Genomic DNA, 72089 nt, shown 5'->3' with positions numbered 1-72089 from the left:
GACTCAAAGTTGCATATACATCTTTAAAATCCATATCCTAAGTATATTGTTATATGTAGCTTTCATGTAGTACAGAATTATGCTTAAGTATGGTAGATGCATTTATAATGGGTCTAGATAACATGTCTACAACCTTGTTATGTATGCCCTTTTTATATCTGATGACTAAGTGAAACTGTTGTAGAAAACCCATCCATCTGTAATGTCTTGATTGTTGCAACTTAGTTTGGGAGTGTAGATATTGAAGTGGCTGATGATCAGTATGTATTACTGTCTCTTTTCCCATTAAATAATGTTTCCACTTTTTCACACTCTGAACTAATGCATACAATTCTTTATCATATGTAGGATAGTTAACTACTGCAGGATTAAAAGTCTCAAAATGATAACATATGGGTTTGTCGTGCTGTGTCAACACTACTCCCATGGCATAGTCACTGGCATCAGTTTGGATCTCAAATGGTCTTTGTAAATCTGGCAGTGCTAGTACAGGTGTTGTACCTATTTTCTCTTTCAAGGTGTCGAAGGCTTTCTGATGTTTGCCTCCCCACTGAAACACCTTATTCAATCCTGTCAAAGCATGTAAGGGAGCTGCAATTGAGGAGAAGTTAGAAATGAACTTCCTCCAATATTGTGTTTCTCCTAGGAAGCTTCTCACTTCTGTAGCAGACCGTTTAGGCCAGTTCACAATGACCGCCACTTTAGAGGGATCTAATTTCAATTCACCTCCCCCCACTATATGACCCAAGTAGTTTAGAGATGTTTTGCCAAATTCACATTTTGAGAGTTTACCATAATTTTTTTCTCTTTTCAAAACATCTAATGTCTGCTTAACATGCTTTAAATTTTCTTCCCACGTTTACTACAAATCAGAATGTCATCCAGATACACAATAACAAAATCATCAAGAAAAGGTCTAAGTACATCATTCATTAATCTCATGAAAGTAGCAGGAGCATTAGTTAAGCCAAAAGGCATAACCAGCTATTCATACAATCCCTGCTTTGTTTTGAAAGTAGTCTTCCATGCATGTTGCTCTGTAACTCTGAACTGATGGTATCCACTGTGCAAATCCAGCTTGGTGAAATAAACAGCGTCTTTTAATTGATCTAAAAGATCATCTATGCGAGGAAGGGGTAGCGATTTTTTATTGTTATCTTATTCAGTGCTCGGTAATCTATGCACATTCTCCACAAGCCATCTTTATTTCTCACCAAAACGATTGGTGACCCACATGGTGTGTGCTAGGCCTAATGAAGCCCTTCTCAAGCAACTCCTGCACCTGCTTCTTGATTTCAGGATTCTCTAAAGCAGACAACCTGTACATCCCAATGTTAGGCAATGGAACATCTTGCTGCAAAATAATATCATGTACTATTCCCTTTTTGGGTGGTAGACCTTTAGGTTCTTGAAACAAGACATCATACTCTGAAACAAACTTTTCTATATCAGCTTGTTTTTCAACATTACAGCCCTCAAATGCATTGGTTTTATCAGGTTTCTTTTCCTTTACAACCATCAGTAAGAATTGTTTGCATGAATTAATCATTCTTTTCATATGTCCTGAGTTTATGAGAGTATAATTATTCTTGAGCTTATGAGCTCTTACAAAGTATTCGATTCCATATTTAACTAGTAGATACTTGTTCTCAACTCTATATAAAATAGCCTTTCTATCATACAAGTAAGGACTTCCTAAAAAAATTCCACATATATCCAAAGGAATTATATCTAACTCAACCTCATCTACAAATGTTGACCTAAAAGAAAACTTGAGTTGCACTGTCTAGTCACTTGTAGTTGTGCTTTATCATTCAACCATCCTAATGGGTATGGTTTCTTGTGAGGTGTAGTTGCTAATCCCAATTTCTTTACAATTGCTTCAGAAATAAAATTTACTTGAGAGCCACTATCAAACAAAGTATCAATATTTTGATTTTTGGAAATAACTCGAATATGGAAAAGCTCATGTCTTTTTCTCTCATTTTCTTCATCAATAACAGATTGAGCAGAATTACTAGTAGATGCATCAGAATTCTTACCTCTTATACCTATGGCTGCTATAGAAGTTTCATCTCCCGAATCTGACCCCAAATCTCTCTGAATAGCTGCAGTTGTCTTCTTCTTCTTGCCCTCGGACTTCTTAGGTCTCAGCTCTGGATGCAGAATCCAACAATGCTCATCATCATGCCCCTCCTTTTTACAGTGAGTGCATGAAGCTTTGGCTTTCTGTGCAGTGTTAGCCTTCCTTGCTTTCCACTTTTGTTTTCTTTTCTCCTTGCTCTTGCTTACAGTGGGTTGGGATGGTCCCCCAACTTCTAGATTTCCATTCTTTCCTCTAGCCTCTAGATGAGTAGCTTGTACAGATACCTCATCTATACTAGTGGGATTAAACATGAGGATGGTATGCCTCATGTAGTTGTGTAGACCACCAATGTACTTCAAAAGAGTCTCTGGTGAGTCTAGTGAGATACCCAACGTCAATGCTCTCTTTCTGAACTCTTGAGTATACCCTTGTACACTTTGCCCCTTCAACTACCGAAGAGTTTGCCAACTCATCATGGCCTGCTGCATGTAGGCCAATGGATAGAACTGTTTTCTGATTGCAGAAACAAAGTCAATCCAGACAGAGATGGTCTTACCATGGCTTTTCATATCAGATTGGGTTCTACCTTCCCACCAAACCAAGGCAGTGCCTCCTAGGCGTAGGCTTGCCAGCTGAATCTTACTCTTGTCTGAGTTTATGTTCTGTACCCTGCAATACACATCAATTTGTCTAATCCAATTGTCCAGTTTTTCAACATTTAGCTCTCCATCATATATGGGAAAATCAAATTTAACATCTAACTTAATCAAAGATGCTTTCTTATTATGTATAGGGCTATTAGGAGGTGTGATAAAGTTTTCCTCTTTCCCCTTTCCTTTGGAATTGTCATGGAAGTGAGACTTATCTTCTTCTTTCTCTTGCTTAGAGCCTGATGCATCTTCCACCTTTTGCTTTCTAAAGTCTTTGTACATTTCTTCAACCAAAGACTTTATAGCTAGGAAACTCTCTATGAATTGAGGGTCTGGCCCCATAGAACTTTCTTCTGACATGGTCTTTCGAGGATAGACTCTCCCAATTTCAGGATTAGTTTCCACCAACTTTCCTTCTCCTAATTTGAGCTTTGACCTTGTGAGCATTCACAGCTATACCAACACAAGCTTGTCTAACCTTACAGCCTTGAGCTCTGATACCACTTGATCTGATATTCACCCTATGAGTGCCATCAGTTAAATATCTATTAAACTAAAGGTATTACAGACTCATGTGTTGGTGTGTGTTCTGTGTTATTGAAACAACAGATCGATCAGATTACCAATACACAAACAATAAAATGGAAAGACAACAGAGAAATACAGTAAGCAACACAAAGACACAAACAATTTTTAATAAGGAGTTCACCATATTCTCTAGGGCTACGTCTCCGGTCCAACTTCAATGGTGGCCTTGTTTTTATTGTGTCTTTTAGCAGAGGAATTACAATACGGGACTCAATATGAGTTCTCCTGAAGCAGATTTTGCTTGGCAGGGTGGTTCTTTGATTCCCCAAGCCACTTGGAGTACACATACTCTTCTTCTTCCTATCAGCTCTGTGACCTCTTGGTATACAGTGGAAAGAGCCAAATGTGATGCTCAATCTAGACATATTCCCCTATGGGAAGGTTTGAATCTTCAAGCTCTCTGGTGCTCGACGCTTCCTGTGGTTAGCTCAGCCCTTTGTCTCTTCTGCTTAGCTTTACTGTTCTCAGTGTTCAGTCCTCCTCTCAGGGTTCACTGTTCACTGTCTCTCTTGGTCGCTTGGACTCTTCTCAATTCTGATTCCAAATCAACTCTAACTGATTTGATTGTCTATGTTCACGGCGTTAGCCATTCGATCCCTATACCTGTTCGGTTCCTTTTCCGCCTGTGTCGATTCACCTTTTGTAGCTGCGCTTGGAGTTCCATGTGTTCGACGTCATCATGAACACTCAGGGAGTGGCCACTTATCCTCGTCTAAATGGCGCCAGCATGCTTCGTCGGTTCATTTCTTCAGTTATGTCGTGGGTGCGTTCTTCCTCCACTGTGGTAGTCAAACGGATTCCAAATCCCTTTAGAACGCGACTTAATTCCCTGTCGATTCTGCTTCTTTCCATCGGGTGCAATATCAGCCGTCCGATCTAGGCCCTCCAGATCCGACGCCATACACACATTTCACGCGGTTGACTTGCTCGACTGATAGCGTGCGATCAACGGCAATTTTCTCTCACCTCCGCCTGCCACGCATCGATCGGTGTATGGAATCACTCCGCTCCTGTCCAAAACCTCTTACCGTTTACGAGCACCCCGATCAATACCGCTAGTTTTCCAGCGTTCGAGTCTCGCCTTCATATGTTAGCATTTTCCACTTTTTCCGCCCGCAGTTTCCTGGCTCCCGATGTGACCAAGTGCTCGGGCTCCCCCTTCAGGGCCCTGTTCGCCTAGCGATGCACGATTACGCTAATCGCGCATCAAAAACCTTATCCTTTTCCCATTTCGAGGCTCCCAAGGGCTACTTTGGCCTCCTGCACGGTCTCCATGGACCTCGGTCAACGTGCTTTGACCGAGGTCCTCGTCGTTCCACATCGGCTGCCATGGCCACTGGTTCAGGGTGTTTTTGATACTGTTTTGGATTTCCTTAGAGATTTGTTCGACCTAATTCAGTCATGGTTCTTGACAGTCTTTCTATGGATCCAATTCGGATCAAGGATGTCCTTGTTGGATGGGTTGATTGGGTTCCAGATACTCACAACACATGCAAAAGATACAACCATTATATGAAAGCTATCTATCTATACTAGAAAATGAAATTTCTCATGGGTAGGTCCATTCTCGATTATGATGAATCACGCTTGGATATCCTACACTCCCTCGAGCATATCCATAATCATCTACGTAAGCTTGACGAGAGATTGGAGAAACTCAAGCGACACCTTGGCCTTCCCCCTGCAACTGAGCAGAACTTTTTTAGTTTTTGTAGCATCAGATAGGTGTTCTAGAATTGGTTTGTGTCTAAGATGCTAAGGAACACGAGATATCCAAAACTATAAAAATATTTCATGAGATAAGCTTATGAAATGCCTTAATTAAATTAACTAGCCATCATTTAAATTTTTCCTCAGTGTAACTTAGGAAAAATGGTTAATTAATTGGAATTAATTAAGGAAAGTTGAGAATGTTCTAGATACTCGCATGGATCAAATCTAAGATGATATTAGTCATTGATGATGATTTAATCATAGTTGTTGAATCTCTATCGAGAGATTATAAGATAAAATTGATAGGATGGAGACAAGACATAGAAGAAGTGAGTTCCTTGGTTGATTGAGCTATCTAGTTGTAGAGATTCAGCTGGAAGAAGGGTTTGATCCAGAGAAGGGCAGCATCAATGATTGAGGGAGAAGCAACATAGATTTCTAGAGGATTTTCCAGTGTCAGAGAGTTAGCAGATTGGAGGTCGAAATATTCTACAGAGAAATTCATCCAAGTGGTGCGAGTTAGCTAGTCTAGTTGGATGAATTTCTAAGAAGGGGTTGGATTAGTTGTCGAAGGTTGGAAATACATTCTGAAAGAGAAAGTGTTTTTTCCCAATGGAAAGAGAAGGCTAGATGGCCTAGTTGGAGTAGTTCCAGAGGTTGTATGAATTGTGCATGCCAGTACTGCGAGTTCCAAGCAGGTCGAGTTGTCGGGGAGAGAGAACGAGCAAGCTAAAGATCAACAAAGTTTGGATACAGAGGGATAATTTTTCTCCATATTATTTTCTAAGGATATCTAGTTGGGCATCCAAATTATTGTACTCGGATTTTTACTACTGCATAAAAATATTATAAACCCTCATTTGCTACACTAGTTTTCCCTTCGGGATTTTTCCAAGGACTTTTCAGTCTAAAAATATTGGTGTTGATTTTATTGTGTATGTGCATTATTTTCTTAGCTTCGAGATTATTTTCTTTGGCATATTTTATTTTGGTGAAGATTACAAATGTAAGTATATCGATATTTGTTGTAATAACAAATAAACTGCTAGGCAGTTAGGAGATAAGTTTCCATTTAATTGCAATCAAGGAATTTTCACATGGTATTAGAGTAGAGTTGAAGATCACAGTCTCAAAAGCGAGAAGAGAATATTATGCAACTTCAGAGGGAGATTTGGGCACAATTTCTCAAAATCTGTGCAAGCCATCCAGGGGTACGAATTGCATAGGCAAAGGGTTCGATTTCCAATTGCAGGTGAAGGAAATTTTTGAATAGCCTCAGAAATAGAATTTGCAAGTAGTGGTTTTGTTAGATAGAGGGTTCTAATGAGAAAATCAGTCATTTGGTTGACAAAATATGGGAACATAAGTTTTGAGAAAGAGTTTTAGATTCAGATTTGTGTAGGGACATGAATAGAATAACACACTGAAGAGGAATTTCCAAAATTTCTCAGAGGGTTTCCGGATCCAGTTTCCAAGAGGATATCCAAGATTTCCAGTTGCATTAGATCGTAGCAATTTTTCCAGTCAACCAGTACAAGCTTCAGCAGTAGTAGATCATGTGCCATGTTCCAGAGAAGGACTTCTGAAAGGTTGAGTGAGTTGCCCAGTTGAGGTGTAGCAGGCAGTGTGAGAGCTAGAGAAGGATTTTCAGAGGAAAGTAGTAGTAGATCTGCGTATTCCTAAAGGAGTGTGAGTAACAAAAGAAAGTCCAATTAGGGAATATTAGGAGATTTCCAGTTTTAGTCTCCATTTATTTGAGTTTCATAGAGATGGTCACGGCACTTCTTAGATATCAAGATAGACTTGATGGATCCTCAAAAGTTAGTGTTTGGAAGGCTAGGATGCAATTCCTTTTGGATGAGCATGGCCTGAAAGAGTTTGTGATAGAAGTGGTAGTTGAACCACATACCTTATCCAATTTCATAAGTATAAGAAGTATATGGCCAAAGCAAAGAGGATTGTCCTAGATCAAGTTCAGGATCATATTGTCCTGCATATTGCAAAGAAGAATACAACAAGGGAAATGTGGGAAGCCATTGTGAAACTATACTAGGATCCATCAAAGAATCATAAAATGATTCTCAAGAAGAAAATAATGGCCACAAGGATTAAAAAGGTTGAAGGTGTAACTCCCTATCTCACCAAAATTCAAAATGTCGAAGATGAGCATGCAACTGTAGGAGAAAACCCGGATGACAATGAACTTGTGTGAATAGCTTTGAATGGGTTTACCAAAGAATGGTCCACTTTTGTTAAGGGGATTACTAGATGAGACAAAATGTCAAATTAGTAACACCTATGCAATGACTTTACACAAGAGGAGCTAAGGATCTGTCTAATCTAGGGTACTACCAGTAGCATCAACAAAGGGGCGAAGATTGAGAAGGATGAGGAGAATGTAGCCCTTGCTAGCAAGGGAAAGGCTAAGAAGGGTCTCAGTCAAGGACAAAACTTAAAAAGAGGTGAAAAGAAGAAGAAGGGTCTGTCGAAGATCAAATTCTTTAGGTGTGGTGAGTTTGATCACTATAGCACCTAGTTTCCCGAGAAAAAGAAGGACAAGAAGGGGCAGCAACAAACTGTAGCTTTTACAGACATAGAAGAGTTGATCTCCAGGTTGTTGGAGTTTGCACTAATAGAAATTATATCTCTAGATGGAGGAGGAGCAAGAGGCTTCAAAAGTGTAGGATTGGGCAGGGTCCAAGGAGGACAACGTCAGATAAGTGTTTCATCTTAGATCATTACCTTGGCTATAGGCAGCCCACAGTATTCATTTAATAGGATTGATATCTCAGCAGGCTCTGTCAGATCTTGAGGGACAATGCAGATCTAGTTGCAGTCATATGCTAAAGGGGCACAGAGATAGTTAGGCACAAACAGATATTTAGTAGATAGAGAAAAACTAATTACAGTCAGAGACTCAAGGCATAGTTGCAGAATCCATTTACAGATATAGTGGATCAATACTCAGTTGTAGTTGTTGTAGTGGCAACAACAACAACATGAGATCAGAGGCAGCGCAGGCAGTGTTGGTAGGAGTGCAATGTCAGCGATAGTGCAAATAAGGAGTGGTTCATTTATACTAAAAGCAGATGAATCAAAGTATTTTCATTGGCTTGGATAATAGTAAAAGGTTGTTGCAGATGTTAGACACCAGCAACGTGGTCTGGCTATAGAGGAGTAGAAATGTTGGAGTAATGAGAGAACACCTTCCTCGCTAAGAGGGAGTTTTTTTTTTGTAGCATCAGACAGGTGTTATAGTCTCAATTTATGTCTAAGAGGCTAAGGAACATGAGACCTCCAAAACCCAAAAAAGGTTTTGTGAAATAATCTTATGAAATGCCTTAATTAAATTAATTTTCCATCATTTAAATTTTTCCTAACTTAAGAAAATTGGTTAATTAATGGGAATTAATTACGGAAAGACAAGAATGCTCTAGAGACTCACATAGACTGGGTCTAATATGATCTTAATTGTTGATGAGGATTTAACCATGATTATTGAAGCTCCAACAAGAGATTATAAAATCAAATTGATGGGATGGAGACATATACACTTGAGACACAGAGGGAGTGAGTTCATTGGCAGATCAAGCTATCTAGTTGCATAGATTCGGTAGGAAGAAGAGTTCGAGCTAGAGAAGGAGAGCATCAGTGATTGAGGAAGCAACAACAAAGAGTTCTAAAATAAAATTAAATTAATTTCTCTAGTTTTCCCTTCAGGGTTTTTCCGACTTTTTAGTCTAAAAATATTTTTGTTTATTTTATTATGAGTGCACATTATTTTCTCAACTTCCAGTTTATTTTCCACAACGTATTTTATTTGTGGTGAAGATTAAAATTGTGAGTTTATTGATATTTTTTGTAATAACAAATAAACTGCTAAATAGTTAGGAGATAAATTTCCAGTTAATTGCAATCAAGGAATTTTCGCAAACTCAATTGATTCGACAACCACAATCCCAATACTAGGATCAAATTCAGAACCCACAGCATTATGGTTGATGTTTTTTTATGTTTAATTATATAGTTTGTCTCCCTTGCATTTGGCCAACTTAGCATGGATAGTAGCAGTAGCTATTTTAGTTTTGTTGTTGTCAAATTTCAACTAGTTCTCTTGTCCTTATGAAGAGTCCATTTTTTTCTTTCGTTTGATCTCATTAATGAAAAGTCGCCTTGGATTTTGTAATCTGCTATGAAACCCTTTGTTTTTTTATCAATAAAAATTTACCCCAACAAAATTAATATTAAATATAAATTATAAATATATTGTGTCATATAAATTAAAATAATAATGATTATTTTAAAAGTATATATATATATATATATATATTATCTCAAACTCTCTTTATATATATATCAAATATATGTCATGCATATTACATTTAAAAAATTAAATAAAAATGCCCACAAAGAGTAGATTATATGGTGACACGTGTTTTGTTAAGGCAGTCCGTGGTGTAAAGGTCACCCATTTAAAACTCCATGGGAAAAATCCAATCATGCTAAGGATTGATGTGGCTTATGTTGGGGTGATCCTCGGGTGATTTTGACTGCTTTTATGCCCCCTAAGGTGTAGCTACTCAAACCATAGGTTAAGCATGTGAGTGAGTTCAAGACTCGCATTACCTAGCAAACAAAAAAAAATAAGTATATGTAACCAACTATATATATTTAAAGGTTTTAATAGATTTTAAAATAATTATATTTATACATATAGAGATGTGAATTTATGTAAATGTAAATAGTATTATAAATAACTAGCATACATCCTTCTTAACTCAAAATGTACAATTGTGAAGAGGAATCAAGCATCTCGCAATGCAATGTCATATGATTATAAAACTAGCAATTGCACCACATGTTGCAAAGGGAATGTCGTAAGGCAGGGCTTGGCATAGGGAAGAGTGACATAGAAGATGGAAGTAAAAAAAATAAAATGGAATTTTATGTATTTATAAGTGCTTTTGTGAAAGAAATTTTGAAATGTATACATTGCAGAGATTTGATTGTAGTAATGTTGAAGCAGTTTCAACTATTAAAAATAAGATAGTTTTGTTATTTGAAATCATAGAAAATAAGTAAATGAAATAAAATAACATAAGGCATCTCAGTCTCTTGTGCAATAGTTTTTATCAATATATGATATGGAAATTCATCATAAGACAAATAATATCCAGAAAGCAACAAAAAAAAAACATTGCAAATGTTAAAAATTTCATGTAAATTGCTCAGCAAAAAATGCCTTAAATAACTACTTTAATTCTAAAATATGAAAACGTAGGTACTCTAATAAATATGAGTACTTTTATAGCTAATTTCCCATGTTAGCTCTTTTGTCCTTTGTAGGAGGGATAAATACAATTTTTCAAAGTACAACATACATATATAAATTCAATTAACCAACAAAAAAGTACTCCAGCTGATATGAAGTTCTGTTACTAACAAAACACTTAGACATTTCAATGATTTGTGCAAAATTTGTCCCACTCAACCCAAGAAAGGCCAACAAGTACTGTTGAAGCTAATTATTCTTTAGCATTGTAACAATCCTCCTTTGGATTGGTATGCCCCAAAGAAATTACATTGTTTGGTGCCGCAATATTTATTGGCATCCCTTCCTTCCCAGTGTTGCCTCCCAAGAGCTACACTTCTAGCAATCACACACATTGAGTCAACTTTGTCTCAGATCATAAAACCATAATTTCTAACTGAAACAAATCCGAACAGGAACAAATTCATAGGAGTAATTAGAAAAATAGACTAGAAAAATAATTGGAAAAGTATTAAAAAAGGTTTTATATGGAAATTTTAACCCTTGTTTAAAGGTAAAGCAGCGGATGTAATCAGAATTGAAGTATTATTAAGATATTCTCCCAAGCTCTTATGTGGAAGCTACAAGAGCACCCACCAACACCAACCTCAGAAGCGCCTGGATTTGAGAACTCAAGAAAATTCTCGGAGGTAATAAGTGTAACACCCCTGATTTAATAAGTGATGTTTTATCTCCTTGTTTTGACTAGAAGATTTAAAAATTTATTTCTATTAGTAGACTAGAAAAATAATTGGAAAGGAAAGAAGAAAGGGTTCTATATGGAAATTCTAACCCTTGTTGACAGGTAAAGCAGTGACCATAATCAGAATTGAAGTACTAGTAAAGATAATTTGGTATAAGTAAATTCTTTATTGAAAAGGTTAAAAAAAAATTGTTGTAACTGTTATTTTTCTAAGTTCCAATATGTATGGAATAATAGACATGGCCAGATGACTGCATAATGTACTCGAGTACAGAATAAAATATGGGAATTTTTATGCAATTGAACTCTTTAGGACAAAAATAAGAAAACATGATTGAAGTACGAATATACAAAAGGATTCTACAGGGACTTGGATAGATGGTGATCGGGTGCTCTATTAAGGAACTGCCTAATGTGAATTCATCGTTTCAATTCCCCGCCCCGATCGGGGTGATATATTGGACATGCTGAAGATGTAGTCCTAACAAGCTTACAAACAAAAAAAGAATATACAAAAGGAAAGGTAGGTTAGGCACCATCACAACAAAATGCTACAAAAGTATCAATCCCAGATACAAAAGAAATATATATTGGGCACAGGGCAAGGGGGATAGAACCTGTGACATGCTCCATGTTCTATCTGACCCCATGAGGATTCAAATGGAAATTTATATAATTGAATACCCTACTTATCTCAATGAGCGAAAAACATTAATAAACTATTTTTGCACATGTCTACATGAACTATACTGGTAATAAATATATAAGAACTTCTTCATCTTAATCACCATTTTTTTCCATGTCTTGATCTTTTCTAGTAATCTCTATACTCTATATTTAGCTTAGTTACAACAAAAGAAACCCTATTGGGGCCTTGAATCCCCTTCAACATCTCTAGCTCTTCTATTCTTTGGCTCTTAAACTTTGCTCTTCAATTCCTTCAATTATTGGTTCTCCATGCCTCCTTCGGCTTCTCCTTTTCATGGTAGAATCGTCATAGTCCTCAACCTGTCTACCATTCACAAACCTTCCGTCCCAACATTATCTCTCAAGAGCTACACTTTTAGCAATCACACACATTGAGACAACTTTGTCTTTGATTAGAAAACCACAATTTCTAGCTAAAACAAATCTTCATAGTCCTCAACCTTTCTTCCATTCACAAATGTTCATTCCCAGTATTGTCTCCCAAGAGCTACACTTCTAACAATCACACGCATTGATACAACTTTTTCTTAGATCACAAAACCACAATTTCTATATGAAACAAATCTAAACAAGAACAAATTCATAGGAATAATTGGAAAAATATACTGGAAAAATAATTGTAAAAGAATCATGAAAGGCTTTGTATATGGAAATTATAACCCTTGTTGACATGTAAAGTAGTGGTTGTAATTAGAATTGAAGTACCGGTAAGATATTCACCTTATCACTTCTATGGAAGTTGCAAGAGGGCCCACTAGCAGCAACCTCAGAAGCACCTGGATTCGAGAACTCGAGAAAATTCTCGATGGTAATAATTGTAACACCCCTTGTTTACTAAGAGATTTTATCTCCTTGTTTTGATTGGAAGATTTAAAAAAGTTACTTATATTAGTAGACTAGAAAAATAATTGGAAAAGAACCAAGAAAGGGTTTGTATATGGAAATTCTAACCCTTGTTGTCAGGTAAAGCAATGGTCGTAATTGGAATTGAAGTACTGGTAAAGATAATTTGGTATAAGTAAATACTTTGTTAAACATTTTAAGAGAAAAATTTTGTAACTATTATTTTTCTAAGTTCCAATATGTATGGAATAATAGACATAGTCGGATGGCTGCATAATGTACTAGAGTATAAAACAAAATATTTTATGCAATTGATTACTCTTTAGGACAGAAATAATAAAAAATTATTGAAGTGAGAATATACAAAAGGAAATCTAGGTTAGGTACCATCGCAACAAAATGCTACGAAAGTATCAGTCCTAGATACAATAGAAACATATACTAGGTACAGGGTAGGGGGGATAGAACCCTTGACAAGCTCCATGTAGTACTTGGTCCCATGAGGATTGAGATGGGAAAATTATAGAATTGAATACCCTACTTATATCAATGAGTGAAAAACATTAATAAACTATTTCTCTTGAGAAAGGAAAACATTTTGCATACATGTTTACAACAAGTTATAGGAAAAAAAATAATATAAATAACCCACTACGGTGGTCAGTGAGAGAAATCTCAATATAAAGTAGGTAGATTAAGAACAAGAAACGAAAATAAAATATTTGTTGTCATACGAGTTAGAATGGAGAAATAACTTAGACAAAAACATGTAATCGTTATATTTCGGTAGGGTTTACAAATAATACTTCTTAAGGAAAAGGAAACTGCTTTATGCACCGATAACTACTAAAAGGAGTAACATAATGAAGGTATACATGCCCGGGTATAAAAACTCTCATTCTTGTAACCTCAAGGGTCTTTCTTGAAAAAAAATGTAATTAATATCTTGTCAAGAACGTCTTGGTCGAAGTTCGATGTGTATGGTTCATCGGACGGAAACCGCACCTTGGAAACCCCCATATGCACCTGTAACAGGCTAGATAACCAACCAAAATGAGTATCAAAATTCTAGAATAAAAAACAGGAATCCAAGATACAGGAAACCTCTAATTAAATTACTCATAAACTTATACATAGAAAGAAAACAATACCTCTCAAGGATATTTCTTGAAAATTTAATAATTAATATCTTGTTACAGTTATGAACGAATAGCATTGCTGAGTCTTACTTATGAAATTTCTCTTAGTAAAAGTATATAATTACAGAGAAATGAACCCATATAAAAATAAATAAATAAAATAAAATAACATAAACTAACTTAAAACAGGAAGGTCTCGTCGAGAAGTTTCCCCATCTCCAGAGGAGGAGGTTGGTGTACAAATTTTGAAAGATTATATGCCATCTCAGAGTGCCCTGTTGTCAATGCATGAGCATACTTATCAGTTAAGATATGGCCCATCCCATCCTTACAATAATTGCATGAGTGCAACTTCGAAGTTCGAAAAAGCCCATAAATTGAGCTAAATTTTGAATGAAATTGCTCTCATTTTACACAATATTTTGTTAGAGCATAAGTCAACTAAAGTTCACCATGCTGAAACAAATTTTTTTGTTCTTAAAAGAAGGTCAAAATCTTCTTAAAAAAAGTCACTTCCAACAATTATTTTGGACCATTTTCTATATAAATATATTTATAAATACAATAGGCTAATTAAAATAGAATGACCACACATAAAATAGTGAAAGTAGGTAATAAGGTACTTTGACAATTAACAAATAGCACAAGATAAACAAGCCCAACAAGTAGTGATCACAAGGTCAATAGGTCTCCCTTCATTGTTTTATTTTTTTTTCTCAATAGTTATGCTACATCTTGAGAACCAAAAACTCTTGAACTCCTCAATTATCAAGATTGAGAACTCTGGTTTTTTTTTATTAAATGAAGTTTATAATTCTGTAATTTTACTCTGATATATATTAATACCCTGGTATCACCTTTGCACATGTCTACATAAACTATACTAGTAATAAATTGCTTTCTGCATCAATAACTACTAAAAAGAGTAACATAACCGAAGTATACATGTGCAGGTAGAAAAACTCGCATTCTTGTAACGTGAATGGTCTTTCTTGAAAAAGAATTTAATTAATATCTTATTAAGGACCTCTTGGTCGAAGGTTGATGTGTAGGGTTGAAGATATTTTGGAAAGACGGACAGAACCCACACTTTGGAAACCCCCGGTTACCAATTGTAACCCAACCATATTAGCTTACAATAGATTGAGCTTCTCGTTGAGAAAGGAAAAATGGACTCTCGATTCAGACAAATGCATTTCACCCAAATTGTATATCAAACTGATGACATACCCCATGCGGGTTGTGAGATGAGCTATGTAGAAATGACCACTCTCGCTTTCAACATTATGTGAATTCTCCATTAGTAGCATGAAAAACTTGTCTGTCAAATCACCTAAATAATATGAAGACCGGTTGATCCACTTTGCAGCATTAGAACTACGTCACTTCCTCTTATACCTAATAATTATTTCTCTCTCCATTTCTTTTGTCATTCCATTGCCTTTTTGTCATTCCATTGCCTTTAATGTCGCAGTACTTCCTAGGAAGGCGTTGGGCACTAGGATTTATAGCCATGATTTTCTTCCTGAAACTAATCCCAAATTCCTTTAAGGCTATCAAGCTAAAGCGTGTTTCCTAAACTTGAAATGTGGGGTTCTTAATTCCTTTCTTTTGTTCAAATTTATTATCCCTTAGATTTTGCATATATTTTTCTAATGATATATCATGAGATACGTGGGTAATCCATAGGATAACATGGAATATACTCCTTATAAATGAAACATGCCATGATAACTAATGAGAGTAAAGGAATGAAATAATGCCCCTATTTTTGTATAGACATAGGGATAGGAGGTGTCCCATCCCATTACTGGAGGTTTGACTTCACTAATTAATTTTGCCTTCATACTTGTCATGGTAGTGGATGATGAGTGGAGTTACCTTCATTCAAAACGAATTAGTGGCACCAATGTTAGCTAACGAATCTACCATTGGGTTAAAGTTTCTTTTGATGTGATAAAGTTCTATAATTTCAAACTTAGCAATTTGGAGATTGATCTGGTGCAAAATGGGGAATTGAGGTTGATCTGAATTCTCAATGATCTTGATCACCTGCTGAATTACTATCATGGAGTCACAAAAGATAGAAAGAGGAGGAATTTCCTTGGAGGTTGTTAGTTTTAAACCTTTCCACAATGTTAAGTATTCATTTTGGTTGTTGGTAGATGTTCGTAGACCCGAAACATATTGGATTACTCTTTCTTCATCGAGGTTAAAAATAATCTCTCCCACTCAAGCCTATCAAATATTTATGAATTATATTAATATGGAATAAATATTTTTTATATTTACATATAATTATTATCATCAATATATATTTTATATATAAAATTTTTTATCAATATTAAATTTATATATAATTGAGAATTGATATAGCAACATCCATATGTTATCCCTAAGATTTAACACATATTTATGATGTATTGTTTCATAGTTTATTTCCATTGGCATGATATGTTGATAATTTTTCTAATAATGAACATCAAATTATTATATTTAAAAATTATATATATATATATATATATAAATGAAATTGCTATTAAATAAGTGAATATCTAATATTTATAATGTTAATATATTTGTATATATGTGTATGTGTTATTTTTTATATTTTTATAAGAATATAATGTGTTTTCTAATAAAAGTTATGTGTTATAGGTTTAAATCTAGAGAGAATAAAATATGTACATTTATATAATAGTCAAATTATTACATCAAGGTGGGTCCTTTAACTTATAAATTAGAAATTTGATATATTAATTTGGTGTCTACCTTAATTATACCATAGGTGTGGTCTATATTGGAATTGGACTTAAGGAATTTTGATTTTTATATAAATGGGTGACCAAAATTTGATTTCAATAAAATATTTTTCGTCTAATACATCACCCCACGAATAATATGAAATGTAGTTGAATAAATTTTCATATTCAAATCAAAAAATAATAAAATTAAAATTAAAATTCATTTATTTCACCACTTGTGAACCACACACCAAGTGTTTACATAAATAAAATTCATTAAATAAGTAACAAAATCTATCTATGGTTTTCATCTAACCATAAATGTTCGACTAACCAAACATTTTCATCGATGCTACCTTTATGCTTTTATTCCATATGGATCGATTAACCCAGGTGGACATCGCACTCATTTATATATGATGTTATGATGTGTAGCTCACATTTGATCCTCAGTAAAAGAGCCATCCCAGTTTGGGTGACCAACCAAGAGGGTTGGTCCACAACCTCCTTGTTCTATAAGGTAATGGGTTGGTCCTCATTCACTTGCACTCCTTGATATAGATCCAAAGCCATGACCTCAAGGTATCTGTTTTTGTCTTAGCAGGATGCAAGAGTGTTTAGTGAATGAGCCCTTACAGAAAGATATGGGAAGGAGGAAGTACTTATGGATTTTAAAAATATTATATTTTATTATTATAGGTTTATAAAAAAATTGTTAAATAAAATAATATATTAAACATATTGAGTCAGTTTATATGTAACAAGATTGTGTTATTATACTTCCAAATAAGCTTATGCCTGTTAAAAAAAAAAATCAAAACAAAATATCTAATCATTAAGGATATATTTAACAAGTTAATTGCATACTCATGTCAGCCCAAGACTGGATTCCCATTTCCATAATAAATAAATTTATTCTCCTCAGGCATTATGAGGTCATCATAGATAGTGATGAAAGCCCCTCCCCTGTAAACTAGCCATAGTATTAGCCAAAGACTTGTGTATTGGCATGAATGAGAGGCCCAGATCGTTATTTTTCCCTTCGAAAAACTTGTATGACTACTTCCTTGGATTTATCTTGTCTGAATATCTGCATGCATGCATGAAGTTGCACAGAATATTATATATATATATATATATATATATATATATATATATATATATATATATATATATATATATATATATATATATATATTATTTACAGATTTCAAACATTTCCAAAATTCAATAAATGAGAGTATAGTCAAACAATTCACTTCTCATTCAGTTCACCATATTTTAATATTAGACAAAATAATGCCGCAATTTTTTCTTTGAAAGCATGTACTTGATAGGCATTGGACAGTGAGGGCACAGTTTTCCAGCATGTCAACAAGTTTGCCTTGGTGGAGGCTACATTCGCCGCATAGATATGATCAGTGTTGCCATTCATGGTGGATTGCAACAATGGACCTACAACCAAGCATGGATTTATCACTACCATATCCAAATTCCTTCTCACGGCAATCTCCCGTGCAAATTTCTCTTCCAACGTCTTTGCATAATAGTACCAGTTCTGCCCACACCAAGAAACAAAATTAGCCCATGGAATTCCACCTGTATCTACATAGAATTTATGTTTATATTTATGTGTTGTTAGAGCCAAAGTAATAAATGCATTGGTCTGAGTGTAGTAATCCAGATGGCTCCAGTGATCATCATCTAACAATGGAACGAGGGTCGTTGTGAGGGTTCATGAAAACCACACCATTAGAATATGTAAATACCATTGGCTTCACCCCCATTTCCGTGGATGCCTCCGTAACATTCCTTATTCCTTCCACCATTGGCTCTATCACCTGATTGTGCATCATTATAGATAATATTTAATGTGACTGTGCATATTTCCATGTGTCTATGATATGTATCTTGATTGAAATGACCAAGGTTTAGGGTAGATGCCTGACAGGGAATAAACAACTTATGTGTCCCTCATGTGTTTCTCATGATGGGTGGAGCCTCCACCCAAAACCTAGATTGTTTTAATCATGATACACAAATTTTCCAAATGAAAAGCAAATTCGTATGTGCCTAAAAACCCAATGAAGAAATTTGAATATAATATAATATCATATGTATATGAGATGAAAAATAATTATAAGGTGATTGTTGAGAAGACAAGCCATGTGAAAGACAGTGTGGCATTCTTGGATAGTTGTGACTAAGCTCTAATAATCAATAATATCAAGTTTCACAAGCTGAAACCTCTCTTTCGCCCCTTCCAACTCTCTTAGATGCTCGTACTTGCCATCCTCTGTACTTCAATCTTCAAATTATTAAAAATGCATTCCATCCAAACTAAACAGAGAGTTAACACACACTTATGTCATTAAATAAAAGACAAGTTACTATTACGAGGAGGTCATGGAATCATAGTGAACCTAGTTATGGGTGAAGCTAATCAAAATTATGTTGGTAGAAGTACTAATTATAACCTACCAAGATTGCCCTGAACTGCTCCTCTAACATTATAGCCTTTGTTGAGGAGTTTCTTGACCAACCATGAGGCAATGAATCCCCTTTCTCCAGTCACACATACGGTTTAATTTGATCTCATGGTTTATTTCATATTGCAATCTAGAGGAAGCAGTGAACTATAAATGCCTAGAAAGTCTATTATTTTGTCTTCCACCTAGATTAAACAAGGGTCGCAAGCAGCGATAGTCCCTACTGAGTATGAAATTTTTTAATCGTTTAATAAATCTTTAGATAGTGATATAATCGTGTTCTATCATGCAATCTTAGGAACAAATATTTGTAGAATCCATTATTGGAGGTAAGGTGTACAACATATGGATGGCTAAGTCGAAATTTCATACTTTGGCCACTCTTTCAGCATCAACACTAAAGTGGATTGGCACCACTACCTCCTGTAAATAAATGACCCATGACAATCCACCACAAAGAATAAAGTAGTCTCCTCCAGTCCAAAGTACCCAAGCAACCAAGTGAAAGTACCATCTCCAAGATAAGCCAAATCCTCATGAAGAGTATCTGAGTACCGAGCCAAGTCGAGTAGCCACCTAGGTAGGACAATCTCTTCCGTATGGGTAAGCTTAGGCCAGGGAAAAAAAATCGAATAAACTTCATGCCCTACTTAAACTAAAAGAACAAGAGATATTGTCACTTAGAGCCAGATAGAATCTGGCACCTACTAAGCACGTTGACTTGGCTGACTTGACAGTCGTTGCAGAGAAAAAAGTGTTATAGCATTGAAACTCTTTGGAGGAGGAGTGTTGGAGCATTGGAGGCCTTTGTAGGAGCACCGTAGGAGGATAATTCTACCTTTGTTTAGGAGCACTGAACCTTGGACCCTTGCTTGATAGATACCTAATTCCCGTGATGGGACCTATACAGAACAAAGGTTTCATACAGCACTGGATGCAATGAGGAATGATGCTTACTTACATTGATACGAAATTAGAGAAACAAAGCATTAACGCACATGGTGCAACATGAAAAATAAGTTGCTTAGCTTATTGTTGTTGAATTACGTATATAATGATGCAATCATTTCATTATTACTGCTTTCATTACTTGCTTCAGTTTTGGCTTATTATATTACTGTCGACTACCACCCCACCTATATATGGAAATTGTCTAGTGATCCCCCCATTCTGGTAGATGATTTCCATCATCCAATAAATCAAATCACTTACGAGTCTGTTGTACTATGTAACAACCCCCCCATTTATGGATAACAATAGCTAGGTTAGAGATATAAATGGGGACCCTTTTAAAAAAAATTAGTTTTTAGCATAATAAAGCCTAACTCTAAGAAATTGCTTTGAAAAATCTTGCAAAACATCCCAATGATGAAATCCTTATCGCAAATCGCACTTTTCATGTGACTATCATAAAACACCTTTAAAAAACTACGATACACAATCAAACCTCCCGCTGGGATATCCTGATTATAAGCACCTTATCATTTTGCAAATCACACTTCGCAAATTTCCCAAGTAATTAAGATATGCAATTACAATGCCCATTAACGAGTTGTGAAATGTGATATTGCGACAATCGCAATTGCATTTCGCCTTATAAGTAAGCACAATGCTATATTGTATTCATTTGAATATTGCGATATGCGAATAAGAGCGATAAGCGTGTGAAATAATTGCGTTTTAAATACAAAAACAAACAAATTGACAAGTTAATAAATATTTAGCAGCCCAAGGAGAGATAATCATTTTCCAAGTTATGGGTAGTTAATGTTGAGTATCTCATTAAACCTTTCTCACAATCTGAGGTCATTTCAGAAATGCTTTCAATCTTAATTGCCCGATATTGTCTACGCTGATATATCTTGTCCATTTCAGGCAAGCTACAAAAGACATGTCATTGAGGAAGGTGATGCAGAAACAAAAGAAGCAGAGTGTTGCGGAATCCGAGTTTATAGAGATGACTCCCATATTCTGTGATACAGACTACAGCTCTGATGGAGGCGTGACAGCTTGGGAGGTCATTTACAATAGGCTTGATGACGAACGTCCCAAGATCACTGTTACAAGAGCAACAACGGACTCAACAAGACCTTCGGGACTTCAATTCAAGGATGTTGCCTATTCTTTCCTGCATATGATAGGAGTGAGGACTAAAATCCTCCCATACATGGATATGATTAGATGGGTGGTCGAAAACCTCACCATTCAAGATAGGCAATTCAGGAATTCAAGAAACGAACTCATGGGATCGTTCAGAGCTGAGGACATGAAGAAAATGTATCATATACCTGATCCTTAGGATATATATGATAAGACATATATGGCCAGCTTCACAAATAAGAACCCAAACCTCTTCAAGCTGATTCAAGGCTGGAGAGTATTAAACAACAAATTCAAATTTGACAAATCGAGTATGTATGTTATAGTCTCTTTGGCAAACCCTTACAACTATGTAGCTACTATGTTATGTAGACTACATGGGTTGCCTAATAATTCTAAGTTTTCCATAGAATGGGTTCCTCTGATTGATGCTTGCGTTAACTCCCACATCATGAATTGGGCCACCATCCTATCTGACAACCTATCCACCATCATTACCGAGTATTAGCAGAAGAGAGCTTCCTCTTAAGAGAACCTTCCCCCCCTTCTATTTTTGTGACTACATTATGGACGCCATTTGTTTCTGCACTGCATTTCTGACCATGGGTTGGAAATGGACCTTACAGGATCTCTACCCTATCCACCTCAATCATAAGCCAATATGGGAGTCCCATTATATACCTCATTTCTATAAGATATGTCATTCTGTTGTTTTGCCCTTGAATCAAATGATTTTCAATAATAAATCCCCCAGGTTTTCCCAAGAAGCCGCAACAGAACTTCTAGCTATTGGTAAATATTTTATTGAAGAATGGTTCACCTACATTAAGGTTTTTGGTAGCACAGCCAACCCACATGTCCTACCTTTATATATTTTTGATAAATTGTTAGCAAGGGAAATCGCTTACCAAACCATAGGAAAAGGCCTAACTAAAGTCCTCAAAGAAAAAAAGAAGTTAATATGGCCCTCTTTTCCTATCAAGTGTGGTTCTTTTGATTTAACAAATTTTAATCATGCCATTAAGGAGTCAGAAAACATGGAAGCCCTCTGGCTTCATACATTTCCGAAAAGGAAATTCGATCCACACAAGGTAGCAAATAACATCACTACTATAGTAAAGCTCAAGCCATACAACCATGAGGATAATGATTTTGAAGACTTGTTATAGTTATCCAAGTCCTTCGAACAAGCGTTCGAATGGGCTAAAGCGAACCTAAGTCCTGAAAATTTTGAAAGATTTCGGGAATTCAGAAATGAAAGGCTCGCAGTAATCCCACTACACTTGTTGAAAATTAAAGATAAGCCTACACCAAGTGTGACTTTTAACAGTGAAGGACCTAGTGCTCGCATAGCGTCTCAGGTGAATACTGAGAAAACACCAGATACGGGGAAGGCCCAAGAGATAGCGAATACAGCAAAGTCTAGCAGAAAGTGAGTTGAGAAATAGGTTCTGAGCACCCTGCCTAAAGAAATCAATTCAGAAGTCAAAAGCAGCAGTTTGGAATAGGAGTGGGATCAGTTTAATCAGAAACTGCAAGACACTCCCAAAACAACAGATACCCAAGAGGTAATGGAGTGTCAAACTCCTCTACATATTCAGGAGAATATAGAGTCCAAGTCTATGAATGAACAACCCAAACCCATGGATGAGTAGTCTAAACCTATGGATGAGCAGGCGACAACATCCCAGTAGACTAAGATTATCCCTGCTCTGCCTACATCAGAGATCATCTTAAAAGTGACCGAAATCCCACCACTTGATGTGTTCTACAGTCCTCTCCATAAGGAAGTAGTAAGAAGACAGAGAAAAAGGAAAAGGGTAGAAACACCTGAGCTCCCAACTAGAAACGAACCCATGGACATAGTTTGGAGGGGCATTCCTTTCAACCCAGTTGAGAACTTGACTAGATTGTCACAGTTCATGGGAGAATACGTAACAGCCACTATGGACAAAGCCATTGAAGTCTCTACTTTGTTGAGAGAAAAGGAGGAGAGAATTGCACAGCTCGAGCAGCAGCTCGAAGCAGAGAAAGCAAATGTGAACAAACAAGCAGCCGAACAGCTCGCCGAATTGCAACAGAGCATGGAGGTCCTCAAAATAAGCCACCAAGCTGATATATTGGCTAAAGACATGCAACTCCAAGAATTATAGCAAGCCATGGAAAGGTATAAGGATATTCCTACTATTGAGGAGTACATTAAAGAAGCTCTGGAACTAAATTCCCTCCTAACGAAACAACAGGACCATTTCTGCCAAAAGATGTCACACATTACTCCCTATCTAACCACTAGCAACCAGCTGACAGATAAGGCAATTGATCAGAGAACCGAGTTTACTGATCTCAACACCAGAATCTCGAAGTTCATCGAATGGCAGGAAACAGAAGACAAAAGGAATTCTAATCTGCTTGAAATCGAGGAGACTCACAAAGACATTCTTTTCACAGATTGGGATACAAGAATCAAGCAAGTTGAGCTAGCAGTGGCAAGGGCAGCTGGGGTATCAAAGAATATAATCAAGGCAGTGAACCACACTCTGTTTTTCACCAACCTGCTAAAGGAAGGCAGTCTAAAGGAAATGCCCGATTTGGGTGCTTTGCATAAAAGCTGGTAGATAAAGAGGGAGACTCAAAGGGAGGCAATCACAAAATTGACCAAGACCAACTGGGAGTTGTATTGGCAATACCTCGTAAAACTGCACAGCCAGATCATGACCCTCAATTTTTCACTTCATTTGACTCAGCGGATGTTGCCACCTCTCACCGATGCGATTTTTGCAGGACAACTCATGACACATTTTGGGGCACCTCCTCAACTCAAACCAATGACCGATATTTGTGATTTGAAGGACAAGCTGGCAGACAGCAAGTCATCATCTTAGTTCTTCTCATCAGGCCACTGTTTATTTTTAGAGTTAGTTAACTACTTAGGAGGAAGGTTGTTTGAAAACTCCTCAATTTTTGTATAATCTATTTTTGCACATTAGTTAGAATAGTATTTATACCCCTCTCATGCATTTAGAGAGGGGTCCAGAATTTTACCAAAAACATTTGCAAAGAATGCACTTTTGTAAGTTTGTGAATGCTTTGGTGGAATTATGGAACATGATCATTTCTTTTAGATATCAAACTACTTTCTTTTATTGATGCACTATTGTGTTCTTGGGAGATAATTTGATTTGAAGAAAGGAGTTGATCCATGTCATTTGTTAAATGAGCATAACTTTGAACATATGGTACTGTTATCGTGTATGATTGTTTCTGTTTTCTTTTAATCAGTGATAACACTTTACTTTCGTGAATTATGTGTGATATGTATTCTTTCTGTTAAGCGTTAATTACACTATTGTATGATGCCTAGCTGAAATTGTTAATTTTCATATATATAACTCATCATATATGCGATATATTTTATCAATTTCTTTGACTAACTATTTAGTCAAACAAATTATCTTATACATTATCATCTCTATTTATGCGTGATTAATCTTTATTATCACATGTTAAGAAGATATCTATGTAGATCACATATCACACAGAAATACCTGAGTTTATATTAGAATAAGTTAGTTAGAAGGTCTGCATGATAGAATAGGTCATTTAGATTATCATTATTCTATTTTCAAACACTCATAAACCACCCATTCTCATATTAAAACCCACACTAGGAAACTGGTCCCATTATTCCCAGCCAGAGCCACCACTTTAAACAGAAAAGGAGTTGTCTTAAGGTTCGAACCAGGTGGTTATCCCCCATGTCACAGCGGTTTTCAAGCCCGTGAAAAAATTCCTAATTTGCAACCTCACACACTTGTGACGTGGTCCTATTCTTGGGATTACATGGGCGGTTTCGATCCAACCAACCCGTGCTAACCATTTTCAGAAGCAATCTATCGGGGATCAGATACATGGAGCTTACTGATATAGAGTTAATAAGGGTGAGAGTACTCATAGTTGTAGTATTAGCTTTAAGCTTGATATCACATTAGACTAAGCTCTAAGTTGAATCTAAGCTCACATAGTCACAGTTATGGTCGTGTTGGGTGGATCGAGAGAGTCTAGTTTACAACAACTTTCTTATTTACAATTACACTGTTAAATGGATTCAATTCACCCAGGTCATTACGAGAGATATTTAAATACACCCCATTCAAATGACGATGACAAGAATGAAACAACCCTAGAGAGAGTATGGTTTACAACAGCTTGCTTATTTACAATTACACTGTTAAATGGATTCAATTCACCTAGGTCATTACGAGAGAGATTTAAATACAACCTGTTATGATGAGAATGAAAAAAGCCTGGAAGGAATAGTAGGCATTTCAGCTTACCTCCTCAACATAATACTTCCCCTGGTGATCACCCCATTTTAATTTGATAGAAGCATCTCACCTTGAGCTTAGAAAATGAGGATTGATTGTTTCGACAATCCACATTGGAGGTAAGGTTGGACATCAGATGAATAGGCAATGGAGTGTGAGGTGAGGCAGTTCAATGAACTACTCCCTTTATTGTACGGTAAGTTCTGCAAATTTCCTAGCACTATAACAATTAAAATTCATTGCAGACCTATAAAAAACCATAATACATGTAGAGATTTTCACTTACAAAAAATTTTGACAATTGAATTAAATAGAAACCACCATGATCTAACTCTGTGGTGCCATGATTTTTCCACTTGTCTACCCCTGTGGGCCCACGACTTTACCACTTGTCCCTCTTTTCCGTAACTCGACACCCAACGTTCACTATGCACTAACGGTGCTTAAATATCTTGGGTCATTGTGCTTATCTCTCTGCAACTCGAACTAGGGTGGGTATTACCTCCTTAAAATGTGCAAAACTCTTAGATAAACCTTATTTCTATTTCCTACCACACTGAACCAAGAAACTTGAATTCTTCAATTCACCTCGCAACCATATACACTAGAAAATTGTCTCGAATCTGCACTGAACCAAGAAATTTGAATTCTTTTATTCACCTTGCAAAGATATATGTAGGAAAAATGCCTCGAATGGTCGTTGTATTGAGCAGTAGACTCACCCGAAGATATGTTGGTCTATTGGCGATTAGGATTCTTGTGTAACAATAACATGGGAAATTTGAAAGAGTTGAAAGGGTTGCAGTTACAAGAATGGCTAGCTAGTCTTTCCAACACCGAGCAGGTAGTTAGTTAGATTTTGTGGGGATCTCAAGTTTGTTCCAGGTGGTTGCACCTTCCTTGAAGAGAGGGAACAAATCTGTTTGTTGCAGATAACATGTTCACCATCAAATGAGCTCATTGATTACATCTAACTACCACTTGAATTTTTTTTTGTATGTGAGTAAAGTTCATTCTATGAATTTGCAAGCTTTTAGTTTACCTTTTTACTTTGTCTGCTTCAGTTTACTTTTTTCTTTTCCTTTTCTGTTACAAGTCTACAATTCCTTAGGTGCTTCTATTATACATATGAGGTCTTTCCTTAGTTGTTTCTATTACATGTATTATATGTGTAAGTATATGGATTTACTTTCCGTTGTTCTTCCTGTTGTTCTTGTTTTTCTTTATGGTTGGCCTGATCTTTATCCCTTTTCCAAGAATAAACACTTACTAAGCTATGACATGGATGGAAGCAAAATAGTCCTATTTAAAAAAATGGAACAATTAGCTTAACAACCAGATCTGTCATTATCTATCTAACCAGGGCCTCTCCTATCCACTCTCTATTAGAGTTGGTCTACACTTGTGAACCCTTGAATAAAATAACAAGCATTTCGACCATAATCTGATATGTACAAACTATGTATGTTGCTTGAAAGCCCAGGGTACAGAAGGTTGACAGTTGGTTAGATGTTGTACCAACAAAAATTGTGATTTAGTCACCTCAATTTAAGGGGTAATATCTGAACATAAATTTCAGATGAGAAAATTGCTCCATTGTGTGCAATTGAATTTTTTGCAGGTGGAAAGAAGAAATAGAAGGTTGCTCCACTGTCTACAATTGAATGTTATCTAAAATTGAATTAATATTCAATTAGTTTCAAGCATAGAATAAAATTAAATATGTGCACAATAACACTATTCCTACCTGAATTCATTTGTTGATTTGATTTTGTAGGGGGAAAGAAGAAATAGAAGACTGCTCGGGTAGAGGTGGTGAAGGAGGTGATCAAGCTTATCGAGATAGAGAGTTGGTTATCCAAACAAAGAGTCGATTAGATCATTAGAAAAAAGAAGCAATATGTTAAGATTCTTTAACTGTGCAAAAATAAAACAGGTCCATAAATTTGTGTGACTATTATACAATACGTTGGAAAACTAATTAGTAGCACCATAGCTATATTATTCGCATACAATCAAAGGACTCGGAAATTATAGTTGGGTGAGGTCAAAATCTCTCTAAAATAGCAAGCACAGACAAACATATATGAAAACCACCCTGCAATCGGCAGAAATATATGCATCATTTTGTTGTAAGTTATATGCATCATTGATTTTTGAATGAAGCTCTTGGGTTTTATGAAGACAGGGGACTTGAACGATGGCCTTTGCAGTGGAGGACAAAATTTGCTTGGCTCGCTTACATGCCCAGCGAAGCCTCCTGAGTGTTATTGCATTTGGGGATATGCAGACATTGTATTTCCTTTGAAATTCCTGTAAAAAATGTTGAACCAACCTATTGTAAAATTCTTCTCCAAGGTGCATGTCTCTGCTCACTGCCTTAATCTCCATTCTGTACTTGTTAGTTTTAAGCACAACGACATCCAAAGTCTTTCTACCCAAATCAAAGATGAGAACATTCTTAAAATTTTCATACCAAGAAGCCTTTCCATACTAGTGAAGGAGGTGATGCGGTGAAGGTGTCCAGAGGTGGGTTGGAAAGCAATTCCTCACGAGGTTTGTCTGGTATGCACAAACAAGAAAATAGGGCTTGCACGAACAAACAAGCAATCAGCAAATAGGGAGGAGTGTGAGCTTGGCATGGGGCAGTCTAAAACTAGTTTCAAAACTTTGCATTAAAAAGTAAACATCAAAACATTACATAAAAAGTAAAAAGCATCCCATTAAATTGTTGGACATCAAATTGTTCCAACTTTGGATAAAAAGTTAAAAATATTGCATGACTTTTTTGAAAACTTGGTTAAAAGTCCGTTGAACATAGAATGTAGCCTTGGGACAAGTGAAGGTTCCAATAAGAGGTTGAAATCAAAACTTTGGGAAAAAACTAGGGGAACAGAAATTGCAAATAGAAAGTTTGGATAATTTTTGGTGGAGCAGAATTTTTTTTAGTCAAAATATGGATTAATGGTCGATCAACCCTCTAGCGATTGCTAGAGTCCCTACAGTGCCCAAGGCAGGGACTAATAAGGTCCATTATTGTCTTATACAAGGCAATGACAATAGAATAATGGATAAGTGGCCAACTTATAAAAGAATATTTTGATCCATCCATTTCTTCCTAATCAGCACTATGTTATTTAGACAAATCTAACAGAGTCAATAGTATGCTATTTAGACAGATCCAGAGGAGTTATAAACTTGGATTTAAGAAGGCTAATATTCAAGTAGTTCTTAAAGGCAAACCCAGAATTCAGAAGCTTCATAACTCAGAAAAATGTAACAGACAAGCTTCTCAAAGCCAAAAGCAGTGATAAGTAATATGAAAGGTTGGTGATGAAGCTTCATAACTCAGAAAAATGTAACAGACAAGCTTCTCAAAGCCAAAGGCAGTAATAAGTAATATGAAAGGTTGGTGAGGGGCATTGCACTACCCATTAACTATTATTAACTATTAATTAATTACGAGCATGCTACTATTATTAATAATGAATATGATAGCTGAGTATTATTCAATCATCTAGCATTAAATCTGAAAATAAGAATGATACAAAGTAGAATCTAGGGTATATATATATATTATATACCCTAAAAAAATTATGTTAAATTTTAATTTAAAAAACTACATCATCTCAATATATAAAAATAAATATATATTTTATTATAATCGAGAATGTATATGTATCTTTCAAAAACTCCTCACTTATAATAAATTTAAAATTAAAATTAATTTATATTTTAATAAAACCCGACTATTTTGATACCACCAAAATTATTATCAAGATAACTTATCTACGTAGCACACCACACTACTTTCCCACCATTCAAAGACTGGCTGTGGACCATCAATTGAGATATAACATGGACCAAATGTCAAAACATGGTAATCATCAATTCACTTTACACAACTATACCACAGGCACATACCCTGAGCTTACATTTCAAACAGCTCAAGAAGTGTTCTTTAAGTAGTCTTCAAACAGGTTAAGAATCCCATGAACACGAGTTATTGCATCACTCATTGATACATCAGCTCCATTATCTTGGTAAGTTTCTTCAGCCCCATCCTGCTGAATCTCTGGGTTCTCATCAGCAGCTTCTTTCTTGGTAATAAGATGTTCCTCGGTCTGCTGAATCTCTAGATTCTTCTCATTAGCTGTTTCTTTCTTGGTAATAACATCTTCCTCGGCCTCTGAATGGATATGGATAGAGCTACGTCCCATATAATTTTCCATCTCAAAAAGATGATGCCTGTATTCTGTAATGTAATCCTTTCCTTGAGTAGGAAATGATTCAGGAGAGGGGTTGTCAGTGTGGGCACCATTTGCTACAAGCAATATACATGATCTGCGATAAAAGTCTGAAAGCTTCTTCTCAGACTGTTGCAAAACACGTTTATAAACCTCCACAAGGCATGCAGCTTTTTCTGTTGGCATCTCATCCAGGATCTTGCAGACGCAAACATTAAGGGCTGCATTGATACTGAAGCATTCCTTCATGAGTAAATCCAGGACGAACTGAATGAGAGAATTATTTGCAATGGGGATCTCATGAAGATCGCAGTCCAAGAGGCAGTCAACGAGTAGTTGCAGGGACTTCATATCTCCCAAAACCTTTTTGACTTCTATACCTTCGGAATTAATCATTTTATTTGCGAACCTGAGAATCGTGGTGCAATGAAGTCTGCGAGCCAAATAGGAAGAGTATTTGCGAACCCAGAGAGAGCATTGCCGGGCGAGGGGAGTGGAACAATCCTCGAATTGTTGGGACGTGCAGGTGATTAGGGTTTTATGAGAGGACTTCTGCTGCTCGTCTTCATGAGTGAAAATGGGAGTGTGACCGTCCCTGAGCAAGCGATGAATAAGTGCCAAGGTCTTGAGAGTGACCATCCAGTTCTTGGTTCGCTTCAACCGAGTTTCCACCGCATTTCTCAGATGTTGCAGTAAATCGGAGGATTGTGTTGCAGCCAAGGCAATGAGAACGTGATTTTCCTTGGGCGGAATGTCGTTGTGGCGAGTAGATTTCAGAACCGCGATATCGATATCTGCAATCTTGCTTATGAATTTGGCATACCCGATGTTACCAGCGTCCTTCAGCGCCCCTGCAGCTTGTCTCGACCACGACTCCATCCCCGACACAGATTACTACTCTTATCGTTCGTTAATTCCATGAGAAAAACATGAACATGCGAGTGATTTAAATAACTTTTCACGATACTAAATTAGTGTCACAACCTTTTGATGGCTTTGCCGACGAAGTGTTTAATTATTTTTAATTAATAAATTATATTAAAGTAATGCATTTTTTAATGGTTGTTGAGATGATAGTTTATTCCCTGGAGACAGGCATGGGAGGGCAATTCTCATTACCAAAGGACAACACCTTTTTACATATGAATGCGGTCTTGCATCTATGGTTGAGGTTTATGCATTTTTTTATAGTTTTAATTTAGCAATTTGTTTGAAGATAAGTAAACTAACATTTTCTATGGAGATTCAAGTTTCATCAACATGTTAGAAGATAACTCAATGAACATTTCTTGGAGATTCAAATTTCATCATCAAGCATATGGTCACCAAAACTCTACTTTTAAATATTCATCTACTTTTGCACCAACTTTGAAGAGTTAGATTGGTTTCATATACTTTGGGACCACAATTTGGTAACCAATGCAAAAGCCAATAAAGCTTCAAGGAAAAAAGGGGTTCCTATATATCAATGATCGGTGGTATAAACAACCAATCTCATAGTTAGCCAATGAACAAGCAATCCAATAAGTAGCCAACACAAAAGCCAATAAGACTTCCACGAAAAAGGGGGAGTTCTATAGATTGATGATTAGCGATATAAACAACTAATCCCATAAGTTACACTTCGCATCACATGCTCTTGAATCATTATAGTAGATGGTGCTACACAAATCCTTCCTCCCCTCCATAGCAAGGACTTAAGCACAAGAAAAGTGAGGCTATGTTGCATGCTCCTATTCCATTCCATCCAATCTAATGAATGCCCTATGCAATTCACCTAATAGAATGGTGGAAAAACAGCCCACCTCCCATTTGGTCTCAAGTTTCGTTCTCTTAGGGTTGTCATTTGGTTCTTTAAGGCTAAGTCAAGAAATTCTCAGGCATCTTTGATCAAACATTTTTTTTGTTTATTGCTCACTTCAATTACTCATTTCTAGTTTGGCTACAATTTCTCCCATGTGTTATTTTCCTTCGTCATCCCAATTCCCTCTTTGAATCTCTTTATATTGCTAATTGTGCACCATAATAGCTTGGGAATTGTTCTCAATAAATTAGGCCTTCTTGTCCAAATTCCTCAACCAAAAATTTCTCCTTCTAGTCTCAATTACTACTAGATATCTCTAAGGGCCTAAATTCCATGGATCGTATTGAGCTCTTGGAACGTCGCCTCTTCCTCCAATCACTAGAATCAACCCTAAATGATATATCCTCCTCCTTTAAGTTATATATGGAAGCTCCCAAAAAACAAGATTCTAGTACCAATATCAAGCATGAAATTGTGATGGGAATGTTACTTCATGATGCGGGAGAATCCTAATAAAATGAGTATTTTTCTAAATATATGAAGTTTTTAAAGAATTCTAAATTTTGTAGATTTTTAGAAAATAATAGAAACATTATTTTTAGAAAAAGTTACGATATGATCCTAAAATCAAGAGGCTTTCTCTCAAGTTCCTCAAAAAATTGAGAACAGGAGTTATCTCTTGAGAAATTCTAGATCTTTTATTCTCAAGTGTAAATAAGATTGTAATAATTCACTAGAAACCAAGAAAGGTTCTGAGCCTTTAAGAAAATAACGGTTGTGTTTCATGAGTTGGTTTCTATGTGTCACCATTTTGGTAACAAAGCCTATCGATCCCTCTATGTTTCACATTGTTGCACTAATTTGTAGTAAGTTGTTTTCATTTTTGTTTTGTTTAGCTATAGTTTTAGCACCTGAGCAACAAAATGAAAACATGGTGAGCACATTGTGAAAGACATGGATAGTAAAAGGGAGAGATTAGTAAAAGAAAATGTCAGAAATAATGAAAAAGAGATAGTTGAGCTAAAGAAAAGATTGAGTATTTTGATGACACTACTAAGAGAGAGCTTGAATTATGGTTGGAAGCTTAAGAAAAGAGTTAAATGGCCTATTTTGAAATTATATGCAAGGAAGGTGATACACAAGGTGAAAGTGTGGGTTAAAACAGAGGAAAAACTTAGTAGAGTTGCATATGGATAGAGATCCATGAAAATGGAAGGAGTTCTGATTTGTCAGCCAGAGAAGAGAATAATGCTCAGAGAAGATGATGAAGAAGATGAGAGACTTGATGAAAGTCTTATGGAGTGTTGGGAGGATTTAGACCAACACAAGGAAGAGATGTTAGAGGCATCAACAAAGATGAAGGAGTCTCATGATTTTGAAACTAAGGATTTGTGTGTGTATGCAAGTTATGCAGGCTATGAAGATGGGAAACCACTAAAGGCTATCATAAAGGAAGAGAAAAATGTAGAATTGTCTCAAGTAGGAAAAAGTGAAAATGACGGAGGAAAGAATATATTAGCATATGGAATGAAAGGTAAATGTTGTAAAGTTATTATTGACAGTGGAAGTACTAACAATTTGGTGTCTATAGAGACGATGAAGAAGTGAAATCTAAAGAGGACAATGCATCTTACTCCATACAAAGTGTTATTGCTATAGAAATGACACCAAATATTGGCAAACAAGCAATGTGAAGTAGAGTTCCAAATTGGATACTACAAAGATAAAGTACTTTGTGACGTCATTCACAAGGATGTATGTTACAATCTGTTAGGAAAACCTTGGCACTATGACAAAAAAGTAATGCATGATGCAAGAAGAAACACGTACACTTTTGAAAAGGATGACGAGAAACACACATTGCTAACACTAAATGATGAAGGTTATATGGCACAAATTAGTAGTCAAGTGTTAATGATGAGTGAGAAGGATTTTTTGAAACAAGACACTTAAGAGGAAGCAATATATACATTACCTAAGGAGACTGAGACAATTGTTGAAGTAATCAATTTGCCTTTAGAAATCATATATTTTTAAATGAGCATGATAATATGATGACTAATGAATTGGTTGGTGAAGTGTTGATGAGAGTAGAGATAGATCATCCAATGACATCTACTGTAGAAGAGAATTTTCAAAAAGAGATTAGGATGAACCGAAATAGTGAAGAAATTGCTATGTGTGAACAACAGAAATATGAAGAGGAAGAGGTCGCCTTGAGAGAGAACAACGAGTTTTGTGTGAAAAACTAAAATTGATCTTGAAAATAAAGATTGTTGTGAGAAGGTTGTGGAAGATGACGTACTTGTATATTTCAAAGTTAACGAGCATAAGCAAGTGATACGGGAACAATTTCATGCATGTGAGGTGAAAAATGAGATAATGGAGTGTATATATGCAGAAGAAAAGAAGGAAGGACAAAAGAATAAGAAGACAACTTTCTTCCAAGTTGTCGTGGAAATTTATTATATGGCTAAGGATGGGCTTCAAAAGCCCGATGAACAAATTGTTTCCTTTAACATGGTTGCTTCATGAGCAGGTGAAATTGAAGAATATAGGAACCCATTGAAGATAAAAGTCGAAGAAATAACTCATGAAAAGATGTCAGCTATGCGAACAAGATTATTATGCTTTACCCAAATTCGAGAAGAAATCAAGGTTCCAATTCAAAACATTAGAGTCAAATTAAGAAGAAAAACATTTCTATATCCAACAAATAGACATTGGGATCCACGAGGAAAATAATTAAAAATATCATCCTATGCACTTGAACTATTTCAAATCAAGACAACAACAATGAAAAAAATTATGGACACGAGTCCATGAAGAATTTTTTCACCAAGAGTCTCATGAAAGAGCATACTAATAAAATGTGTATTCTTCTAAATCTAAGAAGTTTTTAGAGGATTCTAGAGTTTGTAGATTTTTAGAAAATACAAAAAAATAATTTGTTTTTAGGAAAAAGTTATGATAGGAACCTCAAATCAAGAGGCTTTCTCTCAACTTCCTCCAAAAATCGAAGAGAGGAATTATCTCTTGAGAAAAACTAGATTTTCCCTTCTCAAGTATAAATAAGATTGTAATCATTTGTTGGAAACCAAGAAAGGTTCTAAGCCTTTAATAAAATAAAGGTTGAGTGTAACAACCCCAGGTTAAAGTTTCATGTAATAAAGGGCACTAAAGGAAAAGATAAGACCAAGGTCATGGGACATGTATTCCAAGCTGAATGGAGGGGGAAAACATTATAGTGGGCATCAGTTGTGGTTAATTAATGGATATGGAAATTGGAAATGGAATTGGCAAAGGCAAAAGGCAATAAATAACAATTAATTCAAATAATAAAGGAAAATAGGATAAAAGTAAGATGAACATACAAGAATATGTATTCAATGGAAATTAGAGAGAAACTAAAGGAAAATGAAAGGAAAGGGAAAAAAGAAAGGAAGAGACTAGACATCAATGATAAAAATGATTTAGAGAAACAATTCACAACTTTTTTCAATTTTAGCTTTGGATCAGTTTTAAAAAGAAAGTTCCAAGATGAAAGAGAGAGCAAGAAAGGGACAAGCAAAAGAAAGTAAAGGAGAAGCAAAGTAAAGAAAGGGAGAGCAAGTAAAACATTGGAACAACAGCTACAACAAGAATATTTTGTAGGTACGAAGTTGCATGTGTGATTTCCTTGTTGGGATTTGAATGCATGGTGCATGAATTTGGTTTACATGATTATTTGTTGCCATGGGCATGGGATTTGCCTAGATTGATATTGGTTTCAGCCTTGCCTTGTGCTTTTTTGGATAGCCATGGTGTGATGGGATTTATTCTTAGTTAGGCTTTGGATTGATGGAATATCTTGGATGTGGGCAAGGTGGTCTGAGGAAACTCTCAAGGGTTGTAGGTGGAGATGGTTTTCTACGGGAATCCCTTTGACAGGTGGGTGGAGACAGGAAAAAGCCTCTGGGTATGGTGAAGAAATTATGAGGCATCCAAGCTTGTGTTGGTTTGGTGATTTCTAGACCATTTAGGTGAAATCATTGTGGTTGAGGGTTGAGGTGGTTTAACCTCTAGAAGAGGTGGTTATCCTATGGGATCCCACATTCATGCTTGGAATATGGCACGGGGGCAATTGGATGAAATAAATATTTGGTTTAGCCCAATCTATGGTTCAATGGTACATGGAAGTCCCTGACTTGGTTGGAATTTTCATATGTATTTCTGTATTGATTCCTATTAACAATAATGATCACATGTATTGGTTATTGTGTTGATTGTATGAATGGTTTGTCATAGCTTCATTCTGGTTAAATGTTGGTTATAGGCATGGTTAAATGATGTGATCTTGTTATGGATCTTGCTCATGATTCAATAAGTTATTATGTTGTTATATGAATGCATGGGTTAACAAGTGTTGTTGCAGCTAGCTTGAGAAAGAAGTGGGTCTTCTTAATGACTCTAGTGAAGTGTGTTGAGAAATGGCAACAATAAATTCCATTTTAATTTGTCCTTGAATTAAACTATGAATAAAATTGAAATTTTATTCTCATAGCAACTTGTAAATAGTTAATTAAGTTTAATTAACTTAATTAGCTAAGGAATTTCAAGTTGGAAGTCTTTCTGAAGTCATATATATGTTCTCCCTATATTATAGGGGTCTAGGATGAGTTAAGTATGAGTGGTAATTAGTTAACTTAGTTTACTGAGTTAAGTCCGGTTAAATTAGTTCCAAACTGTTTGAGGAACTAATAGTGATTTAACAATCAATTGATGCATTAGTGCACTCAATTAGTGCTACTCCAATTAACTAAAGGTTCCCTCATCAAAAACTCATGCATGTCGATTCTGAGAAATACCAGTTGACACTAGAGTGCAAGGACAGTGTACTATTTTTTCTAGATTTTTTTGAGTTGTACCAAGTGTGCATGCAATTACGAACTGAGCCTAGAAGGGATTGCGCAATTTTGGATGCATTGATTTCCCTTTAAGATGGGCTAATCAGCCATAGGAATTTCTCAAGAAAATAGGGACTTGGAGAGTTGGTGAATTGGCTAAGTGTTGGCCAAGAGATTTCTTGTGAGTTTGAGATTGATTTCACTGAGTGTTGGGATTGTTCTTGTGAGCACAAGCATTGTAATCTCATCTTGATTTTCCAATATATGCAATACAGATAGTGAGGTTTTGAGTTGTGGCTTTCCCCGAATATTTATTGTGTTATGTGTATTTGATTCTCTTCCTCTATTGATTATTGTTTTGCTCAAACTTTGATCCAAATTGGATCCACAAAAGACTGTCGAGAACCTTGACTGTATCGAGTTGAAAAAATCCTTGAAAATTCCAAAACAGCGATCAAAAATGCCTTGAACCAGTGGCAATGGCCGCCAACGTAGAACGACGAGGACCTCGGTCAAAGCACGCTGACCGAGGCCCATGGAGACTGCGCAGGAGGTCAAAGCAGCCCCTGGGAGCCCCGGATCAGGAAAAGGAGGCGATTTTGATGCGCGATTAGCGTTGGGCAAACAAGGCTAAAGTGGAAAAGCCTTAAGCACTCGGTCGCGTTGGGAGCCGGAGAACTGCAGGCGGAGAAACAAAAAACGCTAAAGGACAAAGGCAGGACCCGTGCTCTGGAAAACCGGCGGTATTGATTGAGGCGCCCTTGAACGGTAAGAGGTTTTGGAAGAGAGTGGAGCGATCCCACTCAGCGATCGACGCGTGGCAGCGGAGGTGAGAGAAAAACCGCCATGATCGCGCGCTATCAGTCGAGCAAGTCAACTGTGCTCGACGTGCGTATGACGTTGGATCTGGAGGAGCCTAGATTGGACAGCTGAGATTGCGCCCGATGGAGGAAGCGGAATAGACAGGGGATGAAGCCACATTCTAAAGGGATTTGGAGTTCATTTGACCGCCACGGTGGAGAAAGAACACATACCCGGCGTAACGGAATAAATGAACCGACGAAGCATGCTGGCACCAGTTAGATGGAGACACGTGACACTTCCTGAGCGTTCATGCTGACGCCGAACAGGGAACTCCAAGCGCAGCTGCAGAAGGCGAATTGACGCAGGTGGGAGAGGAACCAAACAGGAATAGGGATCGAATGACTAAAGCCATGAACAGAGATATTCGGAAAAAAAAGACAAAAGTGGTAAGAGACAGAGAGAAGAGAAGAGTTAATTGGAAACCCAAATTGAGAGGAGTCTAAGCAACTAAGAGAGACAGTGAACACAAAGAGCAGTAAGGCCAAGTAGAGGAGACAGAGGGCCGAGCTGACCACAGGCAGCATCAAGCACCAGAGATCTTGAAGATTCAAGCCTTCCCATAGAGGAATCTGTCTGAATTGAGCATCACAGTTGGCTCTTTCCATTATAGACCAAGGGTCACAGAGCTGGTAGGAAGAAAAAGAGTCTGTGTACTCCGAATGGCTTGGGGAATCCAAGAACCACCCTGCCAAGCAAACCTGCTTCAAGAGAACTTGCATTGAGTCCCTGTATTTGCAATTCTCTGCTTAAAGACACAATAAAACAAGGCCACTACTAAAGCTAGACCGGAGACGTAGCCCTGGAGAATAGGGTGAACTCCTTATTAAAAATTGTTTCTATCTTTGTGTTGCTTATTGTGTTTCTTTGCTGTCTTTCCACTTATTTTCTGTGTATTGGCAATCTGATCGATCTGTTGTTTCAATAACGCAGAACACACACACCAGCACATGAGTCTGTAATGCCTTTTGTTTTAATAAATCTTTAACTGATGGCACTCATAGAGTGATTATCAGATCAAGTGGTATCAGAGCTCTAGGCCGTAAGGTTAGACAAGCTTGTGTTCGTTTAGCTATGAACCCTCACTAGATCAAAGCTCAAGTTAGAAGAAGGAGAGTTGGTGGAAACTAATCCTGAAATTGGGAGAGTTTATTCTTGGAAGACAATGTCAGAGGAAGGTTCTATAGGGCCAGACCCTCAATTCATAGAAAGTTTCCTAGCTATAAAGTCTATGGTAGAGGAAATGTATAGAGACTTTAGAAAGCATAGGGATGAAAATTCATCAGGTTCTAAACAAGATAAAGAAGAAGATGAGTCTCATTCCCATGACCACTCCAAAGGAAAGGGGAAAGAGGAAAGCTTTCTCACACCTCCTAATAGCCCTGTGCATAATAAGAAAGCATGTTTGATTAAGTTAGATGTTAAATTTGATTTGCCTATATATGATGGAGAGCTAAATTCTGAAAAGTTGGACAATTGGATTAGAAAAATTGATGTGTATTGCAGAGTACAAAATATAGACTCATACAAGAGTAAGATTCAGCTGGCAAGCCTACGCCTAGGAGGCACTGCCTTGGTTTGGTGGGAAGGCAGAATCCAAGCTGATATGAAGAAGCATGGTAAGACCATCTCTGTCTGGAGTGAATTTGTTGCTGCAATCAAAAAGCAGTTCTATCCATTGGCCTACATGCAACAAGCCATGATGAGTTGGAAAACTCTTCGGCTGTTGAAAGGGAAAAGTGTACAAGGGTATACTCAAGAGTTCAAAAAGAGAGCCTTGATGTTGGGTATCTCATTAGACTCACCAGAGACTCTTCTGAAGTACATTTGTGGTCTACACAGCTACATAAGGCATACCATCCTCATGTTTAATCCCACTAGTATAGATGAGGTATCTGTACAAGCTACTCATCTAGAAGCTAGAGGAAAGAATGGAAATCTAGAAGTTGGGTGACCATCCTAACCCACTGTAAGCAAGAGCAAGGAGAAAAGGAAGCAGAAGTGGAAAGCAAGGAAGGCTAACACTGCACAAAAAGGCAAAGCTTCATGCACTCACTGTAAAAAGGAGGGGCATGATGATGAGCACTGTTGGATTCTGCATCCAGAGCTGAGACCTAAGAAGTCTGAGGGCAAGAAGAAGAAGACTGCTGCAGCTATTCAGAAAGATTTGGGGTCAGACTCGGGAGATGAAACAATCATTGCAGCCACAGGTATAAAAGGTAAGAATTCTAAAGCATCTACTAGTAATTATGTTCAATCTGTTATTGATGAAGAACATGAGAGAAAAAGACATGAGCTTTCCCATATTCAAGTTGTTTCCAAAAATCAAAAGATTGATACTTTTTTTGATAGTGTCTCACAAGTAAATCTGATTTCTGAAGCAATTGTAAATAAATTGGGATTAGCAACTACACCTCATAAGAAGCCATACCCATTAGGATGGTTGAATGATAAAGCACAACTACAAGTGACTAGACAGTGCAAACTCAAGTTTTCTTTTGGGTTAGCATTTGTAGATGAGGTTGAGTTAGATGTAATTCCTTTGGATATATGTGGAATTGTTTTAGGAAGTCCTTACTTGTATGATAGAATGGCTATTTTCTATAGAGTTGAGAACAAGTATCTACTTGTTAAAGATGGAATCGAATACTTTGTAAGAGCTCATAAGCTCAAGAATAATTATACTCTCATAAAATCAGGACAGATGAAGAGAATGATAAATTCATGCAAACGGTTCTTACTAATGGTTGTAAAGGAAAAGAAATCTGATAAAACCAATGTATTTGGGGGCTGTAATGCTGATCAGCAAGCTGATATAGAAAAGATTGTTTCAAAGTATGATGTCTTATTTCAAGAACCTAAAGGTCTGCCACCCAAAAAGGGAACAGTACATGATATTATTTTGTAGCAAGATGTTCCTTTGCCTAACATTGGGATGTACAGGTTGTTTGCTTTAGAGAATGCTAAAATCAAGAAGCAGGTGCAGGAGTTGCTCGAGAAAGGGTTCATCAGGCCTAGCACATCACCATGTGGGTCACCAATCATTTTGGTGAGAAAGAAATATGGCTCGTGGAGAATGTGCATTGATTACCGAGCACTAAATAAGATAACAATAAAAAATCATTATCCCCTTCCTCGCATAGATGATCTTTTAGATCAATTGAAGGAAGTTGTTTATTTCACCAAGCTGGATTTGTACAGTGGATACCATCAGGTCAAAGTTGTAGAGCAAGATGCATGGAAGACTACTTTCAAAACAAAACAGGGATGGTATGAATGGTTGGTTATGCGTTTTGGCCTAACTAATGCTCCTACTACTTTCATGAGATTAATGAATGATGTACTCAGACCTTTTCTTGATGATTTTGTTATTGTGTATCTGGATGACATTCTGATTTTTAGTAAAACGTGGGAAGAATATTTAAAGCATATTAAGCAGACATTAGATGTTTTGAGAAGAGAAAAACTTTATGTTAAACTCTCCAAATGTGAATTTGGCAAAACCTCTCTAAATTATTTGGGTCACATAGTAGGGGGAGGTAAATTGAAAATAGATCCCTCTAAAGTGGCAGTCATTGTAAACTGGCCTAACCCCTAGTCTGCCACAGAAGTGAGAAGCTTCTTAGGAGCAGCACAATATTGGAGGAAGTTCATTTCAAATTTTTCCTTAATTGCAGCTCCCTTACATGCTTTGACAGGATTGAACAAGGTGTTTCAGTGGGGAGGCAAACAGCAAAAAGCCTTCAACACCTTGAAAGAAAATATTAGTACAGCACCTGTACTAGCACTGCCAGATCTACAAAGACCATTTGAGATCCAAACTGATGCTAGTGACTATGCCATGGGAGCAGTGTTGACATAGCACGGTAAACCCATATGTTATCATTATGAGACTTTTAATCCTACAGTAGTTAACTATCCTACCTATGATAAAGAATTGTATGCATTAGTTTAGAGTGTGAAAAAGTGGAAACATTACTTAATGGGTAAAGAAACAGTAATACATACTGATCATCAGCCACTTCAATATCTACACTCCCAAACTAAGTTTCAACAGTCAAGACATTACAGATGGATGGGTTTTCTACAACAGTTTCATTTGGTCATCAAATATAAAAAGGGCATACATAACAAGGTTGCAGATCTATGTTATCTAGACCCATTATAAATGCATCTACCATACTTAAGCATAATTTTGTGCTGCATGAAAGCTACATAGAATAGTGTGCTCAGGATATGGACTTTAAAGATGTATATGCAACTTTCAGTCAAGGCAAAAGAGTAGAAGAATTGGACTATCATGTGAAGGACCAACCCTTATATCATTGTGGGAAACTCTGCATTCCACAAACTGAGAGAGTAAAGATAATTAAGGAAGCACATACTTCTCTGATATCAGGTCACTTTGGGGTAAGTAAAACAGTTGCACAGCTGCAAAGGTTCTGCTATTGGCCGAAAATGAATGAAACAGTTTCTAGATATGTAAAGGGATGTGCTATGTGTGCTAAAAGCAAGCCCAGCAATAGAAAACTAGGCTTGTACACTCCATTGCCAGTTCCTTCTCACCCTTGGGAAAGCATTTCCATGGATTTTGTTGGAGGACTGCCCAAATCTAGGAAAGGTCATGATTATATGTATGTTGTTGTGGATAGGTTCAGCAAAATGTGTATTTTGATACCCTGTAGTAAACAGATTACAACTAAACAAACTGCAAAATTATTCTTTGAACATGTATGGTTTAATTTCGGATTACCCACTTCTATTGTATCTGATCGAGACACCCAATTTATGGGAAAGTTTTGGTCAAGTCTGTGGGAACTAATGGACACCAAGTTAAAGAAAAGCACAACTTTTCATCCACAAACAGATGGCCAGACAAAATAGTTAACAGGACGGTGATCCAGTTACTGAGAGGATATTGCAGCAAACACCCTAAGCTTTGGGATGAACACTTGTGTTATGTGTAGCATGCTTACAATAGAGCCAAACACTATTCTACACAGAGATCTCCTTTTGAGACCTGCTTTGGTTTCGTACCGAGGTCTCCTTTGGATTTTGTCTTTGGTAAAAATACCATGGTTGATAAACACAGTGATGTGGACAAGGCAACTAGGTTCATTGAACAGATCCAAGAGATCCACCAGGCAGTACAGGAACAACTAGAAAAGAGCCAGGCCAAGTACAAGGTTAGGCATTATAAGCATCGGATGGAGCATAGTTTTCAAGTTCGAGACCAAGTCTGGTTGTATATCAGCAAGGATAAGATGCAAGGTGAAGGTAAAAAGCTAAAACCTATCAGGTATGGACCCTTTAGGATACTTAAGATTGGTGAAAACGCCTTCCGCCTTGAGCTACCAGCTTACATGCACATCTACTCAGTCGTAAATGCAGATTGTTTGAGGTTGTTTGAACCTTCAATGATTGAGGACCCTGAAGAGCAGAGTCAATTACCTTCTGTTGACGACCTGCTACCTGAATATCTTAATGAGTTGCAGGAAGATACAGTGTTGGACATGAAGGTAAGGACGACGCGTAGTGGACAAGTGGAATACCTCAGGATTGGGCTTAAGGGTTCAAAGCCGAGCAGTGCAAAGTGGATTGAGATTGGACAAGTGAGACAGCAGTTTCCTCACTTAGTCGATGCTTGAAGAAAACCAACTTTTGGTGGTCTAAAAGCTTTTTCAATGAGAAGGCCGTGATCCGAATTGGATCCATAAAAGACTGTCGAGAACCTTGACTGTATCGAGTTGAACAAATCCTTGAAAATTCCAAAACAGCGATCAAAAACGCCTTGAACCAGTGGCAATGGCCACCAACATAGAACGACGAGGACCTCAGTCAAAGCGCGCTGACTGAGGCCCATGGAGACTGCGCAGGAGGTCAAAGCAGCCCCTGGGAGCCCTGGATCGGGAAAAGGAGGCGATTTTGATGCACGATTAGCGGCATCGATGGGCAAACAGGGCTAAAGTGGAAAAGCCTTAAGCACTCGGTCGCGTTGGGAGCCGGAGAACCGCAGGCAGAGAAACAAAAAGCGCTAAAGGACAAAGGCGGGACCCGCGCTCTGGAAAACCAGCGGTATTGATCGGGGCGCCCTTAAACGGTAAAAGGTTTTGGAAGAGAGCGAAGTGATCCCACTCAGCGATCGATGCATGGCAACGAAGGTGAGAGAAAAACCGCCATGATCGCACACTATCGGTCGAGCAAGTCAACCGCGCTCGACGTGCGTATGACGTTGGATCTGGAGGAGCCCAGATCGGATGGCTGAGATTGTGCCTGATGGAGGAAGCGGAATCGACAGGGGATTGAGCCGCGTTCTAAAGGGATTTGGAGTCCATTTGACTGCCACAGTGGAGAAATAACGCATACCCGGCGTAACGGAAGAAATGAACTGACGAAGCATGCTGGCACCAGTTAGATGGAGACATGTGACACTTCCCGAGCATTCATGCTGACGCCGAACAGGGAACTCCAAGTGCAGCTGCAGAAGGCGAATCGACACAGGTGGGAGAGGAACCGAACAGGAATAGGGATCGAATGACTAAAGCCATGAACAGAGACAGTTGGAAAAAAAGACAGAAGTGGTAAGAGACAGAGAGAAGAGAAGAGTTAATTGGGAATCCGAATTGAGAGGAGTCCAAGCAACTAAGAGAGACAATGAACACAGAGAGCAGTAAAGCCAAGTAGAGGAGACAGAGGGCCGAGCTAACCACAGGCAGCATCAATCACCAGAGAGCTTGAAGATTCAAGCCTTCCCATAGAGGAATATGTCTGGATCGAGCATCACAGTTGGCTCTTTCCACTGTATACCAAGGGTCACAGAGCTGGTAGGAAGAACAAGAGTCTGTGTACTCCGAGTGGCTTGGGGAATCCAAGAACCACCCTGCCAAGCAAACCTGCTTCAAGAGAACTCGCATTGAGTCCCTGTATTTGTAATTCTCTGCTTAAAGACACAATAAAACAAGGCCACCACTGAAGCTGGACCGAAGATGTAGCCCTAGAGAATAGGGTGAACTCCTTATTAAAAAAAAATTGTGTTTTTGTGTTGCTTACTATGTTTCTCTACTATCTTTCCACTTATTTTCTATGTATTGGCAATCTGATCGATCCATTGTTTCAATAACACAGAACACACACACCAGCACATGAGTCTGTAATACCTTTTGTTTTAATAAATCTTTAACTGATGGCACTCATAGAGTGATTATCATATCAATCTTTATGCACTTCCGATGTAAAGAGTAGAATTAGATTCTTGTCTCATGCTTTAGTACATTACATGAGCTTGTGAATCTACAGGAAAATCTACAAAGTGAATGAGACAGTTATCATATATGCATCATGACCTATAGTTACTATGTTAACCATATGTTTGACGAAATGTTTATCACGTGTTTGTTATGTTTGGGCAAGTTCTGAGCCTACTATAGCTTGTGTAGACTTGTGATTGCCTTAGACTTGATTCTAGAAAGTTCCGGGCAATTTTGGACAATAGTCTATAGGCTAGCCCTGAAAATGTGGCAATGATTTCGCAGTTGCATGCGTAGTTCTAGGAATTTTTAGCTACAACCAAATGGAAGAAGGCATGTGTGTGAGCCTAGATAGTTCTAGTTGCATGAATGGCTTGGCATGCGTGTGGTTCTGTTGTGAGCTCAGTTAAAAAGAAGTTTCAGCTCAAGTTCTAATCACTAGAGGTTATTGGCTAACATCTGGGTGATATGGTGTTCCTGAAAGGTATCAATAAGTTTCTGGTTTGTAAGCCCCACCTCGATAACTAGAACTTGGAGGTTGGGTCATGTCATAGTAACTCTCATCTCATTTTTACCTTGGAGAGCTTGTAAAAGTTGGTAAATATGGGGTGGGGTGTTACATTGAGTGTTTTATGAGTTGGGTTCTCTATGCCATCACTTCAACAAAAGAAGCTCGGTTAGAAGCATTAGAGAAAGTAGTTCAAAAATTTCAATCATTGTTTAGTGCCAGCAAGAGAATCGAAAAGCCATCTCTAGTGTCATCCACAACAAGCCTACTCTAATTACAGTTATAGTTGGCTCCTCCATCTTATAATGGAGATCAGAATAAGAACCCCCCTACATCATTATGCATTAAGAAGAAGCTTAGAAAAACACTTCAACACTAGATATACCAATACACTAAGACTAAGTACATCATTAATATATTTATACAATATATTATAGTCACTCTTTACTCAACACTTTTAGTATTTTTTATGATTTTTTTTTAAATTATTTAAATGTTGTATCTAACTTTGTATGATCATTAATTACTTTTGAGAATCGCAATCATTGTTTGAACCTTTTCTAAAAGATAAGCAACTTTTATCTTACTTTTATACTATAAACTTCAACATCAAATTTTTTATTTACTATAATCACCCCCGCCTCCCCCTCAGCACCCCCCCCCATCCCCCCACCCCAACACACACACACACACACACACACACACATACACACATATATAATTTAATTTAATTAAAAATAAAAACCCACATAATATTAATTTACTCGATGGAAGCCACACAATATCTTTTATAATGTGGATCTTTAAAATGTTTAAGTTCATTTTTTTCTTCTTTATCAAAATTTAGAAAACAAAACAAAAACAGAACATGGTATTCATGACTTGAAAACCATCCACAATTTTCATTCTACAAAGGGGTCCACAATTCTCCCTTGAAAAAGGTTTAGAATTGTCACCCAAAATCATCCAAAAACCCAAATTATTCTAGTTACATGTTTACTAACATCCCAGAATTTATATTAAATAATGCTCATAAAAAATTGTTATTGCATTCGTATTAATGTTAAATACATGGAGATTTGAACTTTTAATTTCATGATTTACATATTAATTCATAACAAAGGTGATCACCAATTGAGCTACAACCCATGAGCTAATTACAACCATATTAACTTTCCATTGAGATTTTAATTTTTTATAAATTTGATTCTATTAATAGTTTAATAAATTTACTTTGTAAATTGCAGTTGTTTTGTAGTTTATTTTAAATTATTATAAATAAATCTGAAACAAAAAAGCTTTCAACTATGAATTAAATTACAAATGTTAATATTTAATATTGTATTATTTATTGAAATTTAGAAAAATGAAAAATTTAAGGTCTTTAATATAAAAGAATGTGTATTGTGGTTTATATCTAACAAGACATCATATCGCAAAACGGTATTGAAGGCGTAGATTGTTACATAAAAAGAGTATTGTTGCTCACATTATACTTCATAAGAAAGATTATTTTAATCTCTATGTGGGTGGAGATTTTAGATATAATGTTAAGAAGATTTATATACTAATATGTTACTTCACACTTATTAATTTTACTTTACTTTTTATAAGGAAAAAAATCTAGATAAAATTTATCTTTAGAATGGCTTAGAATAGAATATCTACAGTCCAAGAAATCTAGGCAATATCCTCTTGCTAAAAGACTTTAATGCAATAACAACAACTAATCAAGCTATTATTTTAAGCAATGGCTCTGACCCTAATCATCTATGGTCAAATGAGGACCTTGTTTTAGCTAGCAAATATGAAAGAAAATCTAAAGACTTGAGAGAATTTCTTTGGTGATGAGTTAATAAAATTTTATCATTGTTAAGATCTAATAATTTGCAATGGTCTAATTAATTAGACGAAATCCAATTGAATAACTTAAGTTCATGGACTTAGTAGTAGTGTCATAAAGTTGGGCTATTTGACATCCTTTATACAACCAAATAGTAAATTTTGGAATCTTAAATTACCACGAGTCTAACTCTAATTATAAACCTTTAAGCCTAACTTTAAACTTTGTCATGCACAAAAGCCCCATTGAAGAGAACTATGATAACCAGAAACACTTGATCTTCGACAAAGATAAAGTTGATATTATTTTAAAGGATTTAAATAATGAATTAAATCTTTTATCAAATAAGGACAACATTTAAGACCTCTATCATAATTTTATAGTGTCCCTCTCTACTTCCATTAAAAAGTTCTCTATCAAGGTGATGTGCAAAAAGGAAAGTAAAACAAGCAACGCTTAGTATGAGATTTCATATCTTACTTGCACTTATTGCACTATAGGTCAAAGGTATATTGTACTATACAATGGTTGAATTCAAGATTTATTGATCATCTTCATATATGGTTATCCATGGCTACATACTTCACTTTTTCCCATTGGGTTGTTATGAGTAATTTATTTTCCCTCCACGAACTTTAATATTTTTTGCTTCATTTTAAAACATTTAACTCTTAACATTTCAAGGGAATAAACTTAACAACTCCCTATATGATATGATAAACATAGCTAACTTATCAGTGTTGGTACCACCTGGGATTTGTGGGACTAAAGTTCCCATTTCCAATGTTACAAATTAGCATGACATTACTTATGAAGAATGTTGATTTATATAAGCATTTGTTAATGTTCCAATCGATGCCAAATGTTTAACATTGTATCACATGCCAGTTCTGCTAATAGTGACATCAACACTAACAAATTATTACTTAATTTCATTATTAATACAAGTACTCTCGACTTTAGCAATGAATAAGAAAGGTCACATATAAATGAAAACTTAGATGTTGTAGAGAAATTAACATTGTTAACTCAAAATTTTTGATGTATAAAAATTGTAATATAGTACAATCTACCTTATAAGGTATCACAAGATAATTTGTATGATGGAAGTGGCCTAGACGCAACTATCATTGTTTACAACTCTCGAGGTATCAGTATAAGCTTACAATGATTTGCCTCACTAACTAAAAGATTCAATCAATCGTAGTACAACACATTGGTTCATTGTATGGCCCTAGTCTTAAATGGCTTTGGGGACCTCCACTGCATGATCACCTTTGTGGTCATTGACTAACAAAAATGGGCATCACAAAAGATTTACGGCTAGAAGAGTCATTTATGGTTGTCCTTGAATGATGGAAAGGTGCACCATAGAAATGTTGAATCTCACAGTAGTTGATGCACCAAGAGAAGCTTGTAAGGAAATTTTGGAAGGCCAAGAAAAATTAAATTTATGGTATATGACCTTATTTGATCTATAAGTATGATGCGTGGTGAATAATAATGGCATAAAGAAAGTGACTATATTTTATATCGATTGGTGACATGCAAATCCAAGGAGTTGGGCTTTCCACACTTAGAGGTTGTGATAGATGGTTGAAGTGTCTTCAGGTACATACATCCATGGAGCACAATCACAAGATGCACTTGTTGGGTGCATATCCACCAAGCACGCATCCATTAGATGCACTTGTTAGGCACACCCTTTCTAGCCACACTTGGGAACCTTAGGTGCATATGTTAGGTGTGTGGCACTTTGGGAACAACACCATTGGACTATGCATGGTTAGTGTAAAATTCATGAAGGGGAAAGTGGTATTGTTGGCCACAATCAAATTCTGCAATGTGGGCACTTGTGTCGACCTTCGAGTAAAGGGGCTTGCATTCAAAAGGAAAGTTTCATATAAAAAAAAGAAGACTCAGAAGTACTAAGGCAATCAAGAAGATATAAAAAATCATCGATAAGTATAAGATCTATTCCATTTATGCTAAGTTTAGGGGTTGGCACAATAGGGTGATTTACATAGGTTAAATGAGTAGAAATAAAGACGTGACTTTTAAGAGGCAGGCCTTATATTGTTGCTTCAGGGGTTGGATTGTGCAAGTATATTAGGAATTAAGCAAAAAAAAATATGTTTTTAGGCACATTGTACATCTATAATAGAGTTATAAGAAAATTCTTGTAGTTACACACTTCTTGTATCTCTATGACAATCTTCATATAATAAATTTAAGGCACCTACCTTAGGTGCTACCCATATATGTGTATTGTGGATTCTTCATATTATTGGATGTTGCTAATCCTTACTTTAATTTGTGTTGGTTGAGTATTAAATATTAGTAAGTGTTTAATTATTGCTAGGATATTTTATAGGCCATAGTTGGATGTGTTCCTATCTTCAAATGAACTTAGTTGAGTAGGACTTAGTTGTATTTGGTATACTATAGCTTGAGGTGAATTATGAGTAGAACTTAAGTGAAGAGATGTAGTTTGGCTATAATAAACACAAGTTAGAATAGCCACAACAACTGAGAAAAGGCATTGTTACACCTCATCAAGTGTTGAAATTGACTAGGGTAAATTGAATTTTGCAAAGAAAAATTTGGGCAAACTATGGGTTCATGACAGGTGGTATTAGATCATACTCTTCACCACTTTGTAAAGGAAATATGGTATCAGGGTTTATTTTAGATAATGTTAGTGTTCTTCACCATTGTCACTATGATTACAAGTGAATCAACTTCATCATGTTGGAAAAAACTTGAGGTAAAGCAATTGGCTTTGGGATGAGTTACCAAACATTTGAGTGAAGTGTGACTGGTTGACTTAGATGTAGAGGAAAATTCACAACATAAAAGGAAACAACAATGGACAAGGTCCCAAGACTCCAAGGTTTAAGTCTATACTTGCTACATTAGAAAGGAATATTAGGAAGATGATAACCTCTCTTTGTAAGCATGGAGAAAAGGTAGAATCCTTGAAATAAGAGATTATCCACACATGCCAAAGTTTTAATAATTCCATAGACAAATGTCAGAAGATTGTAGATTTGATGACCATAACTTTTAGCACTGGAGTTGATGGATTGTTAAAAGCAATGGAAGAATTTTTGAACTCTCTTGGTGAAAATGCAGCAAGAAAATTCCAATTTGACTTTGCCTTGGTCACACTAGAGAAAATTCGAATTTCTATTTCAACATAAATCTGGGAGGTAGTTAACTGAGGTGATGTTGTACCTCAGGAGACACTTCCTTATTGTGGGAGAACCAGTGCCTAATACATTTTGAGATTGGAAAAAAATATTGAAATTAATAGCCAGAAGTACAGGTCGTGAAAGCTTATAACCAAAAATTATGGTTTTGAAACCCTAGCCTTTTACAGTAGAATGGCCAAAGACTATGAGAGTTGCAAGGTGGAGATGTAAAGCAGAAAATGGAGACAAATTTTTGGCACGGGAAATTAAGAATCTGTGCTTCAACTTTGTAGAAAGAATGATTGATGAAAAAGAATAATATGAATGAGATTCCCTGATGTAGAGTACTTCATTAAGGGCTTCAAGATTATTTTTCAATGATTACAATAAATTTTTAATGAGTACAACGAAGTAAATTCATTAAAAACATAGACTAAAGCGCCATATGCATCTTACACTGTCCAAGAGAGGAAAAACATATATGAATGTTGGGACATTGTTTGCCTCTGATTTGACTTATTTTTATTATGTTTATTTCAATATTTATCACTTTTTCCTACAATCTTGTTGCCATATTCACCTCATTTTCATCCATCAATGCATAACAACGACACTTGGGCTCAAACCAAGTGTATATATGGAAACTACGGGAACCAAGGATGAATGAACATCTATTGGGACACCTCAAAACAGCTGCAAAGTAGCTGGTCAACATTGGTCAAACTTGACCAGTCATCCAGAATATCCCCTAAAAAAGGGGCAGTTTTAGGATTTTTGGGGATTCTTCCTAATTTTTTGTAACTAATGGATAGTTTTGACCTGATGAAGTGGGATAACATTAATGATAGTTGTTTCAGACTTTTTAGCTTATATGGTTATCATTTTGCCTATTTAAGAAGAGGCATTCATAGTTAGAAACAATGGAGAAAAATTGAAGACTATTATTTTGAGATAATTGAAGACAAAGATTTTGTTTTATGATTTCTTTGTGCTTGCTGGAGTGAATGAGTTGTTGTAGCTAAGTGTTTTAACAGTGTACCAGCAAGGTTGGAGGCCCCCCATACCAAGCTAAGTACACTTTGTTGTATAATGTTTATATTTGTGCATATGCTAGTTTAGTTTTTCATGTTCATTATATTTATTTGTTGTAAATATTTGTAGATGTTTTCAATATGAATTCATTTTATGGCCATGTGTTAAGTGAAGATTGCTTTCCTTTTAGTAATTAGCTTGAATGTGGAAGGACAACCAGGACTCTTAGGAAAGAGCCTCTTCTCCATGAGCTAGGACTAAACTGAAACAAGATTCACTTCCTTCAAAGCTTTTCTAGATTAAATTCTTATGCTTTCATAGGTTACATTCTCTCATGCTTTCTTAGATGTTTGGAAATGTTATTATAGAAATATTGTGGAAGGACAACCAGGTCTCTTTGAAAAGAGCCTCTTCTTCATCTTCTAAAACAGACTAATCTCATTGACCAATCATTTATGCTTTTATAGAATAGATCTAAATGTTTTTACTTACTTTTGTAGAATGAATTATATTTGTAATATGCATTTCCATTTTCACAACTACTTTCTATATTAGTTTTATCCAAAATTCCATAAATTGTGGTTTGCTTCTAAGATTACCAACCTGGATTGATGAGTAAAATATATGTTTTAATTTACCTAATAAATTGAGCTGACAGACACATGAGAAAAACAATCACTACAACACTAATGTTGGAATCAATCTGACATATATTATTCATGCTTCAAGAAGATTCTAGTTTACAATACTCAATCATGAAGACTAGACTCCTAACACTTTCAATGAGCTTTTTCTCCAATTTTATTCTCCTTCTCATCCTGACTAACTAACTGTCTTAATTGATTCCAAGGACTAATTTTGGAAATAGTTATCAGACAGCCCTCTCTTTTGAAGAGCTTTACCAATAAAAGGAAAACATATTAAATATATATATATATATATATATAATATTCATTTTCCTTCATTACAAAATAATTCCTCATCATCTTAGAAATTTTACAATACAAATAAACACATATCGAGCCTTTACTTTTGGGAAAGGATAAAAAATATTAATGTAATAAAATTTGATGTGGGCCCAGTTGTTATTATATAGCATCACTAATTCAAACCATAAAATTGCTTATGGATGCACCTTTAATGGTCTGTGAAAAGGAGAGGAGTGCTATCGTAATGAATAAATAGTTGTTGATCTTATGATGGGTGGTTTTGACTCAACCACTTGCGGAGGGACTCCTTTACATAAACCTCGTGTAGTTTGTGCTTCCGGGACACCGTTGATTTGGGAACTATCACCAATTTGCGTAGAAATATGTTGGATTTAAAATATGAGGCATAGACATTGGACGTTGAACTGTATGATTTGAAATATTTCTAATCCATGGTTATTGCAGATTCATTGATCAGATTGAGCCTCTGCCAGTTTGCTCTTCTAGTAGTAGCATCTCCTGTAGCTTGGAGAATTCTTCATAATTTCAAGTTCTGTCAGGCAGGCCCTTGGATAATAGTTAGACAAAATATGAATGCGTTTCTGCTGAGTGAGCCTCTATATTTTTCTTCCAATTACAAATCGAATTACATTGAGTCACCCATAGTGTGCAGGGCATTTTTTTACAAAAACTAGTGATTTGAGGAACACAGAAAATCTCTGAAACGGCTTCGAATTTTTGGAAAATTCTCGCAATCAAATTAAGTGGGGGTATTCTGCAAAAAATCTGTGTTGTGGATTTTTGAATTTTTTCTCCATTTGCTCAGAAAATACATTTAAAATTGGACGCCGGAGTACCCCTACATTTTTATCAATATAATAATGTTGCCTCTTTGCTTTCGTAAAATCAATGCTTCTTCAATAGATATAACAACACCCCATCATCTCAGTGAGTCTGTACAATGTACTTTAAAACTGCTAATATCCTGAAATCGTGAAACTAGCCGAGATGAATTCAAGCTTTCATTTTTACCAGACAAATTGTCTCAGATTTTGTCCAATAAATACTTTTCAAGATATTTCTTTCCCTGCACTAATTCTAGGGCATCGAACCATCAATGAGAGCTTCTTCCCCTTTAAATATCATGTGTGAATTGTATGACTCTGAATAACTTCATTCCACCATCAAAGGTTCTTGGCACTCAAACCCATTGTATTTCTGTTGCTGCAGCTACATTATTCTCAACCATCTCTGCTTCATCCAAACATAATTTCCACCAATGTATCCTTTTCAAAGGTGTTGGAACAACTGGGTTCTATATTTGAAATATCATTGATCACTGATCACCATAATATCTATCAGAGTCATGTAAAATATCAGATTTCAATATATCGTAGGTTGTTAGAACAATGTCTGCATCTGTCAGTTCATTTAGACTGGTTCCCATAGTGTTCTAAAGTGGATTCACTTGAAATATATTTAACAACTCCATACACTCTAACCTTTAAAGATCCCCCTTTTAGTATGCTGAGTAATTTTACTTTGCCATTGTTGCAATATTGGTGTTGGACAAACAACAAAAGTTGCACAAGAAACCAGTTCAGTCTTAAATTTGAATCAACTCTAAGGAAGTTTGACAAATGAAGTGTTTCTCAGTCTTGGTAATACCAGCGTTGCCTTCCACTACTAAACATTTCCTGCATCCTCTGCCTCTGTTGTACATACATGGTCTCGAGAGTGATGTATATAATTTTCACGAAGTCATACAGAACATCTCCTAGAATAAGGGCAATGCATATAAAAACCTTGTAGCAATTTTTTTTTAAGATTTTTAATATTCTAGTTGTGCCATATTGAGGTACAACATCTGGCTCCAAATGGGGACAGCACGTTGGGTGTAAAGTGCTGAGAACTGTACATCAGTAGCCTTAATTGGGCATGGAGTCATAAAACTGAAATTGCTTCCAATTAGCTTCAAAAATGTAAAATATGAAAATCTCCCTGAACCTTTGTTTTATCTGGATATCTAATCCTTATTCACCCTCCGAAACAAAAACTTTTTCAAACTAAAATGAAATTCTCGATAGTAGAACTTATTTATGTACAAATCTCTACCTATTTACAAAACTGATTTTGCTGCAGTATAATCAGTTTTCCAATGATACCACTCCAGCAATGAGACCACTCCAGCATTTGAGTACTGGATCTCATACCACTTTGTACTTGGACTTTGAAAATGATAGCAGACACGAGTACAAGCATTTTTTGCAAAGGAAAATTTAATACATACCCCCATACGGATATTTGTTGTTGATCGAAGAAAAATATCATATAATCTGCTATAGGATGATAAAATCCTTGGTGAACAACTCCAAACTATAGCAGTTGTCTATAGAGCGACTTTTTGAAAGCTTTTTCAGCGGGTTTTTCCAGTCGAAATCCGGCAGGAATTTATTGGAATCGCAAGTTTGATAGCTAGTTTTTGCACAATGAAAGCGTCCCAGGGATTTTCGAGGGTGCTGAATCCAAATATACAGTTAAAAAACCATTTTAACTGCAAAAAATCAAGATTTAACCTCAATTTCTTCCGCCAGATTCCGTCACCGGAATCTCCAAAAAGTCGCATTATAGACAACTCCCAAACTATATTTCTAGAAATATTAATTAACTATTTTAGTGATTTGACCAGGTTCATTAGGTCAAATTAGCCGTTAGAATTTTAGCCGTTGGAGTCTCTGCAAACTATATTTAATCGAGGTAAGCCAGATTGGTTCTTCAACTTGTCCTGACGATGAACCACACTGGTTGGTTCGAAACGCGTCGACAAAAGATTGGTTATGTGATTTTGCCGAAGACTATCTTAACAATATTGACGATATATATTATAAAAATTTCCCAACTAGAGGTGCATATTCCTCTACCATCCTAGTGGTTTGGGAATTTATACCATCCCTATTTAATCTTCAATTTTGAGCTCTTTATTAAAAAATGGTTGAGTAATTCTCATAACATTTTCGAATGGCAATCCCATCTCGGAAAAATATACTTATCATTAATTTTTTAGAACCTCCTATTGATCATCTCTTTCCCATTTGTTTGCAAACAAATTCGTGTGGGAACTAGTATACAAGCCTCCCTTAGAACCGTATGAATAAAAAATAGGGGCTTTTTTAAAATTGACCAAATAAGTTTTATTTGAAAAAACTTGCAGCTGAATACTTTCTTTAGTGACAAATCCATCTGAGTTATGAGATTTGCAATAGTATTCAAATAGTTCAAAGGGATGAGCTCTTCTGAATAGAAAAGCATGCAATTAGAACTAAAGAGAAAATCCATATTTCTACTTGCATCAAAATCATCATCTTTGTTAATAAATTATTTTTCAGCCAACTCTTTCTTCATCTTTGTTAATAAATTATTTTTCAGCCAACTCTTTAATCTAGAAAGAGTCAATAAAATCTGGCTTTGATACACACTTACCCCTATGCTTCCTGACATATTCTTGAACAACGATTTTTTTACTAGCATCTTCTTTACATATGGAAGTCCATGACTTGAGATGTTGTAGTTCAAAAATACCATCTGGTTTCTTATTACATAATCTAGAAAGAGTCAATAAAATCTGGCTTTGATAGACACTTACCCCTATGCTTCCTGACATATTCTTGAACAACGATTTTTTACTAGCATCTTCTTTACATATGGAAGTCCATGACTTGAGATGTTGTAATTCAAAAATACCATCTGGTTTCTTATTACATTTGTTCGTGGACAGTTATAATGGAGGACATGTATTTAGTTCTTCCTCTGAATCATTCATATCATAAATAGGAGCATGCTTGAAATTAACAAAATAAGACTTGGAAGGATTAATTTGAAGTTGAATTTCTCCTTCTTGCATAGGACCACATAAGTTATGAAAGCAGTGATGGTCTTTAAGAGACTCAAGAGGCTGATCCACACATTCGCCATACTCCATGACATCTTCTTGAACAATAATTTTTTCATTTTCTTGCTCCCTTGATGGTCTTAGTCTGAAATTTTATCATGTTCAGAGCTCCCTTGATTATCTTTAGGCATGATCAACAGATATTTTGCTTGTGGAGTTGTTAAAGAACAATTTTCTTTTAATTGTTCAACCTCTTTTTTAGAAGAGGATTTCTTCTTATATTCAAAAACCTCTTCACAAATAAATCTTCTATGATCTCCTTGAATGCTTGATACATTATCAACATTCACCATAAATTCTTGAAGTTCTTTCTCATCAGTTTCTTCAACAGGATCATCATAAGATTTTATTTTATTTTAAATCGTAATACTCACAACAATCTTCAAAAAGAAACTGTTGTGAATATAAAGTTCTACAAAATGAATTAAATGTTGCATGGAAATCGTTCAAAGAAGAAATACTTGAATGAGATAAAGATTTATACCAAGCTCTTGCTTCTTGATCCAAAGAAAACATAAACAACTTCATATTCAAATCTTCATGAATGATACTCTGCTGCTCCATGCATTCATGAAAATCACGGAGGTGCTAAGCCGGATCTTCATATTCATTTCCACTTAATCTTAGAAGATACTCATTCCACTCATGAAATGTAGGCATATGATGAAGATAATCTAGGATCCCATTGAAATCCAGTGGGGAAAACTTATTGGCTAAGAATGCAGGGATATTCATTAAAGCCCAAAAAATAAATGCTCAAAGGTAAAAACACGAGGTGAAAATTTTACCACAGTAAAAACACTAGGTGAAATTTTACAACCAATCTGCTGAGACTTGTCGCCCTCAAGAATCGACTTCAAACTTTATAAAACCCAAGGAAAAATAACTTCAGGTCTCCATTTCCTGGCAACGGCTCCAAAAAATGTTGTACCTCAGGAGACAGTTCCTGGCTGTGGGGGAACCAGTGCCTGAGACATTTTGAGATTGGATAAAAAGATTGAAATTAATGGCCGGAAGTACAGGTCATGAAAGCTTGTAACCAAAAGTTATGGTTTTGAAACCCTAGCCTTCTATAGTAGAATGGCCAAAGACTATGAGAGTTGCAGGGTGGAGATGTAAAGTAGAAAATGAAGGAGACAAATTTTTGGCACAGGCAATTAAGAATATATGCTTCAACTCTATAGAAAGAATGATGGATGAAAAAGAATAATATGAATGAGATTTTCGGATGTGGAGCGCTTCATTAAGGGCTTCAAGATTATTTTTTAATGATTACAACGAAATTTTAATGAGTACAACGAAGTAAATTCATTAAAAACATAGACTAAAGCACTAGCTGCAACTTACACTATCTAAGAGAGGAAAAGCATATATGAATGCTAGGATACATGAATATTATTTAGGCTTAAGAATATTTTCGTTTACAATACTTAGTCATGAAAACTGGAATCCGAACCCTTTCCATAAGATTTTTCTCCCTTCTCAACCTAACTAACTAATTGTCTCAGTCGGTTCCTAGAACTGATTATTTGTTTTCCTTCCTTACCAAAATAATTCCTCATCTTGTTGGAAATTTTACCATACAAATAAACACATATCTAGCCTTTAATTCTGGCAAGGATATAAAATATTAATGTAATAAAATTTGATATGGGCCTAGCTGTTATTATATAGCATCACTAATTCAAACCATAAAATTGTTTACGGAGAGAGGAGTGCTACCGTAATAATAGGCGTTGATCTTATCATGGGTGGTTTTGACTCGACCACTTATGGAGGGACTCCTTTACATAAACCTCGTGTAGTTTGTGCTTCCGGGACACCGTTGATTTGGGGCACTATCACCAATTTGCGTAGAAATATGTTGGATTTAAATATGAGGCATAGACATTGGACGTTGAACTGTATGATTTGAAATAAGTCTAATCCATGGTTATTGCAGATTCATCGATTAGATTGCACCTCCGCCAATTTGCTCCTTCTAGTAGTAGCATCTCTTGTACCTTGGAGTATTCTTCAAAATTTTAGGTTCTGTCTAGACAAAATATGAATGCATTTCTGCTGAGTGAGCCTTTATATTTTTCTTCCAATTACACATCAAATTGCAGTGAATCGCCTATTGTGTGCGGGGCATTTTTTACAAAAACTTGTGTTTTGAGGAACTCATAAAATCTCTTAAACGACATCGAATTTTTGGAAAATTCACATGATGAAATTAATTGGGGGTATGTTGTGGATTTTTGAAATTTTTCTCCATTTTCTCATAAAATACATTTAAAATTCGATCACTGAGGACCCTTGCGTTTTTATCAATATAATAATGTTACCTCTTCTATCTTCCAGAAGATCTTTTATTTGTCCTACACAGAATCGGTGTTTTCACTTGGGACAAACTCATCTCGGATTGGTTAGACATTGGTCTGCCGGCTGAACTCTCTTCTACTTGGAATGCGGTCAAAGCCTCCCTACAGGCAAGCGAGATTATTCGCGGGGGTCTAAATGACCACCTAATTTGGTCCATGTCAAATACTCCTGCGCCAGCCAGAGTTAAAGACATCTACTCCGATATCATCCGCTCAAAGACTTCAAGCTCTGCCTTAATTTTCCCGATGGCTTTATGGAAAACAAGATGCCCTCCTAGAATGATCTTTTTTGCATGGCTGGTATTCAACAACAAAAATCTGACATGGGATAATCTGAGGAAGAGAAATTGGCATGGACCTAGCAGGTGTTCGATGTGCGAGTCAGAAGAGGAGACTAATCTTCACATGTTTTTCATTGCAACTCCACACAGGAAATCCGATATGAGCTTGCCATTTTATTTGATTTTCCTCTTAATGTCTTTGTTTCTGTTCATGCAGCCTTTCAATGGTGGAGTACTCAATGCGAGTCAAGGCGCCCTCTTCTTATTATCATGATCTGGTGTGCTTGGAAGTGGCGGAACCATAAAATCTTCAGAGATTCCAAGGCTCCCTACAAGTCCATTCTGCACTGTATCAGCTCTTTTTTTTACTCTGTTTCAAGCAAACAGGCCTAAATCTTCGGGCTATGCCTGTCTTTGCTCTGTTCTTATGATTATAATGATAAGCATATGTATCCATGAGTACTGTCCCTTTTCATCTAGATTCATCTGCTCCTTTTTCTCTACAGTCTTCATATTATGCTATGCTATATGTCATCCATCCTATATGCTTCTTCTCAATGATGTCTTGATTTGGAGCTGCTCAAATCATCCTTTTGTACCCAATCATGGTCTTTTATATTGACTTAATATAATCTATGATGCTTTTTCTTCTGAAAAAAAAAATAATGTTACCTCTTTGCTTTCATAAATTCAATGCTTCTTCAACATATATAAAAACACCCTATCATATCCTACTGTCAACGAGTATGTACAATGTACTTTAAAACTGCTAATATCCTGATGAATTCAACCTTTCATTTTTTCCAGACAAATTGTCTCGAATTTTGTCCAATAAATCCTTTTCAAGATATTTCTTTCCTTGCACTAATTTCAGGGCATTGAACCATCAATGAGAGCTTCTTCCCCTTTAAATATCATGTGTGAATTCTATGATTCTTAATAACTTCATTCCACCATCAAAGGTTCTTGGCACTCAAACGCATTGTCATTTCTGTTGCTACAGCTACATTATTCTCAACCATCTATGCTTCATCCAAACATAATTTCCACCAATGTATCCTTGTCAAAGGTGTTGGAACAACTAGGTACCATTTTCGAAAGACCATTGATCAATGATCCCCATAATATCTATCAGAGTCATGTAAAAGTTCAAATTTCAATATATTGTATGCTGTTAAAACAATGGCTGCATCTGCTAGTTCATTTAGACTGGTTCCCATAGTGTTCTAAAGTGGATTCTCTTGTAATATATTTAACAAATCCATACACTCTAACCTTTAATGATACCCCTTTTAGTATGATGAGCAATTTTATTTTGCCATTGTTGCAATATTGGTGTTGGGCAATCAATAAAAGTTGCACAAGAAACCAGTTCACGGTCTTAAATTTGAATCAACTCTGAGGAAGTCTGACAAATGAAGTGTTTCTTGCACTGCTTTCCATTACTAAAATTTTCCTGCATCCTCTGCCTTTGATGTACATACATGGTCTCGAGAGTGATGTATATAATTTTCACAAAGCCATATAGAACATCTCCTAGAATGAGGGCAATGCACACAAAAACCTTGTAGAAATATTTTTTTAAGATTTTTAATATTATGGTGCATGGGCATCATAACAAACATTCACAATACAATATGAAGAACAATTGGGTGCCTACTTCACGTGCATTAAAAATTGCTTCTACTACTTAACGTGAATTACAAGTGCAAACTTAGTTGGATCTCTAATATATCTTAAACCAAATTTTCATGTTATTTTTTAGTACTATTATATCCTACCTCATTTATAGTTAGCATTGTAACAAAAATATTCATTGTCCTATGGAATTAATACTAACATGTAATATTGATCTATTTTTTTCAAGAGTGTTATAGGTAATGACCCCAGAGATGATGTCCAAACTATGTTGAGCATACATTAGATATAGGAGATGATGATGATGAGGATGGTGATAGTTTTGGTGATGATGATGTGGATGAGACTGATCAGGATGGTCAGGATGATCTTGGTGGTGTTAGCTAGTGATACCTTGATGATCTTGGAGATTCCTATCTTTAGATGGATGTTGTAAATTTACCTTAGAATAATGGTACCTATTAAACATTTTGATTTGGTAATCATACATTGAATTTTAGTTGATTTGATTAAAGATGATGATATTATCATTATTATCTTGGTATTTTATGTATGTACTGAAAATTATCATCATTATTTTGATGGAGAATTATTATGTATGATGATATTACTATATTTGGATGGATGTTGTGAATTTACTGTAGAATAATGATATTCATGAAAGATTTTGTTTTGGTAATCACACATTTGAATTTTAGTTGATTTGATTAAAGATGATGACGATATCATATGTATTATCTTATTACTTTATATATGTATTTAGAATTGTCAATGTATTTTTATGGAGAACCATTAGGTACGATGATATTACTATATTTGGATGGATGTTATGAATTTACCTTGGAATAATGATGTCTGTGATAGGTATTGATTTGGTAGTCATATATGGATGTTGAAAATTGTTAATGATTTTTTGATGGAGAATTATTATATATGATGATATTGTTATTTTTTGGACGAATGTTGTCATTTTCCCTTAAATTTCTTTACAAACACTATGTTATCAATTTGAATTGTGATATTTTCTTTAATGATATTTAGAAACTGTAATATATTTCACTATGTAATTGAAATTAGTAAAATGAACCCATAAAGGGGGGTCATAAATGGAAAGAAAAGTACACTCTAAACAAGAAGCCAAATGTGGTGTAATCATGGATGAAAATTTGGGAGTAGAATTGAATGTTAAACTAGGCGTCAAAACAAGATGCAAATGAGGACACAAAAAGGGATTTAAACTAGAAGTTAAAAAGGGCGTAACACTAGATACAAAGAAGGGAACAAAACATGGCATACAAAATGACAGCACACTGGTCGCAAACAAGGATGTAAAAGTGGACACCAAATTAGATGCAAAAAAGGACAAACAACTAGATGTAAAATAGGATGCCAAGTTAGGGGTTAAAAATAAGAAAAAAGTATGCAAATTTAGATGCCATATGAGGATGCAAAGAATGGTGTAAAATTGGGCAGAAAAAAAGATGTAAGAAAAGACACAAAACGAGATACAAATGGGGATAAGAAAAGGGTGAAACCAAGGATGCCATATTGGATGCCAAAAATAATGCATAACTAGATGCAAATTTAGACTCAAACCTAGGTGAAAAATGAGATGCTTATGTGGACACAAGATGAGGTAGAAAAAACGATGCAAATTTGGATGCCAAAAAGGATGCAAAATTACACACTAGAAAGGATGGAAAAATGGATGTAAAGAATGGTGAAAAATTGGACACATAAGTAGACCCAGAAAATGGTGCGAAAATGGACATAAAATAGCTCAAAATTGGACACAAATTGAAATGAAATGTTGGATGCAAAACTTGGTGCAAAAAAAAAATGCAAAAGTAGACGTAAAAATGGCTCAAAATTGATTGTACCATTAGACACAAATGGGATGCAAAGGTGGATGCAACACATGGCTCAACATAGGATGCAAATCTAGATGAAAATTTGGATGCTCAAAAGGATGCAAAATTAGATACAACAAATGATGCAAAATATGGTGCAAAAAAGGGAGACAAATCAAATGCAAAAAGTGGTGCAAAACAAGACGCAAAAATGAGCACAAAAATGGATGCAAAATTTGGTGCTAAATGATATTCAATATATGGTGCAAAATTGAATGCAAAAAATGGTGCAAAAATAGGTTCAAAAACTGGTGCACAACCAGATGCAAAACTAGTTACAAAATTAGAAGAAAATATTGGTGTAAGACTAGATGCAAAACTGGAACAAATTGGATGCAAAAAATGGTGCTAAATCAAATGCAAAAGATGGTGTAAATCTTAATGAAAATGATGGCGTAAAACTAGAAGCAAAGAATGACACAAAACTAGATGCAAAAACTTGTCATAAAACTAGATGTAAATCCCAATGCAAAATTGGAAAGAAAACCTGTTGTAAACAAGGTGCAAAACTAGATGAAAAGTTTGGCACAAAAAATGACGCTTTAAAAATTAAACAATAGAGCCGTATTTAGCACCAGGTTGCTCATCCCAATTGGAAAAAATTGTTCTAAAATATTACGCAAAATCTAGTGCAAATTACCTATTTTGTTGTAGTGGAAGTCTGAAGACTTGCATCATAATATTCTGGTATACCAAAGGTCAGTGTCAAATAATTAAAAAATGAAAATACATTAGAGGAGTGCGTCAATGATCTACAATTGTATGCAATTATAAATAAATCATTTAAGAACCCTCCAAAGGCAGTTGTTTATGTGTAGCATATTAACCATCATGGTATATGGTGTGGGAAACTTGTGTGACTGTAAAAAGAAATGATTAGAAGATGCAAAGTCTGTAATTCCATATACTGTAGTGATATGTCTTGCATTGAAAAGATAAGTTCAGATCTCTTAGAGGATTATCATGACACTCAAGCTCGGTCGTCCTTATGGTACGCTTTTGGTGATTTATGTGGTTTGTTGAAGGTAGTTAGGAACCTTATAATAACACAGTTTGGAATCTAATAATGGCACATATCGAAACCTTATTAATCTTACTTAGAAGTATAGTTTGGATCACCATCATGAAGTATAAGAAAATTGTGTAACTAGTGTTGTTATCTGAACCTCTGTATGACTAGATTGTCCAGTATGGAAAAGAAGAATGTGACGCAAGAAACGAGGATGTATGGATTACTATAGTATGCAGACTTTGTAGACCTCCTTACACTAAAAACTTATAGTCATTAACGTGCTCAAAAGTTACAATGCGGACTAGATAGTTGATTGGATCACTATGTTACCATTAGCTGATGAAACTGAGATAGTGTATACAGTGTGATCCTGCATTGACTGGAACAATAGTAAACCAAGGAGGTGAACTGGTTCAAATTTTCATTGACAAGGATGCATTTGAAGTCTCCTTGATTGATGAAGAGGCTTTAGAGGGAAGATAATATCCTTGCATGAATTGTTGATGTTTATAATTAAGAAGTGCATACTGTGAAGCTATCTTCAGGTCTTGAAGAAGATGAGTAGGATTCATGGTTACAAATTGAAGAATGTTTTATCTCATCAGTCTCAAAGGAATTTATCTATTGAATCTTCCTGGTAATTATAGAAAATGAATTCCCTATGGAAGTGAGCTTTCAGAAGCATGGCATGCTTGTTGGTAATTCTTCAAGTTATTGGATCCCATCATGAACAGGTTGTCAGGTGGATCCTTTGTATTACAACATGCACCCTAGAGAAAGAGAGCTCGGTCATATGAAATAAAATTGTGCAAAACATGCATTGGGGAACCTTCATGAATTAGACAAACTTAGGCTTGTGGTCTCCCTAAGTGAGAGGGAATAAGGTTAGTTAAATATTTTCTTTTAACATGATTTTTTAATTGGTATCCCGGATGTAAAGGAAGTAGAGGATTGCTAAAATCATTGTTGCTAGAATGGCTAGTTGTAAGACAATGTGTTTTGAAGAAGCCTTTTAGTGAGTTGTGTGCCACCATCTATATGTTGTTGGGAGGAGCAATGAGGCTCCCATGGACGGATGGTCAGGTTGTTGATATACTCATAAAGCCTTTGGGAAGGAAAATTTCTTAGCCTTCAAAGAGAAGCACTCCTTATTTGGAGGGATCTTGATTAGGTTTAACATTGAGCTTTGGGAGCTCCTAGGGGCCTAGAGTACATCTTGGAGTTATATGAGCACAGGGTGAGTGGTTTAGCTTCCCCTGTGGACCCAGCATGTGAACACAGGGTGAGTGGTTCATCTTCCCGTATGGAGTACACTATATGAGAACAAGATGAGTGATTCAACTTCCCTTATGTAGTACGTTATATGAGAACATGGTGGGTGGTTCACCTTCTGTTGTGGACACCCCATCATACATCCTACCCTTGTAGTCTAGGACTCTTGGGAAGTACCTCTCATTTGGCCAATGAGTTAGGAAAAGTGGTTAGGGTTAATTAGTACTACTGACGAATGCGTTAGGTACTACTGTATTCCCTATGACTAAGATGTGTGATGTTCAACAACTTGAGCACTAAAGGAGCAAGCCTAGAAGGGCCTCTATCCCTAGACATGAGGACTTGCCTATGTCATTTTGGCGAGGATGGTAGGGTCTTATGACCCACCCTTTTGTCAAATTAATTGGTCATTAGTGGGCGAGCTGAAATCCTCAAAGTCAAATGAAAATTCTAACTCTGAATTAAACCTAGCGAAGGGGAAGTAGATCATTGATGCAAAACCAAATGCCACTATTTCCACCAGCAAATTCATGCAAAGTGAACCCGAAGATTCAAAGGAAGGTGAGTGCCTCTTTCACTCACAGATGTGGGTGAAGGGTGCTCCACTACATTTCATTGTCAATAACGAAAGTCAAAATAACCTCATCTCAACAGAGGTAGTTAAGCAGTTAAACCCGCCGACAACGCCACACCCATATCCATACACCATCTAGTGTATTCAACAAGGAAAAGATCTTTGTATCAACCAACAATGTCAACTGCTCTACAACATTAAGCCCTTCAAGGATCATGTATTGTGTGATATTTCCCCCCTTGAAGTTTGTGATGTTATTTTAGGCCAACCATTCTTGTGGAAGCATCATGTTATATATGAGTCTAAACCTTATAGTGTTATTATTACCTTGGATAGACAACTATATAGGATATCAGAAGTAGCCCAACCTACTATCATTCTTTGATCTCTAGTAAGCAATGTAGTAAGGTCATTTCCCAGACCGGGAAATTTATCTTCTTCCCGATTCACTCTCAAAATAAGGAGAAAGTTGTGGCCACATCCATGGCCCCCACACATGGTCCCTACACACAACAAAATCAAGTGGACAAAGTCATGGAAGAATACAAAAACATCTTCTCCTCCCACTAGGGTACCTCTGCATTGTTAGGTCAAGCATTCAATCGATTTGATCCCCAACACACATCTACCCAATGGGACAATTTATTGCCACTCTCTTTTGGAAAATGAGGAAATCAAGTGCCAAGTCTAAGATTTTCTCCAAAAAGGGTACATCCAACTGAGTTCGTCACCTTGTGGAAGCCCAATTATACTTGTGCATAAGAAATATGGAACCTAGCGACTCTACATTGATTACCAAGACCTAAACAAAATCACAGTCAAGAACCTTTACCTGATTCCCCAAATTGACGACCTTCTTGAGTAGCTCAAGCGGTACAAGTACTTCAGTAAGATTGATTTGAATTCTGACTACCAACAAGTCCCAATAGAACTAATTGATGCATGGAAGATTGCTTTTAAGTATAAGGAGTGTATTTTTGAATGGTTGGTCATGCCCTTTCGTTTAACGAATTCTCGAGCAACTTTCATGAGGTTGATGGGTGATATATTGCAACTTTTAACCATTCTTTTGTGGTTGTATATGTGGATGACATCCTGATCTTCAACAAGAGTTGAGAAAAACACTTGCAACATATTCAGCAGGTACTTCACACTCTACAATAGCACAAGCTATGTGCTAACTTAAAAAAATTATCCTTTAGCATGAACAAGGTCCAATACCGAGGTAGGGTTTGCATGTGGATCCAACCAATATCCAAGTCATTTGAGATTTTGTAGCCCCGATGGCTCTAACATAGTTTCATTTCTTCTTAGGCTTTGCTAACTTCTGTTGAAGATACGTGTTGGGGTTCTCTTATATTACTTGGCCCTTAAGTCAAGTGACCAAGAGAGGAGCAAAAGCATCATTTTTCTAGTCTAAGTCACAACAGAAGGCATTCGATGATTTGAAAAACTACCTTTATTTTGCACTAGTCTTTACCTTGCCAACCTGCAAAAACCATTTAAGATTGAGATATATGCCTCTAACTATGCTATTGGTGCATTCCTCACTCAATAACGACATCTAGTGGCCTATCGTAGTGAAACACTATTTTATGTTGTTCAGAGATACCCCACCTATGATAAGGTGATGTACTTCATCATGTAGGCCTGTCAAAAATGGAAGCATTATATTATGGGGAAGGAGACAATCATCCACATTGATCATAGGCCTCTAGAATTTATGCATACACATGGTAAGTTATAAAATGGATGCAATTAGAAATTTCCACATACCTGCAACAATTCCATTTGACCACCAAATACAAGAAGGCTAACACCAATCATGTCACAGATTGCCTCAGTTAGCCCCTAGTTGTGGTTTTAACCATAGTTCTTAAATCTTATGGGCATGAGACCTCTAGGTGGTCACAATTATGTAATAATGACTTGGAATTCATTGACATATGCTATATGTTCATGGCAGGTAAGCAAGTTCCATAATTCCACCTCTAGGATGCAATATTGTGCTACTTGGGCCACCTTTGTGTTCCTTCAAGTGAGCATTTCAAGCAAATATGGGAGGCACATTATAGTCAAGTGCAAGGGAACTTTGGTGTGGAGAAGAAAATATCAATACTTCAATAGTATTTCTACTGGCCAAAGCTTCGACAAGATGTCCAATGATATATCAGATCATGCACCACTTATGTCATTGTTAAACCAACCATGAAAAAGAAGGGTTGTACACTCCTCTACCTACGTCAAACAAGTTGTGGGAGTCAATCTCCATGGATTACATGTCAGATTTTCCATCCACCAAGAATGGAAATGATTGTGTGTTTGTGGTGGTCAAACACTTCTTTGATATGGCCATTCTGGCACCATGCAAGAAGAATATCACAATTGAAGCCACTAGTAAACTCTTCTTTGAACATGTTTGGGTTCATTTCGGGCTACCTCATACCATTATTTTAGATAGGCACAACAAGTTCCTGAAGACCTTTTGGTCCAGCCTATAGTGTCTCGTGGATACCAAGTTGACCAAATTGACTTCCTTTTATGACCAATCAGATGGAAAAATAGAAGTGGTCAATAAGATGATTACACATATCTTGTGCATGTACAACTCCAAGCACTCACATACGTGGGATGAAAAACTTCCATATGTTCATCGAAGCTATATTAGATCCCTGCACAACTCTATTGGCCATAGCTCCTTTCAGGTGTGCTTGGGGTTCCGACCATTGCCCTAATTATGTTGTTATTCCCATTGCATCTTCATCGACTAAGTCCTCATATGCTCAGATCGAGGCAGACAGGGTAGTCAAATTTGTTAAGTAGATACAACACCTCCAAAATAGGTCCATGGTATCATGTAGAAATTCAATTCCAAGTACAAGTAGTGACATGACCAACACAAGCTTCCACATAAGTTTCAAGTTGGTGATAAGGTGTGGTTACATTTACAGAAAGAGCACCTCACAAGCCCCAATAAGAAGGTTAGACCACTCTGATATGGGTTTTATACAATCACAACAGTAGTGGGTGATATTGATTTTGAATTGATTAATCCCCCATTCCTTGGCTTGCACCCAGTGTTCAATGTGGAGTTTCTTCGACCATATTATCCACCTCTGTTGGACACCTCAAAGGCAACCGAGAAATTTTCCCCCACAAAGCTCAATATTGACTGCATTAAACGGGATCGGCTATATCAGATCATATTATGGACACTAAGAAAAAGGATACCCACCAACAGCACATCTAACTCTACCAAGTTGTGAAAGCTGGAAGGTTTCTTCACTAAGGCAAGTGACTCACCAAGAGCTAAATTCAGTAAAAGTTTCCCCATTTCATAGGATCACTCAATGTAATGGAGATTGTTGCTTCTTAAGGGGGGAGGACTGATCTAGATGGATATCAGTGGCCATCTACCTACTCCACTAACTCAAATCACAGTTCTCTAACTCGGAAATTTTCTATAATTTTTTAGGTCCTAAACCTCTAGTGGGCCACTTTGAGGCCCTCAATGAACTTTTTTTGATTTGGTAAGGACCTAGGATATAGACATTGGCATAGCCCGAGTCAATCGAAATGTGTAATTTTCGCTAGACCTTTCCAACTAGATATTGAGCATGCAAAATTTACTACCATGGGAAGTTGAAGTACCAACTAAGCCCAGTGGGGCCCACAAGCCTTTTGGTGTTTCGTATCCTAGGGTTAAGTTTTTGGATGTTTATGGTTTTCTCATTACTTTTGATGTTAAAAAGGGGCTTTCGGCCTCATTGTAACTCACTCTGGCAAAGGCGCCTAGCCTTCACATCTCTTCTTAGAGATAAGTTACCACCATTTGAGTTGGTTTGTTTCATTCTACTTTTTACAGTTTCAACACCTTGCATTTATTAATAGAAGTCAAGTTTCATTGTATCTCTACATTTTGGTTCTAAATATGTATTTCATTTTGTTCCCTTCATAAATATGAACCAATAATGGAATCACATATGGAGAAGGCTAAAGAAACTTCGACAATTCTTAAGGAAAACCTTCAAATAACACAAAATAGGATGAAGCAACAAGAAGATCAACATCAAAGTGAAATACAATTTGAGGAGGGTGATTGGGGATTTTCAAGGTTACAACCTTATAACAAATCTACACTTAAGCACAAGAACAAGAAGAATTAGCTCCAAAATTTTATGGACCCTACAAGGTTACTCATAGGATTGGGCAAGTGGCATATGAGTTAGATTTGTCTTCTTCTTACATTCATAAGGTTTTTCAGGTATCTTGTTGATGGCCCTCAATTTTCCACCAACAATGCTACAACTCCCAAGGGTTTCAAATTTAATTGCCACCCTGCAATTCGTACAAAGTTAAGAGGAATCAACACTATATGTGCAACATGCAGTATCTATTTCTCTTTTTGATTTATGTAGATGGAAGTACTAAAATGAAAGATAGATGTACATAGACCAATTTGACTAATCTATGCTACATGAAAAATTATAATTGTAGGAAATAACTTGTTGAAAGAAAAATGGCACACAAACCTAGGCTATTTGTAATAAAGGAAGACACACTTCTACACTATTTGTATGTAGAAATTTATCATAGATTCAAACTATGGATTGTAATATGCTAAAACAATTGAATTGAATCTACTCTACTCACAGCGTAAACAATAAATGATCGATGAAATAACGAAGCATAAAAGAGAAAGAATTCAATCACACATAACACAATAATTTTTTGGGGAAAGCCACAACTAAAAACTCATGCTATCTGTATACTGCATTAATTATAAAATATGAGAATATTACAATGATTTTCTCAAGCTCGAGCAACCTTTGCACTATCTCAATCTATCTCACTGCTTCCCAGACAAGCTCAAGCCAATACTTAGCCAATTCTGTTGTCTGCCAAGCTCCTACTTCATTGTGCAGTTTCCTTGGGAATATGCCCATATTTAATAGGGAAATTCCACAAATATGAATTTTCCAATCCTCATAGGATTTCCTTTGATTGCATGCACCACATGTACAATTCAAATGATTATAAAACTAATAGTACATTTTCCCTAAACTCCAATCTCAACTAGGTCTTTCTCTGATATGACATGCATGAGTTAATTATGAGTGAATCTTCAATTTACTGGTTGATCATTGTTGGTTACACCCCACTACTGTAAGTTACACCTGACTAATGGATCTCCCACTAATTCCTCCATTAGTTGGAAATATTTTAACTGAATTTAACTCAGTTAGACTGAATTAAATAGTTACAACTCCAAATAAACTCAACCAGGGCTCCATAAAGTAGGATACACTCTACAAGACTCTAGTTATACCCTCAACTCGAATTAATTGAGTCAACCAAGCCAAATTAGCTTAGTTAACTATTAAAAGTTGTCATGAGATGTGGAATTACAATTTAATTCCTAATTTAATTCAAGGAAAAAATTAAATTAGGATTTTCTTGTTGCATTTTCAACACTCCCTCTCAATTAGAAAGGGATTATTTGCTACCCCAATCTCGCCTCTGTGAAACTCGAATTTTCATCTTGACAATGCCTTTGTCAAAATATCTGTATCATGCTCCTTTACAAGAATGTACTCTAGCAACATGATTCTCCTTTGCACACAATCTTGTAGATGGTGATACCGGATGTCGATATGCTTGGACCGATCATGAAAAAATGGATTATCATAGAGTTTGATACAACTCTGGTTGTCACAGTAAATCACTATAGGATCCATTTGTTGACCAAATAACCCAACAAGGATCTTCCTCATCTAGATAGCCTCACAAGTTGCTTGACTAGCAACCATGTACTCAACTTTTGTTGAACTAAGTGCAATTGATCTTTACTTCCTGTTGTACCAAGAAACTGTTGTTGAACCAATACTAAATATTCCCCTGATGTGATCTTCTTGTCGGATGGAATCCTGCCCAATCTGCATCTGTGAAGCCTTGAAGCTTCATTGCCTCTATTTGTATGTACCAAATACCAAACTAAGTGGTTCCTCTGAGGTATGTCAACACATGTTTAGCTACCTTCCAATAGAGTTTGGTTGGCTTAACCATGGCTTGACTAAGCTTGTTAACATCAAAACACATGTTTGGTCGTGTGTTCACCAAATAAATAAGTGAACCCATAAGTTGTTTATAAATAGTAACTTGCACTACTTCACCTGAAGTAGCATCTTCCTTCCTCCAAATACCTGTTAGAGGAGTCTCCATGGGTTTGTTGATCTTCATGTGGAAATTCTTCAGTAAGTCATTGGCATACTTGCCCCAAGAGACAAATGATTCCACTGTTGAAAATAGCAACAAGAAATGCTAAAAATAGAATCCAGAACATTCCAATTTTAATTTGTCATTGAATTAAAAATGTGAATTAAAATTCAAATTTAGTCTCACCGGCTGCTTGAAAAATAATTAATTAATTCATCTTGAGTTAATTAGTTGGAGAAATTCAAGCTAGAATTCTGAAGTCATGCAACAATTATCCCTTAAATTAAGGAGATTGTCCCTTAATTAAGGAGATAATATTGAGTTGTAATTAGTTAGCTCAATTTACAAAGTTAAGTCCAGTTAAATTAGTTCCAAACTGTTTGAGGAACTAATTGTGATTTATCAATCAGTTGATGCATGCATGCATCCAACTAGTGTACTCGAGATAACTGAAGATTCTATCATCAATAACTCATGCATGTTTATTCAGAGAAAGACCCAGTTGAGCTAAATATCAAGGACAAGTTACTATCATTTGCATGAGTTTTCCTAGAAAGGAAACTCATCCATGCAGAAGGAAGAAGGTTCCTTGAGGATTGCGCAGTTTTACAGGGTGTGAGATCAGTCTGAGTGATCAGTGTTACACTTGGTAATAGTAGGATCACCCAGGATAAACAACGCAAGGAAATAGGAGGCTTGAAGGGCAGAGGAGAAGGTTTGTGATAAGCCTTGTTTCCCTGTGAGCATCTAGGAGGATTGTGTTCAGAGTTGGCTAGCAGTGGGAGCTAAGGCTTTGTGTAATTCTGAGATATTTCCACCTTGTGTGATAATACAGATAGTGGGGTTTATAGATGAGGCTTTCCCCTAAGTATTCTTCTATATTTCATGTGCATTGATTCTTCTTCTGGTTATATGTGTTCTACT

At 36.2% G+C, this 72089-nt stretch overlaps 1 protein-coding gene across 1 annotated transcript; it reads right to left on the bottom strand.

Annotated features, from left to right (window-relative positions):
* Positions 1-29346: 29346 nt before the first annotated feature.
* LOC149261329 (putative clathrin assembly protein At2g01600) lies at positions 29347-30525 on the bottom strand. The gene has a single exon (XM_089368512.1). It carries the CDS (start codon positions 30523-30525, stop codon positions 29347-29349), a length of 1179 nt encoding a protein of 392 aa, XP_089224638.1.
* Between the last annotated feature and the right edge of the window lie 41564 nt (positions 30526-72089).

Source organism: Pinus tabuliformis, chromosome 6 (assembly GCF_031772625.1).
Source record: "Pinus tabuliformis cultivar Carrire ecotype Pingquan chromosome 6, CPIR1, whole genome shotgun sequence".
Taxonomy (NCBI): Eukaryota; Viridiplantae; Streptophyta; class Pinopsida; order Pinales; family Pinaceae; genus Pinus; species Pinus tabuliformis.
This window is presented reverse-complemented; position numbering and strand designations above follow the sequence as displayed.

Bases quoted from the DNA above. Each gene is read 5' to 3' on its own strand.
- LOC149261329 (XM_089368512.1), bottom strand. From the start codon at position 30,525: ATGGAGTCGTGGTCGAGACAAGCTGCAGGGGCGCTGAAGGACGCTGGT.